We start from the raw sequence: 72,089 nt of genomic DNA, 5'->3' as shown, positions 1-72,089 counted from the left end.
AAGAATAGGATATTCCTTCCACATCAACTCAAAAGCCTATGATGCAGCTGAAGGCTCGGAATTACCCATTTCCCTACCACAGCTAGCATCCCATGTGTAACCCTAGCAAAGGGTAAGGAAAAATTTAAGCAATTCAAGGATTCCCATGACCGTCTCTCACCACACCAAGAATAGGATATTCCTTCCACATCACCTCAAAAGCCTATGATGCAGTTGAAGGACCGGAACCACCCATTTCCCTACCATAGCTAGCATCCCTCTCAAGCTTTGCTAAATGGGCCAAAAATAGGTACCTCATGCTTACCACATGAAAAGGGACACCAATAAAAAAAACCCTAGTAAAAACTATTTAAAAAAAACAAAAAAAAAGAGTCAAAGAAAGAAACTGAGATGAAATAAAGAAGAAAGCATAAATAGAAGAAAGCAAAGGGATGGAGACTTGTGAAGGAGAGTCTCCAGCAATACTATTTATGTAAAAATATACTCTAATAACTAGCCTTCTAGGTATATCTCAGGATGGTGGATGAAAACCTAGTCCATGGACAACCATTGCCCTCATTGCTATTGATCATAACACCACTAATAAAGGCATTCATTAGGCACGGCCCAACACTCCACCTACATATTCAAATAAAGGGGTTAACTGTGAGTACATAATCTCTAAAAAAAGTTGCCAGTACAAGATGCACACACACGTTCACATTGGCGCATGCACATTTTCACATTTCATCAGCATGTGCATGTTCTCTTTTACACATGCACATTCACATCGTGCACGCATGTTTCTAGGTTTCATCTGCATATATGCACATTCACATCTACACACACACATTTCCACGTTTCATCAATGCATGCTTATTCAGAGCTATGACATGTATGCTGCTTATGTATGCACATTCCCAGGGATGGTCTACAAACATATGTACCCGCCTGCGTACATATGTTCCCATGCAAAAGCTATATGAAAAAGGGTCCACCCTCTCATTTCTGACTATTCACTCTCCAGCTAGGCAACTCTTGCAAATTTTATTGAAAATGCTCCTAGCCTCTCAGCTCTATATTTGCCCTAACTGTCATCATGGTAGCTACTACAATAGTAGCCAGGGCATCAGAAACCTCCTCAAATACAGTGTTGCTCACACCCACCAAGAAGAGGAAGGCCACAAAGATCTCCAAACTCTTGGAGTATCAGGTGCCACACCAATTTCTCCCCTCCACTAGGCATGGAGCTGCTTTGGGAAGTTGGAGGCCACATGATCCACAACAGGATCCAGTCAGAGAAGAAGGTGGAGCACAAGCTCACCTATCACACACATGAGTGCTATTAGTTTGCCAAACGACCAGAAGTCATGGAGCACATGGATAGACTCAAACTCAGTAAGCTAGCAACTTTTTTGACTTGGGGGCTAGACCTTAGCACATGCTTCCAATTTATTTAATTGTTATGACACACCTTAGCACTGGCATAGTGCGAGATTCTAAGGGAGCGGACTTGACATTGGCCCTGACTTAGGATGTTGTCCATGAAGCCATGCACCTACCAAGAGCCACAAAACCCTATCTGAGTGGAGCATAAGGGATGGTCTGGGACATCATTCATCAGAGGCCCACATCAGAGGCCCAATCAACAAGGATGGTGTGAGGTGGGAAGACATTTCTCAGCCTAACCTCATTACAACCAAGGTCCTCACTCACCATGCTAACCAACCTCAAGTGGACAGATATGTTTAATAGGTGCAGCCTATCCCTCCTCACCCGTCTCAAGCAGGGTTCATTGGTGAACTAGGCCGACCACTTCCATCATCACAAGCTCCACAACATGCAAGTTCGAAGTAGCGATGGTCCTCACTAGGGACATTTACTATGCTACTAGGTGGGAAGAGCTCCCCAAACCATATAGTCACCAAGGTTCGGCCACCCCGAGTAAGTAACTTTTGCAACACCACACCCCACAGGCTTCCTCCCCTGAAGATGGATCATGAGACAACAACCACTAATGCCTTTTTCAACTTTCTAGAGACAAACCTGATAGACACACCAACACGGCAAGTGGTAATTGGGGCAAGTGGCAGCAAGGCCCGTGAAGAGCACGTCCAGTTTGGTGGCCCATCCTACAGATCATTCCCTATGGTTGAGGAAGTACCGAGAAGTGCAAGATATGCATTTTCCATTTTTTAGGGCAATAGATTCTCCACTTCACAAGAGGCTGCATAGAACATTACTAAAATACATAGGTGGATCCAAGAAGGCCATCGCACCTCAGCTGAAAGCTTCTCTCACACCATCCTCAACTCACACGGCCACATTCTAGACTTTCCCACAGTCTTTACTACCTCTATGATCCACAGTCTTGCTGGGCACATGATAGAATTCATGGCTAGGCAAAAGGAACAAGTGGATGTGGCCCCAGCAAGCACTCCTGCCAACATTGCCCAGCTAGAAACCCAAAAGAATGCCAATGATTGCACTCAATGTGACAGGATTCAAGTGTAGGGCTTTTGAATCCTACTCTAGGATCTAATGCCTACAAAAAAGAGCTGGAGGTAACGCAAACAATAGAAGTTGATGGAGCCAGAGCAGCAAGGGTACAAATGAGAAACTCACCCAGGCTACTGCTACACTATATAGGGCTGAAAGAGTGGCATAAAACATGCAACAACTCGTGGACAAAGTCAAAGAATTTTCGGAGGGCCATCGAAGCCAAGGATTAGACCATTGCTTAGTTAGAACAATAGTTTACAGAAAGGGCAGCCAAGACACAACAATAGCAAGTCGCCCCTGAAATGGAGAAGAAGGTGGACATCTTAATGACTCGGCCACCACCTTGCCATACCCCCCAATCAAAGATTTTTGGAGGGCCATCAAAGTGAAGGATTAGACCATTACTTAGTTAGAACAACATATTAAAAAAAGGATAGCTAGGCCACAACAAGAGAAGGCCGCCCCTAAAATGGAGAAGAAGGTGGACATCTTGATGGTGGATGCAGCCAACAACCTCGCCAAATCACCCTCTGGCCTCCTCGAGTTGAGTCACCAACACAACATCTACATTGGCAAAGAGATCACCACCTCCACCTATCGCACAATCCTCTTCAAGGTGCCCTATGCTTCCCACACCACCCTCACCATGGTCTTCTTCCAAAAGACAATCTCCATCATGGATCCCTCCACTATAAAAAAAACTTTCACATGGTGTCACATCCCTAACTTCTCCGACTACCTAGACGAGGGGGAATACATTGATATTTTTGTTCTTGATGAGCTATGCCCTTACTTAGCCTCTATGGATATCATTAGTAGAGCCATCCAATGGGGATGCACACACATGGCTAGCATGGAGTGGGTGAAGCCTACCACCATCTCATTGCATGGAAGCCAGCACTGTCTACAAACCCATCGACATCCTAGTTTTGTATCATAGGATTTAGAAGTAGCTACAACTCATGAGATTATGCCACCTATTTGAAACTTTTCATATGGCCCATCTCCAAGACATCTCGGGGATGACAAATACAAGGAGGCCCACCACTTTTATTGATCCATGAAACCAACGCTCAATGTAAAGGAAGAGAAAGAAGGCATGACTGACACTATCAACAAGGATAAGGATGATAAGATGCATCTAGTAGCAAGGACATGTCAGAGGAGGACCACCTCAGTAGGATCCGCTCTTGCTGGTGCCCCAAACGAGGCCCTTATCCATCTGACCCCTCATTAGCTACACAAGCTCCAAATGCTTCTACCAATGGCAAGGGACATCAACACGCCTCGACATCAGCTCCCCCAGACCAACCTTTTGTTGAGATATTGAGCTCATCTAGTGAGGCAGTGGACACTGATGACTCGCCTGGGGGATAGGCCCCACACTTACACCACTGGCATGGTTGGTGAGATCATGGGTGATATGCGGCCAGTGGGATGACAGGCTGTGTGTGACAGCCATTCTAGAGACTGGCATAGTTATAGCGCCAGCTCATTTAGTTAGGTTCATACTATAGAGAACCCTAGTATGTATTTGGTTGAGTACCTTTTCATATTGTGTGTACTCTATCTTTGTATATGGTGTGTTGAGTGTTGAGTGAAGAAGAAGAAGATTTTCAGCCTGTCACCTTGTGTGTTATCAGGGTTTTGTGAGTGTGTGTGTGCTTGCAAGAGCTCAAGCTCTCTTCTCCCCTACATTTTTTCATGGTATCAGAGCCTGGTTCATGCTAAGGGCTGAGCTGCAAGCAAGAGAAGCACAGGAAGTGGTACCAGGGTAAGAGCTTCATCTACTCTTCCCTATTTGTGTTGGCGACGAGACTACACCCTTGTCGGGAGCTCTACGGGAGGCACCGGCAAACGATCTCTGATTGAGGAGCTTTCTTAGCGGGAGTAAAGCTATAGGGCATCTATAAAGTCTTGTCGGACAAAATTTTTCGGGCCGAAAACGCGTTTCGAGCATGTTAGGACCTCCGTTCTTCAAAAAGCAAGCGATTTCGAGCACTGCAAGTAAGTCATCGATTCTATGCAAAACTCTGTTTAAGAACTGCAGGAAGACAGATTGGTTGTGCAGACATTGTGTGTGCTGCAAGGAGATCAAACAGTTGCCATTGGGTGCATGTATGCACATTGAGGTCACTGGTTGTGACATTTGAGTGTAGTATAGTACCGCTACAGAAAATACAGCAGTTTGTGCATGACAAACCAAAGTGCTGTTTCTGGTAAAATTGTGTGTCTGGCAAGATGTCAAATGATGGCATAAACCAGATTGTTGCTGAGAAGCTTGATAAGAACAACTTCCATGCTTGGAGGTTCAGGATGACAAATTTCCTGGGAAAGGGTTACTGGGACTACATAGAAGGTGAGCATGAAGAGGCACCGGAGATACCGAAAATCAATCCGACTACTGCTGCAGATGTGAAAGAGTTCAAGGATTGGAACCAAGGAGCCAGAAAAGTTATGTATTGGCTCTCTATCAGTATACAGGACACAATGATTGGGCACATACAGGATGCCGAGTCCCCCAAGGAGGCATGGGACACCTTGGTAAAACTCTATGAAACCAATACCAAGGCACGAAAGATACAGTTGAAGAATGAACTTCATACTGTGGAGAAAAAGAGTATGTCTGTGTGAATGACTATGCATTGAAGATCAAGGGTATCGTGGAATCCCTTGCATCTATTGGCGTTTCAGTAGATGATGATAAGGTGGAAGTCTGTCTACGTGGTCTCGGGCCACAATACAAGGCGTTCAAGATGTCTATTCACAGGAAAACATTCCCAATTTCACAGATTTGATGTCTATGTTGATTATAGAAGAGAAGAGATTGGGTGAAGACCAACAGTTTTCACAAAACAAAAACAGTTCAGAGCAATTGGCCTTCTACACAAGTTTAGGAAGAGGACAAGGTAAAGGAGGCCGTGGACGTGGCCAAGGAGGTGACCGAATAGGTAATGAGAATTATGGCCAGCAGCAACAACAACAACAGTCCCAGAATTCACAACAACAACAACAACACGCAGGTGGAAGAGGCCAATTCAGAGGCAGGGGGAGTCAAAGAGGTCGTGGAAATTGGCAAAGGCAGTATAACGATACACGTGGATGCTTTTATTGTGGTAAGCCTAGACATGTGCAGGCAGATTGTCATAAGAAGCATGCTGACATGCAAAATGGGAAATTGCAGCAAAACAACTATGCATCCTCGAGCATAAACAATGAGGATAATGAAAGGTTGTTTGTTATGCAGCATGTCGTTAATGCCATGTCTGAAAATGTTGAAGCAGCACATAAAGATGATGTATGGTATGTTGATTCAGGTGCTTCGAACCACATGACAAGTCATGGGGAGTGGTTCAAGGAGATGAAAAACCTTGAAAGACCAGGTTTTGTGGAAATAGGGGATGACACTACTCATCCAATTGCCCATGTTGGAGATGTGCCATTGTCTATGCAGGATAGCAAAGTGAAGTACCTTGCAGATGTACTTCATGTTCCGAACATAACAAAGAATCTGGTTTCAATTGGCCAGATGATTGAGCAGGGTTTGCAGGTTCCGTTTGACCCTGATGGTTGTTATGTTGAAGACTTAAAGACAAGTGCAGGTTGGTTGCAAAAGGCAACAGAGTGGGCAGAATGTTTACATTGAATGTAAACATGCCTGAAGTGAGTGTTGCGATGTTTGCAAATGGTTCAGGAATTGTTGCAGACACAGACATTTGGCATAAAAGAATTGGACATGTGAATGTGCAGAGAATGAACTCTATGCAAACTAAAGGAATTGTGACAGGGCTGCCAAAGTTTAAAGTTGAAGGTATGCAGAAAATATGTGAAGCATGCCAATTTGGAAAGCAAACAAAGCATGTATTTCCACGTGACAGAAATGTGAGCAGAAATGCACTAGATGTTGTGCATTGATGTACGAAGACCATGTCTATGGGAGGCTGCAGGTATTATGTGACATTTATTGATGACCACACAAGGAAAGTGTGGGTATACTTCATGAAGGAGAAGAGTGAGGTGTTCACTCATTTTCACAATTTCAGAGTTATGGGTTGAAAAGCAAATAGGGAAACATGTAAAGTGCCTAAGGTCAGATGGATGAGTTCTCTGAAATTTTGAAGAAGAATCGTATTCAGAGACAGTTTACATGCAGATACACTCCGCAGCAAAATGGAGTTGCTGACCGAAAAAACAGGCACATTGCTGAGATTGCGCGAGCATTGATGGGAGAGAAGAATATGCCGCATAGCTATTGGGTTGAGGCTATTTACATGCAGATACACTCCGCAACAAAATGGAGTTGCGGAGCGGAAAAACAGGCACATTGCTGAGATTGCGCGAGCATTGATGGGAGAGAAGAATATGCCGCATAGCTATTGGGTTGAGGCTGTTTATACAACAGTTTACATCATGAACATGACTCCAACTGCAGCCATACATGATGTAACTCCAGAGGAGAGGTTTACTGGCAGAAAACCTGATTTGTCTCATCTGAAAGTCGTTGGATGCATTGCATATGTGCATGTGCCAGATGAGCTGGATCCAAAAGCTGAAAAATGTGTTTATTGGATACTCCCTTGAGCAAAAGGGATACAGGTGTTATAACCCTGCTACACGTGAGTTGAGGGTAAGCAAGGATGTTGTTTTTGATGAGATGAGCAACTGGTATGCTGCTGAAAAAAGAAGCTGTTGGGGCTGATGTGAGTGGAAATGTGGTTGCACAGAATACAAGTCAGAAATCACAGTCTTTGAGTGGACCAGGAGAGTCCTCATCTAGTGGTTCAGCTGATAGACCATGGAGTGGCAGGCTGCATCATAATACCATTCTCATGTTGATGGAGAGTCTAGTGGCTCAGAGATGAGCCTTGATGATGAGGATCTTGGGATACCAGCTATGAGAACACCTGGTGTAAAGACGGCTATGAAAGCCATGAATGCAAAGCTGTGAAGATTTGGGAGAGTGAAGAATCCTGTGCAAAGGTTTACCTATGATGGTTATGTGGCACATCACTATGCATACATGGCAAAAGTTGTACAGGTTGTAGAGCCCACATGCATTGATGAGGCTGTTGGAAATGTGTATTGGGAGAAAGCTATGGATGAGGAGATGGATGCACTATATGGAAATGAGACTTAGGATTTAGTGCAATTGCCTAAAGGCAAGAAAGCCATTGGATGCTGCTATGCTTCCAGTTACCTCAGAGTGAGCCCTATTTATTTCCTGATCAAAGAAAGATGGGCATGGGACCTATTCAAGCAAGAGCTGGGGAAGCTGCAGTTTAATTTCCCATGGTGGATACCTCCACCTTGACCACCCCACCTTCTCCATGCAGAATGGATGCTTTGCATGATGCATAAGTTCATATAAGACTATTATGACCATATATGGTCATAACTATTTGCTTTCTTCATCTAATCGTAGTCCTTTTGGTGGAATTTCCGGAATAGCATGCGTTTGATGAAGGTCTCTAGGGCATGGCCTTTTACAGCAACAAGGGTCCAACTCTTCGCCAGTACTCGCGAGTATCTGGCGAGTATAGTGGATGCAAGGCTAGCAAATGCTCACATTTGAAGATATGTTCAAAACAGCCTTCAGAACATCCTACAAGGCCTTCGAAGGGTAGCAAATATAGCAAATACTCACATTTGAAGATATGTTCGAAACAATCTTCAGGACATCCAACAAGGCCTTGTAGGATGTTAAAACCACATTGGGTAGTAACGTGTAATGCGCTTCATTTAAAATTATTATGAAAAATCTCTGAGCTTGTTAAAACCACATTGGGTAGTAACGTTACTCCGAATGCGCAGCAACACCTTTGAGCCATATTTTTTGTATCGTGCAATACACTTCATGTAAAAGGATTATGGGAAAACTCTGAGCTAACAACTTGTGTAATGCTAGTAATGTATACTTAGACTAGGGAACAAGGTAAAAAATAAGACACTAGTAAAATAGTATAAGTATAGATGGGTTGGCGAATGTTTTTATATATAAACCTAAAACTTAAGAGACTTGGGCGAATCTTTGGATTTTTTAATCTTATATGGTAGTATGTAGTGTACTTTGGCGAATTTATCTCCATAAACAACTATAGACTAAAAAAATGGGCGATTTTCCCTTAATTTTTTTTTGGTGAAATAGCTCAATAATATCAAAGACCCCTCTAAAATAGCCCCTAATGTTTTCCTTGCTTTGGAATTTACCTAGACTAGCTTATTGGGCCTCTAGACATTACTTAGGTAAACTAGGCATTGTACATATGAGTCTTGTATATAAGACAATTTGAGTAATAAGAAAACACATAATCCCATTCTCACAATTGAGTTTGAGTTTCTTGCTCTTGTGATTAAAGTTGTTTGTACGATTTCTCTTCTTCTTTGTTGCATGCATGCTTAGGGATTGTGTGGGTGAGTGATGATGTTGATGCATGTTCTCTTCTCCCTTTCCCCTTCTCTTCCCTTCTTCCTCATGCTCTCACTCACCGTGGCATCGAAGTAGAGGTTGAGCTTTCCATAGATCTCTCTCTTTGCTCCACACCCAAGCGCAAAGCCCCTTTGTAGTGACAACAAAGGAGGCAAGGTTGATGACCCTAGCTCTCCACAAGAGAGGGTTGCTCTACCAAGAGTGGCTAGGGGTGTAAAAACCGATAAGACCCTTGCATTCTTCTCTCTATCTTGCAAGACTCAAGTGTTCTCAAAATGGTGAGAGTAAGTTGAAGATGAGAGAAGAAGAAGCTCTTTTAACATCGTAGGAACAATCCCGAGAGACCAAATATGATCTATCCGACGGGAGTGAGATTCAAACACAAGACGTGTTGAATAACAACTCGCAAAAGAGAGAGAGAGAGAGAGAGAGAGAGAGAGAGAGAGAGAGTTATATTAATGTCTTTGAAAGACCCAAAAGGGTTTATTAGACCAAAATGATGTATACATAGTGTCCATGAAATCTCATCATCATGGATGAAAAATGAAAAAGCAACAGTAAACTAAAATTGAAAACTGAAAGCTAAGATCTTAGACTTTGATGTTATACAAGATGAAAAATCTAGATGATGGAATATGGGAGAGATAAATAAATACAGTCAATCAACCATGTGCGCCATGCAAGGGCCCATCAAGATGTCCTCCATGGGCGATACAAGAAGACTAGAGATGTCGATAGTCTACTGTGAGGGATGAGGGCATTCAAGGATCTCTTGAATCTGGGGTTGATGAGTTGGGGGTGGCCGGGGTCCCAATAGGACGAGGGTTTCTAGTTCTCTAGATTGTGCATGCCCAATTTGATGTGACTCCCATGGGCCTGCCACGAGGGGGCATTGTGGTATAGCTCCCATATCCATATGGTAGGCTCTAGTGCCTCCTATCCACCCCTCTTGGCTAGAAAAAACTAGTGATGGTAAGCTAAGAGGAGGAGTGTCAAGGGCGAGGATCTCTGAGTAGTGATTCTCTGTGTTCGGCTGATCTCTATAGCAGGCTCGAAAAGGCTATCTTTCAGTAGAGTAAATTTATGATGAGATTTCTCTTTCTAAAGCCTAGAGAATAACCCTTGTCCCATTGGTGTTTTGTCCAACCCCATCTTAGCATTAAATGGTCGGGGAAAGAAGAAGATGCATCCACCTAAAATTTGAGGGTGTGGGGTAACCATTTTGCTCTCATCCCAAAGCAATCTATCTATTTGCGGAGAAACTATCTTGATATTGTAGACCAAAATAAGTATGCCCATGTTCTGAGACCAGTCTCCTAGTTTTGAACCATCTGCCAAACCTTTATGAGATTCCCATTGTTTCTTCCTAGCCCCCATCAAGATAACATTTCCTCCCTCCCTATCCCTATGGTCCTTTATCATATTAAAATCCCCCATTTGAATCCATGTGTGATAGCTCTATCCATGAGTGATAGCTCTATCCAGTCAAGCCCAAAGCTCTATCCATGAGTGATAGCTCTATCTAGTCAAGCCCAAAGCTCCATTAAAATCCCCCATTTGAACCCATGTATGATAGCTCTATCTAGCCAAGCCCAAAGCTCCATTTTTTGTTTAGCAGTATGCTAGCCATAAATGTTTACTATCCCTTGTAATCTTGATCCTCCCAATTAACCTCAACAATCAAACAATAAAAGAACACCCATTTCTTGAACTTTCCTCTTCTTTTAGCATTCTTACCAAAAACAGTATGTTTCTATACAACAACCTAGATCAGAGCATCTATCCATTAGATCTATCTTTAATTCCTTTCACATTCCATGAGATACCATTCATTGTGTAGATGGGTTGCCTCCATCAAGAGTAGTTTCAGGAACCATTATCTTCCCATGATGAATCGTTCTTTTTCTCCCTAGGTGAACTTGGTACTCAAATTCTTGGAGAGACGAAGGATCACTCGCTTCCCATGATGAATCTTTCTTTTTCTCCGTAGGTGAACTTGGTACTCAAATCCTTAGAGAGACGAAGGATCGCTTGCTTTAGAGCTGAAGATCTCAAAAGAGTTTTTGGAGCAAATTATGGGAGAAAGAGGAGATTCACTCTTTATGCCTTGTCCAAAGGTTTTACCATGACTCCCCTTTTGTTGTTACCTCTTTTCTATACATCATGTAATACGGTATAGTTTAAAGCAATAATTTGTTTTACTAGATCCTTTTGTTGACATAATTTGAAATCCTACGCTTACCAATTTTGCACTCTAAGTTACAAAGTTGTATGTATTTCTTTTAATATATAAAAAAATACTTTTATAAAAAAGAGCCCTACCATAGGAATATTTGGGTCGGTTCTCATAGATAGAGAGAAAGGTTTGCCTTGAGCAAAAGAAAGAAAAAACTATCATTTTGACTTTCGAAAAACAAAAATAAATACTTATAATAATCGAGCTAAGAAGTATTTATTAATTTTCCGGCATATATTCTCGGAAAAAAAGGAAAAAACAAGCTAGAAGTATTTATAAACCCCGTTGTTATTTTGTGCCCCAACGTTCTCTGCTGCTGTTATTGTTCAAATCTATGAGTGAGGACATCAGATTGTGAAGAAATCAGGTATAAGCTTAGCTGATATTGAAGAAGAGAGCTTTATCTTTCTGAAATGACATGAACAAAGGGAGCGACAGTTGCGAGAGATCAGAAAGACAGGTATGTGTGATCATTTAAATATTGGCAATTGTGGTGTTCTTCTTCTTTATCAAGCAATTGGGTCCTTATTCTGAGACCTTGAGAGGGTTTTTTATGCAAAATATACAAGTGGGTTCTGATTTTGACCCAAGTGTAGAAGGCCTCGCAAGCGTTTCCTGCTTACATTTAGCCCATGTTAACATGCTATCTTTAATCCCATTTTCACATTCTACTAGCATGGGCATGCTTTCATCAGATTACACACTTACACACCAGACCCGCCGTCGAAGGCTCGCCTTGCGAACATGTCCTTGTTAAACAAAGGAACGGCCTGACTTTTCCCTGATATAAACATTGAACCAACATACCTGGAACCCAGCTTGCACACACATTAGATTCATGTAGCTTAAAAACTTCATTCTCTACCCATCCTCTCTTAATTGAAATTGACAAGAATAAGAATGATGGGATGAAAACTCCACAAAGTAGCTATGCAAGAATATGGCAAGGATGAAGTCTCCTCGAAGTAGCTTTGCAAGAAGACAGCAAGAGTCTCTTTTTAAGCAAGAGTAATCCTAGAGATCTTCCTACCTGTAAATTATGGTTACTCTAGTAATGCATAGAAAAGGAAACGTGTAACTTAAGCTCAAGAATGAGTGGAGCGGACAAAAGCTTAGAGAAAAACTCCTCCAAAAAAGTCTGTTAGAATGTAGAGATCCTGACTTACGTACAGAAGAGAAGATAATTGTAGGACATTTTACATCAAACCCCACTTGCTTGCATGTAAGTAAGCTACAGCCATCTGAGGGCTTGACCAGCCTGCACTGCCATAATGCCAGCACCTTAACTCCACGAAGTGCACTGGTTAACTATGATCTAGTAAAAAAAGGACCTCCTTACATCACGATTCAACCCTTTCCATTGCATTTTGTTTGGCAGACAATCGGTGGTTGCTTAGGTGCTATGTCTTGGTTTGCAAGCATTGCAGCCTATGGTGGGAGATGCAAATTGTGAAACTGGGTAAGGGAGGCAGTGGTTAGATGTTTGAGGTTTGCAGAACATGGGAGCTTTCCAGCATATATAGTTACACTAGCTTCTAAGTGCATTTATCGGTCATGCTATGGCAGTATGCACATGGCCAGATTACAGCAGGGATATATTACCCTTGCTGATAGCCAACATCTGCAGTTCGATAAGGGCTGGTTTCACGGATTAGCTCAGCCCAAAGAGGATCAAAAGTGCATTATTGGAGAGCAGGGAATTATATGGTTGATGGCAATAGTATGCAATAGCAGGGAACTATACCGTTGGTGGCAATAGTATGCAAGGCAACAGAAAGGCAGCAATAGAAGCAACAAATGCCTTGTTTTTTGGTAGGCAGGTGTAGGATCGAGGCAGTATTAAAGCTGTGTGAAAAGATGCAAGATATTTATGTCGGATCACTATTTAGTGGTAGCACGAGAACTTCGCCAAAGAGCCGCCAAGGCAACTTCCCGTTGTGGGTGTACTAGCCTGTCTGAATCCTCACTCCGTTGTCACAGTGGAGTATGCATGCAAATGGGGTGTGGAGGGAGAGCTCAATCCGCCTTGATGGAGGCAAGAGAAGATCCTTACACTCCGTCTTCTCAAACAAGAGGCAGTAGGGAGAAGAAACTCATGCAAGAGTGAACCCTAGATCACTCCTATCCAAGTAAGCTTCCATGAAGCATAACAATGATCAACAAAGCACATGTAAGAGAAGGGGAGGAGAGGGTGAAGAGAGCTCACACGTCGAAATTGGCTTATATACAAGTGGCTAGTGTTCACACTTGGCTGGCCATGACTTAAGAATAGTCCATGGCAATCTATTCCTAGCCTAGTCAAGTATATACATGAAGTCCTTGGCTTCCCCTTTTTAGCATTAAGCACAAGGTAAGGCCACTTTATACATTCTAGCACCCTCTTACAAAAGATAAGCTTCACCTGCTCTGCAAAAGATGGTGCAGCGCCTTATAAGAGTTAGGATAGGCTAGGTGTCAAATCCCCATAGATCTCCTCATAGAATGCTCTTGGTACGAGACTCGAAACCTGCAAACAAACCAAACAAACAAGAAAGGGGTGCAGGCCTGACTCACCACCCAACCATGACAGCCGTGGGCAAGCCCACAGACTTGGCTGTCCCCACCGAGCCACGAGCTGAGCTAACTAGGTTGACGTACTGACAAATCTCTACCTTGCGACGTCCCATACCGCCACGAAGCTACCCTCGCGGGCCTCGAGACTGCTGCCAGCCGAGGGCCTCGGCTGCGTAAAGCAGGTGCACGTCTGCACTAGATCGAGGCTCCAGACCATAGAGCTCTCACAAATCATGCGAGACTCTATATGACTAATGACTAACCTTGGCCACCCTTTTATAGGCTCTTGGCCGGTCATGGAGCGTCCACACTTGGGCGCCTGCCCATCCATACTTGGATGCCCGCCCGTTAGTCTATCCCTAACCCAGCTCGCCAATCAGCGTGCCTAGCTCCAAGCTTCCCCAAACCTCGAAGCTAGTCTTGCGTGTGTGTAGCACATGGTAGATACACACTGTGCACATGACATACTCCCCTTCCTCTAAGAGCTCACTCCTGAGCTCACTAAAAAGCCAGGGTAATCTCTCTGAAGAGTAGTCAATTTCTCCCATGTAGCGTCCTCCTCAACACGATCCTTCCACTTGATCTTGTATTTTGTGATAAGCGTATTACGCAATCTTCTTTCACAAAATCCAAGAATCTTTTCAGGTTCGTGTGGAACAAATGTCATGTCCTCGACATCTATGATTTCTTGAGGAGTAACTAACTGGTATGTTTCACCCAGTACTTCCTTAAGTCTATTGACATGAAATACAGGATGAACTTTAACATGAGAAGGCAAATCCAATTCATATGCAATTGAACCAATCCGTCGTGTAATACGAAATGGTCCATAGTATCTAGGGGATAATTTCAGAGATCGACCTGTCCGTAAAGTCTCGAAATCTTTCGGAACTCGCAAATATACCATCGTTCCTTTAGAGTACTCTTTGGGTGAACGATGTCTATTAGAATAAAATCTGTCTTGGTCTTGAGCACTTCTAATAGATTCCTTCGCAACTTGTAACATTTCTTGCGTATCTTGCAAAAAATTACGTGCTGCATTATGCTGAAGTCGTGAGAATCCCACTGTAACAGGTGATCGAGGTTGAAAACCATACATAAGCATGAAAGGACTAAAACTTGTACTCGTATGCTTAGTACTGTTATATGCAAATTCTAACATAGGAAGATAATCCTCCCATCATGAACTCTGTCTTTTGGATACATATGCTCGAAGCATATCCTCCAAAATCTGATTCACTCTTTCAGTCTGGCCATCAGATTGAGGATGATCTGAGGAACTCAAATTCAAAGTTGTTTTCAACTTCGCAAAAACAATTTTCCGAAAAACACTCGTAAACTTAGAGTCCCTATCACTGACTATGTCCTGCGATAATCCGTACAGTCTAAACAATTGCTCGATAAACTGCCTTGCTAATTGCGTAGCTGTAATAGTCTTCTGGGTCGGTAAAAATCTAGCCATTTTTGTCAAGCGATCTACCACAACCCAAATACAATCGTGGCCTTGATGTGTTCTTTACAATCTGGTAAAAAAACCATGGAAATACTTTCTCATTTATTACCTGGGATTTGCAAAGGATGCAACAACCCAGCTTGTCTAAAGCGTTCAGCTTTATTAGCTTGACAAACTTGACACTTGAGAACATAATCTTCTACATACCCTTTCATCTTTGGCCAATAAAAAGTGTTTTTCACTAACGATAGTGTCATGTGTACCCCAGGATGTCCAGCAGAAGGGGCGTCGTGACACTCCTTAAGAATCTTGGACCTAATGTCCGGGATTTGTGGTACACAAATTTTGTCATTACGGAATAGTAAACCATTCCGAATCATCCATTGGCCTCCTGCAGCCTGAATGGTAGGCTGTTCAGTCATTGAGTCTTGGTCAATCAATGAGCTCTCGTCCTGGATCTTTAAAAAACTCACATTTACTTAACTTAGCATATAGTCGATTCTGTCTTAAAATAGATAAGACAATCGTGAGGTGTTGAACATGATCCTCAAGAGTACGACTATATATCAAAATATCATCCTGGAATACCACCACAAATTTCCCCAAATGTTCACGAAAAAGATCGTTCATCATTTGCTGGAAAGTGGCTGGAGCATTGGTTAACCCAAAAGGTAATACAAGAAACTCGTGATGGCCATACCTAGTCCGAAAGGCGGTTCTTTCAACATGCCTTTCATGAATACGTATCTAGTGATAGCCAGTACGTAAATCTATCTTCGTGAAATATTTCGCTCCTGCTAACCGGTCAATCAGGTCATCCGATCTAGGGAGAGGATAACGGTTCTTAATTGTCAGCTTGTTCAATCTCTTGTAATCAATACACATTCTCGAGGTGTTGTCCTTCTTTCTTCTAAGCAACACAGGTGCACCCCAAGGTGATTTACTTGGACGGATTTGGTCCATTCTCAAATAATCTTCGAGTTGTTTAGCCAGCTCATCTTCCTCAGCTTAGCTCATTCTGTAAGGTGGAATACTAACAGGATGAGCACCAGGGATCAAGTAAATACGATGATCTACTGTCCTTTCAGGTGGTAAACCCGATGGCAGTTCCTTAGGAAATACATCTTGAAACGAATCAAGTATCTTCTGTAATTCTTTGCTTTCAAATACACTTAATTCATTGACATCCATGGAAGGTATGAGAAATGAAGAAAGTGGAATCAATACACAATGGGAAGCAGTATACAAAGAAGAATCCATTATATTTCCAAAATCAACTGTATTTACAAGAGGTCCCTGAGAGGGATGTATACAATCACCTAAAATACTATACTGGGTGTTCCTATGCTGAAAAGAAAAAATATGACTAGACCAATCTATCTGGACTTGAAGAGTCTTAAACCACTTAATCCCTAATAACAAGTCTACATGTTCTAGGTGCATAACATAGCATTCCAGAGTATCTTTGTAGTCCTGAATCCGGATTGGTAGCATCTCCACCTTTCGATCCCATACTTGCCTTCCCGCAGGTATGCGTACCTCATAGGTAGTATGATCGTTGGGTGTCGTATCAAGACTCAATTTCTGCACAAGTTTATAGTTAACAAAATTGTGTGAGCTGCTAGGGTCTAGAAGAATATGGATTCTATGGCCATTCACTTCTCCATAAACTCGGAGAAGATCATGCAAGCCAAAAACTTTAGAGTTGAACAAACAATCAGAACATGAACTAACAGTAACTGACGTACCTGTCAAAGACAACTGGTTAGCTGCCTTTGGCTTGGGTCCTGCGTTGGTCTTTGCACCCTTTTGCTTCGGGCACTCGTTATACATATGTTCTTTTTCTTCACAGATGGAACAACGTTCCTTCTTCTTTAGCTTCAAAGCTTTAAGGAGTCGTTTCTTCTTCGCTGGTGTTGAACTTGAATTCTTCGAAGGTTGGTCCGAAGACTTTCCTTCAGTCGTGTTAGCCATTGGTGCGGAGAACTTCTTGTTCCCCTGCTCGGTAACGGGTTTAGACTTGGAAGAGACCATTGTATCATCATAGATATGAGCTGAATGAATGGCCTCGTCCAAAGTTTTGCATTTGTTATTTTTAACCTGTAAACGGTATGAGTCTGGTGAACCGGCTACGAAGAACCCCAAAAGAGTTGTGGGATCCATCTTTGTAGCTTTCATCTGCAAGTCTCTAAATTTCTGGAGGTAAACCTCATAAGTGAGGTGCTGCGAGGTCATGGTCAAAGCTGTAAACCGGGCAACAAGATCATAATCATCCTTTCTTGAGGAATTCCTTCTTGAAGACGTCTTCGAATTGTGCCCAAGTCGTTGGCTTAGGATTGAGTTCCTTCCACCAAAGCAAAGCTTTGCCCGAGAGGAAACCTGCTGCTAACTGGATCTTTTTTCCATCATCATATGGATGAAACTGAAAATGGACCTGCCACTTATGTAGCCAAGTGTCCACGATCTCCTTGGTACACTGCTTTTGCTCGCCCCCGAACTGTTCCGGAGTAACGTTGGGGCCTAAAGCAGAGGCCAAGGTATCCATACCCGAAAGAGTAGATAGGGTAGTGGTCAAGAGAGAGATGGAGTTCTCCAAGGCTTGCATCTGGGCGGCGATTTGTGCCTGACGTTTCGAAGAAGAAGCTTCGAGAGCTACTTTGAACTCTTGGAAATCTGATTTTGACACATAATCGTCAAAAAGATCGGCATCGGTATCTTCCGTAGCCGGCAAGCCTTCGCGTTCGACAAGCGGCTCCAACTCGGATTCTTGGGTCGACATCTTGAAGAGGGCAAGTGGAGAGAAAATTCCATCTTGCACAAGAATAGTGCGAGAGAACTTGAGAGCTTGAGAGCCTATTTGATACTAGTATCATGATTCATCTATGATCATTGATGATGGGTGATCTTGGGCCTTCTTGGCATTTTGGTCGTGACTCTTTGGGCTTGGACTATGGAGTTTAAACTTTGAATGATGAATCCATTTTGGTATTTGGAGTCTCAACTTTTGAAGCTTTGTGACATGTAGTATGGAATTTGGATTTTGGATAATGTTTTGTGAAATATTATGCACTCTGCACAAGGCACTTTATGTTTCAAGTTTCAAGTTTCAAAGTTTCAATGTCGTTTATCTTTTGAGTTTCTCGTAAATTGTGTGTTATATTTTAGAACTTTCTAGTGGGTTTTGAAAAAATGTTAACACACGCACACACACACACACACACACACAATTTATAAAATAAATATTTTTTGAAACCTGTGGTTTTTTTAGTGATGGATGAAACCTTTTGAAAAAAACCCTTCAAAACCTCGAAACATTTCTTGTAACTATGGTTTGAACATGGCATCCAGAGGGACGTTTAGGAGGAATTAGCCATTCCGCCTATGACTTGTGCACCTAATGAAAATTTTACACGGGGTGTGTCTTGGTGAGATGGGATGTGAGGGCCTATTTCATGTAGGATCTCCCGATGCTTCTATGTCTTTAGACTGGGATGTCCTATGCCTTTGGATAGCTAAACTGAATAACCATGCAGGGGTTGGTGCCAATCTATGGGAAACAACAAGATAATGGATCTTCTTGGGTGTCTTGAGCATCCCAATGAGCCAGCTTTTGCTTTGAGAGCATTGGATTCATCACAAACTCCCTCTCGTGATGGCCGAACAGATGTAAAAGCTTGTGCTCTGTGTACAAAGAGGCAGCATCAATTGTACGTGAGAGAGAGGAGAAGCTTCAGCCCCGAGGTCATGCATGCCTTGGTACCGCGTGGATATCTCATCATCCTCATAAGTGAACCAAACTCACATATATATATTAGTAACCATACTATTATTGGCCCACTGCTTTTATTATTAAGCCCTTATCCATATGGAGCCTCTAGTTAGCTTTTTATTGACTCTAGGCCATCCAAATGTGACTCGCGGCGGTGGGCGGTGCCCGGGGGACTAGGGCCTTCGACACACTTGTTGATACCATCAATGCATATTAAAACATTTAAACATAGCCACAGCCTTAACACATATCCATCATCACTTTGCATAAAACATAAAAGTGATAAAACATCCACAAATGCTGAAAATGGAGCTTGCACGTGTGACACCGCATAGAGGCCGGAATGAGCCGACTCCCCCCCTTGGGGTATTTTATTACCCAAGGAGAATAATATCATGTACAAGCTTTGAGGGCCTTACTCTCCCCACGGGAGATGCCAGATTATTCCTATACAAATGCCGTAACGCAGCCCAACACAAGGCTACCAAGCCGGAACATAGGCTGTAGAAATGCCGAGCCAACAATATAATCCATATACCTCCGTGTGGGTACTGATTCTTCCCCAAAAACCACGGGTCTTCATGCAATAGAGTTGGTACAGCAGGTACAACTCTCCATTCAGCCGGTACAGCCGGTACAATGGTTGGTACAGTAAGTACAGTGGCTGGTACAGCCGGTACAATGGTTGATACAGCAGGTACAGCAAGTACAAATGTTGGTACAATGACTAGTACAGCAGGTACAGTGGTTGGTACAGTCGGTACAATGGCTGGTACAGCCGGTACGATGGTTGGTATAGCAGGTACAGCAAGTACAAATGCTGGTGCAACAAGTACAATGGCTAGAAATCATAATAAATGATTAAATACCCTTGCCTTCAGTATTTCTTCACGATGGAAGCCTCCAAAACAGTCCCCAACAGCCGGTATTCTTCATGGGCAGCCTTCAAGTGAGAGAGAAAGAGAGTAGCCATCATTAGGGCAACCTGTAACGGTGGTAGAGGCTAGTGTGGAGCAAGAGAGCCTCTATTAATGAAGAGAGAGGGCTCCAATTTATAGATTTGGGCCTCCCATGAGCTAAAATGGCAAGAGAAGGCTACAATGACAAGTGGAGAGCCACACAATAGCTGAAGTGACAAGTGTGAGGCCACTTGTCTCACTTTGATCCACTTTCTAACAAGTGTCAGGCCACTTGTCTCACTTTGGTCCACTTTCTTGCCACATGTCCCAATCTAAGAGATGGGTCCTTCCATAAACTTTATCTCTAAAAATATCCCAACTGGTAGACATTCTGTTATAGGCACTTTGCCAACTCTTGGTATCTGCTCAATTCCAAATGTACTGATGCGAATAGAATTTCCATCGGAGTCGGGCCAAAAATAGCAACTCTCCTAAATTTTAGGAGTGTGGTCCTTTGTATTCTAGGCCATTCCCAAAGCTTGTACTTTCCAAATATTTAAACATCCTGGAGTCCACCAGACCCCTTTCAAACTGGGAAATGTCCAGGCTGGTGACATCCTCCCCAGCTTCTTAAAAGTTGTCCGCAACTTTAAGCTTCAAGCCATATATGCAAGATATAATCATGTCCCATCGATTGGGCGAGACGAGACAGTCTCAAAAATCCAATATAACTGAAGAATCCATGCCCCAAAGAAATGGGCGAGACTAAATAAGTCTCCATAGTACCAATATCAAAATCATGTCCCAAGATAAATGGGCGAGACAAAAACAGTCCCATAAGTCCAGATATCATAATCATGTCCCAAGTAAATGGGCGAGACAAATCAGTCCCACAAGTCCAGATATCATAATCCATGTCCCAAGTAAATGGGCGAGACAAAACAGTCCCATAAGTCCAGATATCATAATCCATGTCCCAAGTAAATGGGCGAGACAAAATAAGTCTCCTGCCAACAAGACATCGGTCCACATGACCCTTGACATAGACATAAGTCCCGTCATGTCCACTTTACCACTTGCACTCCGTGTTGGTACTCTGACCACACACCTTGGATGAGAGGTGGGCTCAAGTAACAAGATAAAACAATCACTCGCAGGCATAGATAACCTGGTGTTCCATAAGCATTTCTGCTACACATAGTTTATAGGCATTTCGGCCACCAACTCACACTACCCTCTCAAGTGCCCATGTTCCCTTCCATCTGCTCTCTATTGTTCCACCCACACATGGTAGAAACAATCTTCAAGAGAGCACGTAGGACAAGAGAACACTACACAGGGTATGTTGTGCTTGTCACTACCCTTTGAAGTGCCCATGTTCCCTTCCATCTCCTCTCTATTGTTCCACCCACACATGGTAGAAACAATCTTCAAGAGAGCACGTAGGACAAGAGAATACTACACAAGGTATGTGAACCATGAGTTCCATAAGTCCAATGCATCCCAAATAAAGGGAGCCATAAAGAATAATCCATCCCAGTAAAAGGGAGTCATAAACATAATCCATAAACCTGAGGATGAATTCAAATCCCTAGAAAAGAAGTCCAGGAATCCATAGACGTGTATACCATACCTCTTACCACATACTCCGTGCTAACCACACACCTTGGAGTAGAGGTGGATTTTATCCATAAAAGCATCATATCCATGAGATATCCAAAGATTTATTCTCTATAAACTCGGACAGATTCGTCCATAGAAATTGCTTGTGAAGCCCAATATCTATATAAATCTCGTCCAAGAAAGAAATTATCCATCCCAATAAAGGGAGCCATAAACAATGTTTCCCTGAAACCATCTCAAGGCAAACAACACCACCTTTCTCCTTGCATGGCTATACAAGGGTTAGTGAACATCAAAAACACTTCATAGCAAAAGCACTAACTTTGCAAACTCAAAGTATACTTAGCTTTTCTTTGCCAGGTTGGTCATGAAGCCAAAAGAAATATCTCATCACCATATCCTTAAGATATCCTGAGATATATCTCCATATAGCTTGCATGTAAGCTTGATAATATAATCCACAATATCCATATGGAAAGAGTGCTAAACGTGTGCACATAAAGCCAACTCCATACTTCCAAGATAAATTTTGTGAATTCATAAATCTTTAGACCAAGCTGTCTATTGCTCATGCTTTGCTTCATAGGCTCTGAAGTGGCTAGCCATGCTTAATAGCAATGATGGTAAGTGTGGTCCCCACTTGAGATCTTTTCTCTTCCTTATTGATAGAAAGAAGCCTCTGCTTCCAAGAAAGCCTATGCTCTGATACCAATGTGACTCGCGGCGGTGGGCGGTGCCCGGGGGACTAGGGCCTTTGACACACTTGTTGATACCATCAATGCATATTAAAACATTTAAACATAGCCACAGCCTTAACACATATCCATCATCACTTTGCATAAAACATAAAAGTGATAAAACATCCACAAATGCTGAAAATGGAGCTTGCACGTGTGACACCGCATAGAGGCCGGAATGGGCCGACTCCCCCCCTTGGAGTATTTTATTACCCAAGGAGAATAATATCATGTACAAGCTTTGAGGGCCTTACTCTCCCCACGGGAGATGCCGGATTATCCCTATACAAATGCCATAACACAGCCCAACACAAGGCTACCAAGCCGGAACATAGGTTGTAGAAATGCCGAGCCAACAATATAATCCATATACCTCCGTGTGGGTACTGATTTTTCCCCAAAAACCACGGGTCTTCATGCAATAGAGCTGGTACAGCAAGTACAACTCTCCATTCAGCCGGTACAACAGGTACAATGGCTGGTACAGCAAGTACAATGGCTGGTACAGCCGGTACAGTGGTTGGTATAGCAAGTACAACAAGTACAAATGCTGGTACAATAGGTACAATGACTAGTACAGTAGGTACAGTGGCTGGTATAGCCGGTATAGTGGTTGGTACAGCCCGGTACGATGGCTGGTATAGCAGGTACAGCAAGTACAAATGCTGGTGCAACAAGTACAATGGCTAGAAATCATAATAAATGATTAAATACCCTTGCCTTCAGTATTTCTTCGCGATGGAAGCCTCCAAAACAGTCCCCAACAGCCGGTATTCTTCATGGGCAGCCTTCAAGTGAGAGAGAAAGAGAGTAGCCATCATTAGGGCAACCTGTAACGGTGGTAGAGGCTAGTGTGGAGCAAGAGAGCCTCTATTAATGAAGAGAGAGGGCTCCAATTTATAGATTTGGGCCTCCCATGAGCTAAAATGGCAAGAGAAGGCTACAATGTTAAGTGGAGAGTCACACAATAGCTGAAGTGACAAGTGTGAGGCCACTTGTCTCACTTTGATCCACTTTCTAACAAGTGTCAGGCCACTTGTCTCACTTTGGTCCACTTTCTTGCCACATGTCCCAATCTAAGAGATGGGTCCTTCCATAAACTTTATCTCTAAAAATATCCCAATTGGTAGACATTCTGTCATAGGCACTTTGCCAACTCTTGGTATCTGCTCAATTCCAGATGTAATGACGCGAATAGAATTTCCATCGGAGTCGGGCCAAAAATAGCAACTCTCCTAAATTTTAGGAGTGTGGTCCTTTGTATTCTAGGATAATCCCCCCATTCCCAAAGCTTGTACTTTCCAAATATTTAAACATCCTGGAGTCCACCAGACCCCTTTCAAACTGGGAAATGTCCAGGCTGGTGACACCAAACCTCACCCTTGCTAGCCCTTAGCCCTTGGGCGGGTTGTACCAACCCCTATGCCTGTCTAAGCCCTAACCCAAACCTTGGGTTAGCACATCCGCTTAACCCCGGGTTATCCTAGTCCCCGATTAACATTGGTCCAAGGCCCAATTAGGGATGTTACATTATCTCCTCCTCCTACTAGATTCACGTCCGAAATTATATATCCCAGCATAGCCCTTACCTAAGCCAATGTGGAACCCCTTAGTGGATCATTGCTACTGGAGTGACAAAATCCCTATAAGGTAACTTGCATACCAATCGAATTCCATCCTAACATAAAGGTGTAAGGAGTCCTACCAAGGACAACCCTAGCTCCAATTCTCACGCCAAACTACGTGTGACAATGCTTGCCATCAGTCACCAGCTTACTCTATGCTAAAAAGTTGAGTATACGCTTGTATGGTCATGAGTTAAATGAATCAACCCATGTATCCGTAGCAAATCACCACCAACTTTTCCGCCTCATGCATAGAGGTACCTTCCTGTGCACCCTACCACCGAACATACAACCTGCCAATAGCTCTCTCTCAAAGCCATGCTGGTTACACCATGTGGTACATGCATCCATGTGCGGGGAAAGTCCTCTAGCTCAGCCCAATATGCAGGAAAGCAACCAATATTGCTTAGCAACACGTACCCAAAAGTACCATAATCCAATCATCCCACGATATGGACAAGAAAGCTTGCAACAGAAAAGAACTCCCGAACTTTCATGAAGCAAGACCAAATGTCCGCCTTCCTACATTTGAGCTCAAGAAAGCTTGCAACTGAAAAGAACTCCCGAACTTTCATGAAGCAAGACCAAATGTCCTCCTTCCTACTCAAGAAAGCTTGCAACAGAAAAGAGAACTCCCGAACTTTCATGAAGCAAGACCAAATGTCCTCCTTCCGTAGAAGAGGATTTGTAGCTGATGTAGCTTGTTCATAGAGTACGAACATTCTCCCAAGTTACATTCAAATCCTAGCCTAAAAGGCCTGACTCCTCCAGTCATCTTGCATATCCAGAGAAATCCATAATGAAGGCGATGAGCACTTATGGATTCTACTTGCTCTCCAAATGCAAACTATAAGTAGCGACGTAGCGTATCTCATGAAACCAACCGTCACAGACAAATTGGTTCAAGATACTCTTCATCCCATCAAATTGGGTGTGAACTAAAGGCAAACTTTGCACAAAAGCTTACTCATGTCACTGGTTACTAGAATCTCCATAATGCATGAGACTCTTCAGGACAATACAAGTGCCGGAATCGGAGAGATCCTATCAAACAGTTCTCTCAAATGTCCAATCAGGATGCAAGTCCTGGAATCAAAGAGATCCTATCAAAGCTTACTCATCATAATGCATGAGACTCTCCAGGACAATACAAGTGCCGGAATCGGAGAGATCCTATCAAACAGTTCTCTCAAATGTCCAATCAGGATGCAAGTCCTGGAATCAAAGAGATCCTATCAAACAGTTCTCTCAATTGTCCAATTAGGATGCAATTGATTGAACCTGTGGGACTACATAAGACCTTTCTCATTCACAAAGAATTTTGTGAGATAGGTCCAAATCCTCAAAAAAGCAAGAAATTTGACTAACTAAAGTTTAACCTTTAGTCTAACCCTAGTCCAAGTAATCAACTCATACCCATACTACTATGTGGTGTCCATTTCATCATCCTCATATGCACCAGAAGACAAAAACACAACCTCCTCAACAAGAGACTCACTTCCACTCACTAGAAAATATAAATCTCACCTATTACGTGTTCATGGTCTGCAACCCATAGGACTCTGTATTTCCTTCTGGTTTCTAGAATCAAGGAATCGGGTACCTCTGTAGAATTGCATCCACCTATGGAGCACCAGCTGCCTTTGTGGAACCACGCTAGTAAATCATTGATGTCCCAAAACTAGGGCACAACCAAATTAAAAGATGTAGGGCTACAGTATGGCCAATCTCCCCTTACCTAAACCAGACACACTTTTCCACGTGTGTGTGGAAGACAAGAAAATCCATGTACATCCGGTGATAAGTATGTGCAATGAACAAAAACAGGGTCATTTACTATTTACATGAGTGTAATAGTCAATGTGAGCAGAGTAGACTTGAAACACAAATGTTTTTAAAAATGGTCGAATTTGAGCAGGTTGGAAACTTTGTCCCCTGACCATGCTACCTAGTGTGGAGGCATGCAAATGGAAATATCTAAGGATGTATCTAAGAGCAAGTAGGCAGGGGGACCCAAGGGCATGTTGTTGGGGCTTGGCTGACTTATGGCAATGCAAGCTAACCTCAGGCTTAGGGGTGGTTCTAGAAGGAAGCCTATGGCTGGGAGGGGAGTCACTAGCCACAATCTATCGCGGTCATCAATGTGGATTGATCTAACCCTAATAGGGTTTTGAGGTATGTGGTCCTAACATTCTGGGTTTCCATCTGCCATCTAATGCATTGAAAAGGGATTGCATTCATCCTTTGTAATAGCAGTTGGGCACTGAATTTATATTATAACCCATCTATTTTTTCTGTAAATTTGTGTATGCAGGTTAATCATGTCTTTTTTGTGAGTGGTGTTGTGTGTACTGCAATTTGGATTCTTCTTACAATACCAGCCTGTTTGCTCCAGGAGGGTAGTTATGCGATCTGCACACGGCAGTCCACCAGTCACTTTGATGCAGGCAACTTTCATTCTGATGCGAGCTGATGTGCTGGAGTGTTGCATATGTTGATGGTCTTTGTTCATTTAAGGCATGTGGAGGAACAGTTGGCTATATGATGTAGTGAAAGCTGCTAATTTTGACAAGTTGACAACTTCTAAGAGATGGCTTCTAAGGCCAGTGACAAAACTTTACAAGCTATGCGAGCAGTTTTGGGATCTGGGCCATCAGATATGGATTTGATCCGCTGTCTTCATCTAGCAAGGAATGACATCTCTCTTGCTATAAATATCTTGCTCGACACGCCTGGTTTTAGAAGCTTGGAGAACAGCAAGAAGAGTCGGGAGTTAACTGCTAGGTCGGGTGTTTGTGATATGGAAACGCAGCCACAGGATTTTGAAGAAAACACACTGGTTTCAGGGTCTGATATGCAGAGGTTGGACCAAATTGATTGCCTATCTTGTACAAACTCACAGCATATTTCTAGGATAAATACTGGACTGGATAAAAGTTCCACAGCCTTAGGTCAAGCATCTGGTCTTGATGATTCAGTTCAAGGTGGAGGTTTGGTACCTTGTGTTTGTGGAAGCTCCAATAAAAGCTCTGCTACAGCAGTTTGGACAGTGCAGAAAGATTTTGAGAGTCAAGCAGATATTGTCACCTCGAAACATCTTGGAGCCCAAAGCGTGGCACCTTACTTGGCAGATGATGATTGGTGGTACCTTGGTGAGGCGGATGTTGTCGGTTTCTCAACGTGCAAAGGCTCCAAGTTGAAGGAAGGAGAAGTGGTCCTTTTCACATTTCCAAGACCTCTGAACAAGAATACGAGGCCCACCATTCGACCAGCGTGGGGACAAAAAAGGGGTTCTGCTTCAAACTCAGAGATAGTGAGGTTCTCAACCAGGCATTCCGGAGAGGTATAGATGGTTCAGATTGATGATGCAGATCTTAATTAATTTCTTCTTTTATCTGCCCACATCTCCATGTGTATCTTGCTGCAGATCGGTCGCCTGCCTGGAGACTGGGCAAGGTGCTTAGTACCTTTGGTATCAGCAAATACAGTTAAGGTTGAAGGCATTTGCAGGAGGACACTCGAGGTTCTTTCCCTTGTGGACAACATAACTCTGAATTTAACGTAAGTCACGAATCAGTGGAAAGTTTTTGAGTGCACTATTGGCTGCTATGGTCACTGAATCGCTTACTTTTTCTAGGGTTTATGCTCATTGCTCGCTCTTTAAGAAGCCACAAGGCCATTTGTCTTCTCTACTTACTTCATCTGCTGAAGGAACTGTTCACCCACTTCCAACCTTGTTTCACTTGCTTGGAAAAAAGCCTTTCAAGAAGGTGGGCAGGAAAATAAATTTGGGCAGGATCTGTAGCTCAAATGAAAGAGCTATTATTTTCTCACTTTCTTGCTGCTCAACTGTTGTGCTAGGCAGAGTTCACCCCAGAAGATTTATACAGCAGAAAGCGTTCTCTGGACTCAGAGGTGAGGGCTTGCCCTGGCTCAATTTGGAGGCTGCAGTTTATTGCTATCTTCTTCCAGAGGTAACACAGTTTTGGTTGCAGGGATCTCGTATCTCTTTATTTTCTGCAGAGAAACGCTTGAAACTGGTGTGTGACACTCCCCAACAAAGCGAAGAACAAGGAGAAGAGTTTTTAAGTGATGGTGATGTCGATCACTTGGTTGGAACATCAGATTCTTGTCAATTACTGGTTAGTAATGGTTTTTTAAGTGGTGATATCAAAGAGATTTTTTTCTTTAATTAGAAATATGTAGCTTGGGCTTGAAAACTATTCCAAGGGTTAGATATAGGAAGGGGGTTAGGTAAGGCTCCGCCAAGAACTTAATAAGAAAGGAAGCAACCCATGAACTTTCCAATGGATGCTCATATGGATCGGGGAAGTAGGTTATGGACTGAGCTAGAATGTCCATCATGTGGTAGCACCTTTTCCATTGGTCTAGAGGAGAAGGGAGAAGGGGGGGGGGGGGGGGGGGGGGGGGGGGAGGGGGGGTTTTGGGGAGAGGGGGGCATGAATCCATGATGCCACCCCAAAAATAGTGGCTTTCAGCAGCATGTCTCGAGTCGCTTCACCATGCAAGCCCTTTGCCTTAGCTCTCGGCTCCACAGCATTGGAGTCATTCACAAGTGAGGCGAAGCAGCAACTGCAGCTTTTCTCAAAGCAAATGTCTGTGGAGAAGAAGGTGAACAGATGTCCTGCCATTGATTGAAAGTGCTCCTTGTTTCCCTCTATAAGACCATTATGGCTCCAGTGAGAGTTCATAAGGATCTCTGCACATATGTTGCAGCAATTGAATCAGTAACTCTGTAGTCTCTTTTGAAATTGTGCTAGTAGTGCCTTGAGGATGGTGAGCTTCTGAATACTAAGAATGATCCTATCACGAAGGGTCGTTCTATGCTCCCTTATCTCTAAGAGTCACATCATTTTTTGTTATCTTGCTTATTGATGCTCCTTATGTAATCATGATAGTTTTATATAACGTCTGTGTATGTATCTGCGTGTGTGTAACTCTGAGATTCTTTTGATCTTGGAAATCTTTCCTCTCAACAGCTGGAAGTGTTTTTCCACTGTTTCTGATATATGAGTAGTAGCTGTCCCAACTTGGGGCAGCTATAAATGTACCATACTCTCCTTAATGAAGCAGTGGTTTCACAAAAAAGAAGTGTGTGTGTGCGTTTTTTCGTGCAGTGGGGTGGGGTGGGGTGGGGGGAACTGTGATTGTCTTCTTTCTTGACAATGTTGAGAAATAGGTGTAATGCTAAGATATATTTGCCAGAGGTTTTCTGAAATATGAATATGTTTGCAAATGACCTAGGAAATGGAGCCCCCAGCTACACTTGAATGCAGCCTGAGGTCCTATCAAAAGCAGGCATTACATTGGATGTTCAAGTTGGAATCTGGCTTAGCAACTGAGGAAGCATCAAGAACTCTTCATCCATGCTGGGATGCATATCATCTTCCCGACAGGTGAAATTTGTCGAACATTCTTTTCGTAATGAGAAAGCTTGGGCATTAGTAGCAAGCCATAAAATTTCAACTATATATTTCTGGTAATGTTTCGGCCTGTGCCATACTTTTGACAGGAGGATTGATACTATTTACTTGAATGCATTTTCTGGAGATGCAACTGTCAAGTTTCCCAGTGCCTTGCAAATGGCAAGAGGAGGGGTGAGGCACACTGCGAATAAATTGATGTGTGTTAAAATATATATAATTTAGCTTCACATAGCTTGGGTGCAAATTTTCTCAGAGGTTTGCAAGGAGAGAATCAAAATAATTGCAGTAATTTAATTTTAATTGATTTGTCTTTGCATTTTCTGAAGATTTTAGCTGATGCGATGGGCCTTGGGAAGACCGTGATGACGATATCTCTTTTGTTGGCAAATCCTGGCAAAGGGGGTTCATGTGACACAAGCACCACAAATGGTGAGGCAAGTAAAAACCTTCAATCCGAAGCAGGGCAGGCTGAGTCCCTTTACTCAGGTACTCAGAAGAAGCTGAATTTGAAAAGGAACATACATAGGAAATTACGCAAGGGAGGTGGCACACTAATAGTGTGCCCTATGACGTTGCTAGGCCAATGGAAGGTATGGACCTGCACCCAGACCTTTATGCATATAAAGATGATATAAAGCGTGGTCTTTTGAAATGCTTATTTGTTGGGTCTACATTTCTTGCTTGTGAAAAAAACTTGTGTGTGTGTGAAAAGTTCAAGATACTCACATGTGCCTTTTTATAATGCAGAGTGAGTTAGAGATGCATACAAAACCAGGGACATTAGCCGTGTATACCCATTATGGTCCGAATCGTACAAGGGACAGCAGGACTTTAATGGATTATGATGTTGTGCTGACAACATACGGGGTTTTGGGTTCTGAGTTTCAAGGCAGTGAGGTGAGTTTGTTTAGCTCCTTCTCCTAGTGGAGATGTGAAGGTACTCTTAATACATGTATATATCATTTGTAAACATGGGTTCTTCACCCACACTGTTTGGATCTGCATAGGGGGATGGTCCTCTTCACTCAACACATTGGTATAGAGTGGTGCTTGATGAAGCACACACTATAAAAGCAAGTAAAGGGCAGTCTGCTCAGGCTGCTTTCAATCTTACCGCTGATCACCGGTGGTGCTTGACGGGGACACCTATCCAGGTTCACCACCTTACTTCCATCATGGCTGCTCGTAGGTCTCTCAACCATGCAGCTTAAGAACCTAGCTGTTCTTAAGAATTGCTAGGTCCCTCAACTTCTCAAGGTTTTAATGTCATGTGCTAACATCATTCATTTGTCTATGATAATCTTTTAACAGAACAAACTTGAAGATGTATTTAGTCTGCTACATTTCCTTCATGTTGAACCTTGGAATAACTGGGGATGGTAAGAAGCTTTTGAACTCGTCTTGGAGAGGTCACAATAGCTTTATAAAGTGCTTGCTTGAAGGCTCAAGTCTTTATTCATGTATTCTATGTGTGCCATGCGTTTGCAAGCCTCATATGTAATGAAAGCTATCATTGTGAGTGGAGACTGGAAGGGTTCCTTTGACACTGGATTGTCATGGCTGCCTATTACAGCATGGTATTTTTGGGGCTGTGGGCAGGTGGAATAAACTGGTCCAAAAACCTTTTCAAGATGGGGATGAGCGTGGGTTGAGAATACTTCAAGCAATTTTGCAACCTTTGATGCTGCGCAGAACTAAAGATAGCACTGACAAGAAAGGGAGGTAAACTCAGATACTTCAAACTGGTGAATGATTCAATTTGGTATCAGGCTGGTTATACTATCTATGACACATCCAAAAAATTATTGTGATTTGAAAGGCGTATCCTTGAGTTGCCACCGAGTGAGGCTACTGTTGTTGAATGCGAGCTCTCAGAGGCTGAGCGTGATTTCTATGATGCATTATACAAGAAGTCCAAGGTATGTCTCACCACAGGTTGCGTGTGATCTTTGTTTGGAAGTGTAGATGATTTTAATGAGACATCCATGGATGCAGGTGAAGTTTGACAAGTTTGTGGAGCAAGGCAAAGTGCTGCATAACTATGCCTCAATTCTTGAGCTGCTGTTGAGGTTACGTCAATGCTGTGATCATCCATTTCTTGTACTAAGGTAGATACTCCATATCTATGGCATATGGGTTTGTACTTGCAGTTTCTTAATCAAGCCTTGACAAACATTTTCTTGTGCAAACCAGCCGTGGTGATACTGGGGAGTATGCTGACTTGGAGAAATTGGCAAAACGCTTAATCAACGGCCGTAGGGTTGGAGAGGCCTCAACAGCAGGTTTTATGCCTACCAAAGCCTACATTCAAGAAGTACTTGAAGACTTTCAGAAAAGTGAAAAGGCAGAATGCCCCATTTGCCTTGAAGCAGTTGAAGATGCAGTCCTCACACCATGTGCACACTGTATGTGCCGTGAATGTTTGCTTGCAAGCTGGAATGGTGGTTCTGGTGGTTCTTGTCCCATATGCCGGTATGTTGAGAGAGAGAGAAAGAGAAAGAAAGAAAGAGAAAGAAAGGTTTTATTAAACTACGAAAGACTGAAGGGGCCTATGAGACTAAAATTAGTACATGTGATTCATGGATAATTGAATGTCAAAAACTCGAAGAAAAGAAAAAGGAGAAAGAAAGTCATATTAATGTCCATGGAATGCCTTGAAGGCATATGGGACCAAAAACCGGTACCTCACAGTCATTACAATGCACGTCGGGGTGCACTTAGGCACAAGCAAAAGATTAATGAAAACCCTAGGATGATAAACAACTATCTGTGATACAAAAAATGCCGATGGCACATTAGAATGCTAGTCAATTGGGTTTAGGCGTACGGAAGTCCTCGATTATTGCCCTTCTGTCACGGTAGACTGCCTACTTTCCAGCTTGGCGGGCTGCTCGGACTTTGGCGAGTTCTGCACTTTTGTTTTTAAGCTGTAGGGGAGTGAGTTCATCAGCTAACCAGAGCCTGGTGCCTTGTAATGATTTGGACTGTTGGAGAACTTGGATCTTGTCCTGTTTGTTGTGATATTTCGCAATGGCATGCTTCCCTTTCTTGACAATTGTCCATGGGTTGCCTATATCAATGAGGGGGAGGGCCTTACTGAGTCGCCTCCTCATAATCTCCATGTCTGAGATGCATTTATCTTCATCAATTTCATTTTGCTCTCTAACTTCTTGCTCGTCCTAACCCTCCGGGAGTCCACCTACTCGGAGATGCTTAGCAACGCTTTCTCGGAGTTCTTCTTCCTTGATGGTTGATATGATTTCTGCGGTAAGATGTTGCTCCATACCTTCTGTAGCTTCAATGAACTCTGCTTTGGCTGCATGAATCTGCTCCTGAACTGCCTGAACTGGGTTGCGGGCTTGCCCTCAAGGGAGGCCAGATGGGTTTCAATTTCGGTGAGCTGATCCTTCAGCTTGCCATTCTCCTCTCGGAACTGATCGATTTCTGTTAGGATCCAGCCGACCATGCCTTGTGATGGCAACTAGGCTTGACCTAGTTGTGGGCCCATGCAGGGGGCTGTCGGCCTGTTTCTACTGGATGACTGCAGCTCCTTGCCCGTATATATTGGGGCTCATGCCCCTCACACATTTTGTATCGGCTATTGTGTGTATATACCAGAGTTTACACTACTCCTCCTCTCTTGCACTTTTGCAGTTTTCTGCTCTCTGATTTGTGTCTCATTTCCACTGCACATTCCGACATGGTATTGTCAGAATATGCAGCGGAGATGATGACAAAATCTGAGAACACAAGAGCAAGTGCAGAAAAATACAGCAATGGAGAGAGAGAGAGAGAGAAATGAAAATGAAATGAAATGTTATATTAACGTCTTCAAAAGGCCATAATGACCTATGAGACCAAAAGTTACATCATGGTGGATCTGATACAATGTCTGGATAAAAAAACCCAGAAAATGAAAAAATAAAGATGATACTACTGGCACCTAAAAAATGAAACTGGAACTGGAAGGTACACTATGGAGGTACCTCCATCTCATAATATGTGCCGCATCGGACACTGGCGGATCTCCTCAATATCCTGTGTGGTCAGCACCCTATATATACACAAGGCAAATCCCGAAAACAAGATACAAAGGAGTGGGGGCCATGGGGCCATTTTATATGGCCCCAAATATGCAGTCGGCCTGCAGTAGGGACAGCCGACTGAATGGGAGAGTTAATTAGGATCAGAGTTTCATGTGGGAGACATACACACAGAGAAGAAGGGAGAGAGAGAGAGAGAGAGTTGTGGGGATAAGTCAACTCATCAAGATGAGTGTGTGACTCCCCTATCACACATGTATATTGCACTAGTACACATAGTGCACTTAGTACATTAAAAGTACTAAGTGTACTATGTACTATAACTTATGGGCTTGTACACACTATAAGGGTGGGCATTATGCCTTTACCCCAACAACCTCCCACTTAAAGGCAAAGTGCCCTTAAGTAAAGGAAAAGAAAAATCAGCATGTACATGATAATATACAAGGCCATATCAAGGCTGAAACTGGCCTCATCCAATGCCCATCAAGTGTTTGCAATGAGCAAACCGCTCCGGAGGCAAACTCTTTGTCAACAGATCAGCCGGGTTGTCATCCGTATGAATCTTAACAAGCTGAATTTGCTTGTTCTCTATCACCTCTCTGATGAAGTGATACTTCACATCCACATGCTTCGTCTTTGCATGAAAGACAGGGTTCTTTGCCAACTGGATGGCACTCTGACTGTCACAATGCAACAATGGAATATCCCCTGTATAACCCAAATCAACCACTAACCGAGATAGCCATAATGCCTCCTTGCAAGCCTCTGTGGCTGCAATATACTCGGCCTCTGTAGTAGATAAGGCAGTGCACTTCTGCATCTTGGATATCCATGACACAGTACCTCCTGTGAATGTAAACACATAACCGGTAGTAGACTTCCGGTTATCTGGATGACCGGCATAATCCGAATCCGTATAACCATGCACTAATGCATCCTGTTTGCCAAAGCAAATGCACATATCCTGTGTGCCCTTCAGGTATCTCATGACACCTTTCACTGCTTCCCAATGCTTCTTGCCAGGGTTGGCCATATATCTACTAACCACTCCCACTGCAAATGCAATGTCCGGCCTAGTAGCAACCATGGCATACATGAGACTGCCACAAGCTGAAGCATACGGAATCTTGGCCATATCAGCCCTGCCACTATCTGACTGTGGGCTGTCCATAGCACTGAGTTTCACATATGGAGGCAAAGGAGTACTAGTCTTCTTCCCCCCGTCCATATTGAACCTCTGCAAAACTTTGCCAATGTATTCCTTCTGAGACAAGTACAACACATGCTGATTTCTGTCCCGAAGTATCCGCATACCCAAAATGTGATTTGCATCACCCAAATCCTTCATATCAAAGGTCTGATGCAGCCTCTGCTTCAAGGCATCCATCTCCTTACGAGATTTCTCGGCAATCAACATATCATCAACATACAAGATGAGGATCAATAGACTGCCATCCAAAGCTTTCTTGGTGTATAAGCAGTGATCTATGTCACTTCTCCTGAATTTCTGGGATTTCATGAATGTATCAAATTTATGATACCATTCCCTTGGTGCCTGTTTGAGCCCATAAAGACTCTTTTTCAGCTTGCATACAAGCTTCTCCTTTCCACTTACTGCATAACCCTCTGGCTGTTGCATATATATCTCCTCATGGAGATCACCGTGAAGAAAAGCAGTCTTCACATCCATCTGAATCAAATCCAGATCATCATGAGCAACCAAAGCCAACACAGCTCTAAGTGTGGTCATTTTGACCACTGGAGAGAAGATCTCATCAAAGTCCACACCATATTCCTGCTTGAAGCCCTTAGCCACTAGCCTGGCTTTGTATCTTGGCTTTGCATCAGGTGCAACTTTGAGCCTGTAAACCCACTTGCATGGCAAAACCTTCTTGCCTGCAGGTAAATGCACCAACTTCCATGTTCCATTTTTGTGCAGAGAATCCATCTCTGACTTCATGGCACGCTCCCAAAGAGCCTTGTCTGCCCTCTGTAAAGCCTCCTTGTAACATGAGGGCTCCCCACAGTCAGTGAGCATCAAGTAGTCAACCCCTGGAACAAACCTGTCAGGGGCTCTGGAGGGTCTTGTGGACCTCCGTACCCAATGACCATCATTTGCAGGTTGCTGTCCAGCCTGCATATCACCTATTGGTGGCTCCTGTTCCATACCATATGGTTGAAAGATCATGCCCGGTATCTCCTCTAACTGTGGTATATCCATAGGGATATCTTCTGCCATCTCTGGCTGTCCATTTGGACCATTTTCAGCACCATTTAAGGGCTGGTTTTGAACCAAATCAATGACCCATTTTGCTTCCGAGTCAGAGAGGCACTATACTGCTCACAAGGATCAACAACTGTTACGGTGGGATGCCAAGTCCTGGAAACCTACTGAAGACCACTCAAGGCCTTCGGAACCAACCCCCTTTGAATCCGGAACCACAAAGCCTGGAGAATGTGCAACATCCACCTCCTTTTGCAAGTAATCAATTGTCACCTGCCTGGCTTTCCAAGAAGTCCCCGTGGAAAGAACTTCCTCATCTACATGAGTTTCTTTGTCCCGAATACTACGAGACATCAGAGCATAAGTTACCTGTAAAGTTTCCTCTGACTGCCTGGTTGTTGCTGAGGATTCTTCACCCTTCTCGATGTTCCGCTTGGGACACTGCCTCCAATAGTGGCCTTTTTCGCCACAATCATTACAGGTCCTCTCTACCTTCAGTTTCTCGCGATCTGAGTCGGACTTCTTTTCAGAAGACTTCTCCGATGAAGCCTTCCCTTTGCCCTTGTTATTACGGCCTTTTGACCGTTGGCGAGTTAAGGCCTCCGAACCTCCGCCCGGGTTCGTGAATCTTTCCTCCTGGTCCAAGACCATGGGCACAAGCTTCTCCCATGTGATGGTGTTGAGCGTGCCACTGGTAATCAAAGATGAGTAGAATGCTGAGTACTGAGAGGGCAAATGCGACAGCAACGTTATGGCCATATTCGATGATATGTCCTTCCCAGCCTGAAGAACTTCTTGCTGAAGAGCTTGCAGCTTGTTAATGTGCTCCCACATTGTCGATGACTTTGCAGGGTTCATAACCCGCATCTGTACTTCCAAGGAAATCCTCTTCATGGGCGATACCCTGTTATAAAGAGAAGCCAAATGCTGCCATATACCTCTGGCCAGCGTCATATTCTTTATATGATTGATTACCTGCGGTGTGCAGTTGAGGAAGATGAATGAACGGACCCTGGCATTGACACGATCCCATAAGTGTGCCTGTGCCTCCCGGTCCTTACGAATTGACGATAACTCCCCTTCCTCTACCTCCGGCCGTGGAACCCCAACAACGATGAAATCAGCAAGGTCGTATGACTCCAGAACAAATTCCATCATAACCTTCCATATGCCTTAGTTATTCCCGTCCAACTGACGGTCCACTGGGAACGTGGGGAGTGGATCTGCCATTGCGGGGATGTAATTGAACAGGGATGGTGGGTGGGAAAAAAGAAGAACTTACACCTGCAAGTGGCTGTCCAGCAAATCAGCCCTCTTGCTTCTCCTCTTCCCGAACAGTCCAGAACAGTCCACCAATTAGCAACACAATAGTCCCCCTCTTGCTCACACAATTCCCAAGATCTATCAAGAGCCTAGAGCTCTGATACCATGTCAGAATATGCAGCGGAGATGATGACAAAATCTGAGAACACAAGAGCAAGTGCAGAAAAATACAGCAATGGAGAGAGAGAGAGAGAGAGACGTGTAACTCTGCTCTATATACACAAGGAAAATCCCGAAAACAAGATACAAAGGAGTGGGGGCCATGGGGCCATTTTATATGGCCCCAAATATGCAGTCGCCTTGCAGTAGGGACAGCCGACAGGACAAAAATGTCCACGACCAGTAAATATCACCAGTCGGCCAGCTTCTTAGGGTCGGCCCTCACACGTGTGGAGTCGGCCAGCAGCAGAGAGAAGTCAAGACTGCCAGTGGACCAGTTGGCCAACATCTGGTACAGCCGACAGGTCCAATACTACCTCCCACACCTAGAAAAATAGGAAAAATGGGGAAAAATATGGAGAGTGGGGAAAAATGAGAAAACACCTAATACGGGCGGGCACACCCACAACAGAGGCCCTAGTGTATATTTATAGACAGGAGATGACTTCTAACAGGTATCAGAGCCCCAGGTGGCTTGAAGCTTTGGAGATGGTGAGAGCTTGCGGGCGGGGTTGTTGTATTTTGGTGCTGATTGGAGAGTATTTGGGTTGCACGGGACGTGGAGAAGCGGGTAGAAGGCGGGTGTCATTGCTAGACAGCCACCTTGCAAGAAAACGCAGCCTCTTCTTCAATTTTTTTTTTCCACCCACCATCCCTTCACAAGACCACGTGAACCCCTGAGATTTTTCTCGAGATGACAGAGAAACCTGTGAAGATCCCCACCCTCTCGACGTTCCCGGTGGACCGACAGTTGGACGGGAACAACTATGGCATTTGGAAGGTGATGATGTAGTCTGTTTTGGAATCTTATGATTTGGCTGACTTTGTCACGGTTGGTGTTTCGAGGCCAGATCCGACGGAGGAGGACTCTTCACTATCAGTCAAAGAGCGGGAGGCCAAGGCACAGTTGTGGGATTGTGTCAATGCCCGTGTGCGCCCTTTCATCTTTCTTAACTGCACACCCCCAATGATCAATCATATCAAACACATGACGCTGGCTCGAGGGATTTGGCAGCACTTAGCCTCTCTGTACAATCGGGTATCACCCATGAAGAGAGTTTCCTTGGAAGTGCAGATGCGAGTGAAGAATCTTGCAAAGTCTTCGACGATGCGGGGGCACATCAACAAACTCCGGGCTCTCCAGCACGAGGTTCTTTAGGCTGGGAAGGAGATACAATCAGAGACATAGCCATCACCATCTATCCTCTTAGTCATCAACTTTCTATTCCTCTTTGATCACCAGTGGGCGGCTCAGCACCATTACTTGGGAGGAGCTTGTGCCAATGATAGTGGACTAGGAGGAGCGGTTTTTGAACCCTCCACAGGGTGGAGGTTTTGAGGCTTTGATTGGCAAGCGGTCGGAAGGCCGCAACAACAACAACAACAAGGGCAAAGGGAAGTCTTCACAGTTGAAGTCTTCTGAGAAGAAGCCCAACTCAGATTGTGATGCTTTGAAGGCCGAGTGGACCTGTAACCATTGTGGCCAGAAGGGTCATTATTGGAGGAAATGTCCTCAGCGGAGCACCGAGAAAGGTGCAGATTCCTCAGCTACAACCGCAAAGACTAGCGTTTGTGCACTTGGAGACTATGGACACCGGAGCTTCATCTTCTTCGAGTAGGGAGGCGGTTGGTCTCACTGCTGGGGATACTCGGGAGTGGATTTTGGATAGTGGTGCTTCTAGGCACATGACTCCTTCCCGAGAGTTGTTATAGGACCTTCGGAGGCAAACTTTATTGGTGACAAGTCCACTATCCTGATTCATAGTGAGGGCAGGTTGGAGATTGTCCTTGATGGCAGAGGGGGAAAACATTCCTCCCCAGTTCTTTATGTTCCATCTCTTGGTTTTCATCTTTTGTCAATGCATGAGGTTTGCAAGACTGGCATGCGGGTGGAGTTTGATAAGCATTCAGTTGCTATCCGGGACAAAGCAACAGGCCAGGTTGTCGGGGAAGGCGGAGTGGAGAATGGTATTTACAAACTCTCAGCACTTTCTTCTCTTACAGGTACTCAGCTCGGTGATTTGTGGCATTTTTGTTTTGGCCACTTGAATGTGGACGCGTTGCGGCGGGCTTTCCGAGACCAGATGGTGGATGGCTTGCTAGATGTTGGCAGGCAGGCAGGGACATTGCAGTTCTTGCATTCGTGGGAAGCAACATAGGGAGTCTTTTTTGAAGCAGGCTACTAGGCGGGCTTCGAAACCACTAGAGTTGGTTCACACTGACTTATGTGGGCTTATGCAGACCCGATCTTTGGGAGGAGCCTTGTATTTCATACTGATTGTGGATGATTGTAGTAGGTTCACATGGGTGTATTTTCTACCACATAAGGACCAAGCCTTTGCTCGTTTTTCAAGCACTGGTATGCTTTGGTGGAAAAGGAGTCTGGATTGGAGGTGAAGATTGTTCGGGCTGACAAAGGAGGGGAGTTCTCTTCCAATGCTTTTGTGCGGAGAATGGCATCAAGCGGGAGTTGGCCAATACAGGGTCGCCTTCAGAGAATGGAGTGGTTGAGCGAAAGAACCAGACTGTGGTGGAGATGGCGAGGATGATGTTGGAGCATCGCGAGCTTCTTCGTCCACTTTGGGGAGAGGCTGTGGCTACTGTTGTCCATATCCTCAACCGATCTTCGACGACTGCAGTGCCTAAGATGACTCTGTTTGAGGCTTATTTTGGCAAGAAACCAAATGTCTCCCATTTCCATGTTTTTGGGAGTGATGCCTATGTTCACATTCCAAAGAAGTAGAGGGGGAAGCTTGACTCCAAGTCCTAGAAGCTTGTTTTTGTGGGATATAACTCTCTTTCCAAAGGCTACAGGTTATATGACTCGGAGTGGAATGAGGAGGTTGTCAGCAGAGATGTTGTCTTTGATGAGCATGTTCTAGCTTCCATTGTTGAGGAGCCACTGTTTCTTGGAGAGCCAGATGAGTATGAGGATGAGTCTTGGGCTATTGTTCTAGCTAGCCTACCTCAGTCAGTAGGAGAGGTTGATCCTGAGGTTGGAGATTTGCCCCAGCAGAAGCAAGAGGCTCCGCGTTTTGTTCGGGTACCGAAGTGGTTGTTGGATACCATTCGCTAGTCTGGTGTGACGGAGTATTCCTCCGAGTGGACCACGGAGGATGGACCTCGATGATCGCATAGAGTTCGTGACAAAAGTCAGGTGGAGGAGCATTTACAGGTAAATTATGCCTTGATGTCTTGTATCATTCGGGACAGGGAGCCTACTTTAGTTAAGGAAGCTCTTTTCCAGGAGACTTGGAGGAAAGCCATACAAGTGGAACTAGAGGCCATAGAGAAGAATGGGACTTGGGAGTTGGTTCTGAGGCTGTCGAAACGGTCAATCATTGGTGTCAAGTGGGTCTACAAAACCAAGTATAAGTCCGATGGGTCTGTGGACAAGCACAAGGCGAGACTTGTGGCCAAGGGCTATGCTTAGTGGCCAGGCATCGACTATGAGGACACTTTTGCATCGATAGCTAGGATAGCCACGATTCGGACAGTTCTTGCCCTTGCCTCTCACGAGCAGTGGCCGGTGTATTAGATGGATGTTAAATCTGTATTCCTAAATGGTAACTTGCAAGAGGACATCGCGTTTGTCACGTGCACACCCAGAAGGTGTACAAGTGATATGGCATATCAGAGCATTCATAAGCATTTAGCAGATAGCATTCATGAGCATCAAGTATTATTCAGGGCATTTACAGCATGTGTAGCATGAGTTTGGGACTGTTTCAGCTCCCACAGCAGCACAAAGCATTTAATAGCATTCATTACATCAGGTTGGGGCCTGTTATGAGCAGCCGACAGCGGTACATAAGCATTTAAAGTAGTCGTGAAGGTCCCTGGCCGATGGTAGTATAACTGCCCGACCAGCATCAGCACCCCGTATATATAGAATCACATCATTTCAGCATAGATCATCTGAGCATTTTCCTCTCTTCTCAACGTTTCCTTCCTAGGGAGCAAGTGGAGACAGCAGATGAGTAGTATATTCAGCATATAGACAGTAGACAGCATCATAGACTTAGTCATCTTCTTACCTCCTACATAGAGGAAAGCCGGCATCCAAGGGTGAACCTCAGCAGTGGAGAAAGGAGCAGCCATTCACCATCAGCATTCAGCATATCTCTCTCTCATTCTGAGAAGGATATTCAGCATAGATCTATTCATAGATCTTAGTTGTAACCATTGCATTTAATATAGCTGCATTGCATTGCATTGACACTATTGTTTATCTCTTTAGTGTCATTACGTGAAGTTTATGGAACATGCGGAAGCTTCGGGGGAGATCGGTAACTTCAATGCTCAGAAATCAGCACACTTGTTGCAACGAAATTAACGCATAAAACTGAATATAGATGTGCAGAAAAATAGAGAGAGAGAGAGAGGAAGAGGACATAGTATTGGGTCCCGAATACCCTTTGTAGGGCCCCCACCACGAATGGTGTATTTGCTTTATTAGAATGATGCAAATCTGAAAATAAATATCGAAAACTTGACCTTTCTTGGCTGAGATAACTCTGCCCTTGACCTGCAATCCTTCACCCCTTTTGCGTTAGCTTGATCTGGGCTGTCCTGGCCCTTGCTTTAGCTTCAGCAGTTGGCAAATGATGAGATGAATGGACTGAACTGAGGCATAGGTATTTATACCCCTCTAGGACAGCAGTCGGCTGGCTAACAAGCAGTCGGCTGTCATAAAATACTCCATGACTGTATAAATACAGCAAAAAAGGCTATTAAATGCTGCGCATGCTTTCATACTGGGCTGGGCACTAGGCGCATGGTGAATAGGCTGCTGGGCACTGTGCGCATGATATAAGGGATGCTGGGCAGCCTGTATGGGCTGCCCTACACATGCCCTAAAGTCCCCTAGGGCTGGATAACCAGTTGGTTACCCTTGCAAGAGCCCTGGGACTGTCCTAAAGCCCTCCTATGGCCCACCCATGGCTGGTGGGTACAGCGAGGGCCTTCCTGGCTCTTATGGGAATTGTCTTGTACTTTCCCCATGCCCACATGACTTTCTGGGGTAGCCCTATGGACTGGCCCCTTTTCCTAAATGCAAACCCTAACTGTCTACACAGTGTTCTGGCATCCGGTATCATACTAGATACACAGAGTCACTGACATCATTCCAGAGGGAGACTCACAGCGCGGACTGGCATTGTTTCATGTGCAGGACAATGTGCACCTGACCTTGGACTCATGTGCGGGACAATGCACACTTGATCTCGGACGACCAGGATGGAACCCTGGTTGACTCGTCCCGGACTGTGGGCTCACATGGGACCATTTTACCATCCCAGGTCTTGCACCTTCTGTACAGATATGTCTAGGTGGCATCCAAGTGCGGGATGCACGTGACATCCCCTTCTGCTTAACTTGACGGAAGCTGCATAGCCTCCAAATAATCCGTCAATAACGCCGGATAGTCCTCGAAAAACTCTTTGTCAAGCCATACCGCTTCGTGGGTCCCTCGGTCTTGAACTGTCTTTGCCTTCGGCCTGAGCCATGCTTGAAACAGTGCAAAAGGATCTGTTATGGAACCATAACTTCTGCTTCATCAATAATATCTGGTTCCATCTCGTCTTTAACTTCTGAAGGGATCGGACCTGCATGTGGCTTTAACCAACTGACGTGAAACACATCGTGCATAGTCCAACTCGGAGGTAGCTTCAACTGCATGGAAACCTCATTAATCTTTTTTTGGATATGGGAGAAGGTCCGAAGCTTCTGAAAGACAACTTTGGGCATCGCTTGCCGACCTGCTTCAACCTTTGCTTCATAATCCGAAGATAAACCCAATCCCCTTCCGAAAACTTCATATCCCTTCGGTCTTTATTGGCTTGTCGAGTGGAGGCCTCTTGCGCTTTAGCCAACCTGTCTTTTACTGACTCTAAAATCTCCTAGTAAGACTTCGTCGCTCTGTTCGCTTTAGGTACTGAAGACGAGGTCCTAGTCAAAAACGACTGGAAAGGTCTTCCAAATGCTGCCTCATATGGAGTCCTGCCAATAGCTGAAGAAAAAGAATCATTCAAAACAGCTTGAACTAAAGGCAAATATGATTCCCACTTACCTTGCTGATCATGGACATATTACTTCAGCACATCAAAGGCCAACTGGTTGTATATCTCTGTCTGGCCGTCCGTCTGTGGGTGAAATGCACTGGAGAAATTCAATTTAGTACCAATGTTATCAAACAATGCCCTCCAAAAATGACTGGTAAACTTGGCATCGCGGTCTGACACTATGGTCCTAGGAATCCTGCCAATCGGGTACCAATGCCGAATGAACAACTGGGCAACATCCTCGGCGGTCACATTGGCCATGCATGGAATAAGCATAACAAATTTGCTGAATCTATCAACAATAGTTAAGCATTGAGTATTACGCTTACTCGGATTGGAAGGTAGATTCGTGACAAAGTTCATTGAAATATCTTGGAAAGGCCCCTCAAGAATTGGCAAGGGTTGTAATAACCCTATCTTCTTTCCACGAGGAGCTTTCATCTTTTGACAAATATCACAGCGTTGTACATATGTAAACACATCTCGCCTCATCTTTGGCCAATAATATTGCCGTTCCAATTTCTCCAGAGTCGAATTCATGCCCCTATGACCACCAGTAATGATGTCATAGGCATCATGGAGAAGAGTTGTCCTGAACGACTTCATGACACATAGTCGGCCTTTATAGAAAAGCCAACCATCGCGTATCAGAAAGTGGCATGGTCTTGTGGCATCCAATGCGTGTTCCCACTATGTACCGAATTCCTCGGAATCCGCGTACGTGTGCTTCATGTCATTTAGTCCTGTACCACCAAGGTCAAGTCTAGTGGTCTGAATCGAAGTCACTTGTCTCTTCCTGCTCAAAGCATTGGCCACTGGATTGGCCTTTCTTGGAAGGTACTCAATCATACCACCGAATTGTTGGAATATCTGGCTCCAGCGGTGTTGTCAGTCACTTCACTGTGCACTTGGCAAAGTCACGGCCATAAAGAAAATGTTTCCAATGTTACAAGGCTTGTATAACTATAAGGAGTTCACGATCGTAGACTGAGTAATTTTTCTCTGCGGGCACTACGAGACATGTAAGCTACTGGATGACCATTCTGATTTAACACACCACCAATTGCGATGTTACTCGCATCGGTGATCACCTGAAATAGCTCGTTCCACGAGGCAAGTGCTAAACAAGGCGCTTCTGATAAAGCCACCGTGAGGTTCTTGAATGCCTCCAACGCTCGTGGAGTCATTCGAATCCGTTGCCTTCTTGTCTTAACCCTCTTTAGCAGATCGGTGAGATCTGTCGAGAGGTTAGAGAACTTGTCTATGTGGGTGGAGTATGCCTGGCATATACCCACAAAGGATCTGATGTCATATGCTGTCTGAGGTACTTCCAAATTGACAATTTCGGCCACTTTAGCCGGATCAAGTCGAGTGCCTTCTGCACTGATTATGTATCCCAAGTAATGCACTTGGAACAAATAAAATTCCGTCTTCTTTTCATTGACGTAGAGCTCGTTGCTTTCCAACAACTTAAGGACTTTCTCCACCCGTAGCTGAAAATACCAGTATGTCATCCAGAAATATGAACTCACACTTTCCACGGAAAACACGCATCATCATGTGGTTGAATGTAGCTGGGGCGTTCGTCAAGCCAAATGGCATGACCACAAATTCATAGTGGGCCCGTTCCGTACGGAAGGCTGTCTTACACTTTCCAATCAAATCCCGGAAAACACGCATCATCATGCGGTTGAATGCAGCTGGGGCGTTCGTCAAGCCAAATGGCATGACCACAAATTCATAGTGGGCCCGTTCCGTACGGAAGGCTGTCTTGGGGATGTCCCCCTCCACAATCCTCACCTGGTGGTACCCACTCTTTAAATATTAAGTGATCAACGCTAATTAACGCCAATTAGATTTACAAACTAAAAATGCACAAGAGAAGGGAAGTGATTCACCTAATTCTCTATATATTAATTGAATGAAAGAATGTTTACAATGATTAGATTTGGACACTTGAATGCTGTGCATTAAGTTCTAGCGCATGTTAATCAATTGTTTCATGTGTTGCAAACTGCTGTCCCGGATTGCCTAACGCTGATCTAGAACTGAGGAATACTGGTCCAATTGTTGAATGCTAAATTACAAACCAATTGCAAGCCCGAGAATTTATCCAAAAATTCATTAGACTTCATATTAGGCTTAAAAGGTGTCCATCATTTAGGTCCTTGGCCTATGCACTTTGGGGTGCATGTGGGGGCTGATTAACAGCCCCAAAACCTACCGTAACAGAGAAGCATGTCTATGTGGCACCCAATTAGGTGTGCATGTGACATGTGGATAAGCCATTGTACTTGTCCTATGTAAGAGTGCATTTGCAAGTTCGTCGCCGTATTTTATTTTCGTGGTTTCCATCTCTTTCTTTTTGTCGTACAACAGGCCAAGAAGGCCACTGCAAGGGAGCAATTACCCCTATAAATAGGTCCAGCCTCCTCCCATTCAAGTCATCTAATCCCAGATCCAGATTAGTGCAAGCAGGGCTTCAATCAGAGCAACTAGTATGCATATCTTCTAATCAGAGCAACTTAGTATGCTTATCTTCTAAAGATCCAATGGGTCTACGAGACCAAAGAGTTTCAGGAAATCGTAAACATGGTGCCAAAAGGAAAATGGTCCGTGTACTATGTGGGCCCTGTGAGGCAAGTGAAACCAGTGAGACTTATCATGTGTCATCCTCCTTTGATATAGTTTACATTGAGTCCCACCACCAGGGGCAGTGCCGCTTTATGGCGTATCCAGTTCGTGGAAAGTTATGCAGCATTTTAGAGTAGGTCCCAGTGGAACAAAATGCTTTGAATCAAATGCTTGATGTTGTATTCCAAATTTCTGTCTTTGCATTTGGTCAAGGTTTATATCCAAAGTTACATCTCTGTGTGGCTTTGATATGTTCAGGCAAGTCATGAGCAGGCAGCATATCATTACTGCACCAACAGAGAGCAGATTTCAGATTGATGTGGAGAAGAATTGGACAGAATCTTCAAAAATATCAGCTCTTATGCAGGAGTTAGAAGCCCTACAGTTGACCAAGGCCAAAAGTGTCGTGTTCAGTCAGTGGACTGCTTTCTTGGATCTATTGGAGATACCTCTGAATAGGTCCTTCAAGTTGCTGCTCTATGCTTTTTCTTTGTTGCATTCTGAAGTATACATACACACATACACAGACACACACACCACGCAAACACAGACGTACATACAGAGATATTTATACATACATATACATATAGATATACACGTCCGTATACATATACATATACATAGATATACACGTCCATACACATATACATTTGCTTAGGTACATTCCCCCTTCTGGCAGTGTAGTGTGAGAGCCCCCAATAGCGACTTGTGCATGCCAAGATGCGTTTCTTATTTCAATGATCTATGTTTGTGCCTTTCACATATGTAGTTGCCTACAGGTGCACAATTTCCTACCACCTGTCACCAGATAGAACCTTGAATCTAACGTTATCCTACTCTACTTGTCATCACCATTTGCGTGCCTTACAAAATTGGAGCATTTGTTGGATTAATTAGAACTGCTACTTTTTTGTAGGAAAAATATCAAGTTTGTGCGCCTGGATGGAACACTTTCACAGCAACAGCGTGAGAATGTGATTAAGGACTTTAGATCTGATTCAAGCATAGAGGTACAGCTTTTCATGAGATTCAAATTTGTTTCAAAGTTTATGGCGTCACACAGATGTGATGTGCTTGCATGCACACATATCTGTGTCGCTTTTGCTTTTCATGTGTACACTCTGCTCACCTCTGTGTGCATGTATGTGTACAGATTTATAAACTCACATTCCTTATGCATTGTGCTTTCCTATGCTTGCATGCATAAACAAACCTTTGATTCCAACAAAGCCTGTAAAATGCTTAAAGATTTTAGTGTTGCATCTTCTTGCAGGTTATGCTCCTGTCTTTGAAGGCTGGAGGTGTAGGCATCAACTTGACGGCTGCTTCAAATGCATTTCTTTTGGTAATGACTGCTAACCATAGACATTGTGTGTGGACATGAATTGTAATGTATACAAACACTGGCCTTCAGCAACAGAAATCATCTTTTGAAAGTATACCTTTCCTTTTCATGCAGGATCCTTGGTGGAATCCTGCCGTCGAAGAGCAGGCAATCATGCGTATACACCGAATTGGTCAAACTAAAAAGGTCCAGATTAAGCGTTTCATAACCAAGGTATTACATGAGCATTTGAGTAAGCAGTCCTAGGCAGGTTGAGGCTTAAAGTATTTTGCTTTCATAAGGCACGTCAACATAAATCATATGCCACGACTCAGGTCAGCATGATTTTATAAGCAGGGGACGGTGGAGCAGAGAATGCAGCAGGTCCAAGCCCGAAAGCAGCGTATGATAGCAGGGGCACTTACTGATCAGGAGGTTCGATCTGCAAGGATAGAGGAGCTGAAGATGTTATTCAGATGAAATTCAGATCAATGCCTGCTTTTGTTAATGGCCTCAAGTCGTAAAGCAAGCATCAAGGCTTACAGATGAGCACTGCCCATGTGCATTCTTGTATGGTTGTGCAAATGCACTTCTCATACACTCTTCCAAGAACTGTAGCTAGGCCGCTTTGTTTCAAAGCAATTGTTGTCATGAGAAATGTATTGGTATTTGTAGAGGGGACAACATTGTTTTGCAGCTGTTACTGCAGTTGTGATACTTTTCTACATTCAATCAAATTCAGAAGAGTTGTGTATTCAGTGACTGACTTTGTGACTTTTACTTACCTTTCTCCAGGCAACAAAGGTGGTATCACCATTGTACTCTAGCCTCTTGATACCATGTGTGATGGGAGTTTTTAGAGCTTTTTTTTTACAATGTTGCTGTCTTGAAGCTAGCCAGAAGAGAAAGGCATGGCTAAAGGAGATATTTTTTATCATGGCTACGCTCTGAAATACCTAGAGGTACTTGTTGTGCATAGATTACCGTTTATGTTGAAGCAACGGTATGGAATATGTTGTAGCCACAAGGCACACAACATGTGGGATTTTCATTGAGCTTGTATAAGCTCTTTAATCTTTAGGCTACCAAGGTGAGACGGATGACATCCTATACACTGTGAAGACTCATGAAGCACATGAAAGCATAGTAACATGGAACGCCGTTCCACAGCCTTGGGAACGAGGGAACGCGTTCCATAACCTGTGTCGTTCCCGTTCCCGTTCCACAAATGTGCATCCTTGGCTAAAGGCATTCAGGGTCTCATTTTTGAGTAAATGAGAATTTTGTATTTTTCTATGATCATATCATATCATATGAGAGTGGTGTATGACCTTGCATCTAAAAGGCTTGGCAATATATGCCCTTGCTTGCAAATGGTAGCCATATGGTGATGGTGTGTCGTTCCCATTTTCTTTCCCGGTTCTCGTTCCCGTTCCAAAACAGACCCCCATTCCATCTGTCCGTTCCTGTTCCATGTGACTATGCATGAAAGACATGCAACTGTGTCCTGAATTTTATAAATTTTCAAGAGAGCATGTCAACTCTCACCCACACATGATTGATGCTATATTTGTACAATTAATAGTCTCCGGTCATTATTACACAATATATGACACATGCAATACAACATGACATGTGAGATGCCATCTATGATAAATTACATGTGATACATCTCCTTCCTTTAGTTATTAAGTCGTCCTATTAATTTTTTATTTTGTAAAGCGTTTGCTATATTTTTCCTCTTATTTTATTAGTTTTTTATTTTGCAATCAAGCTCTTAACTTTTCAGTATTTCCTGTATTTTTCTTTGCTGTATTTTTCCTTTATTAGTTTTTTATTTTGCAATGAAGCTCTTAACTTTTCAGTATGTACTATATTTATCTTAAGCTTTCTGTCACTTTCCAAGCCAAAAATGTTTTAGGCATTAATTGAAACCAAATTCTCAACTCAATAGTGCACAAATGGTTTAGTAAATGTGATGTGGTTTCACAAAAGTTGGATTGACAAATGCACACAAGGAGGTTAGAACCACCATATACGGTCACTTTGATTTACGTTGTGTGTGCATCTTGGGTCATTGGACATACATGTGGGTGGCTTTAGGTCTTGTTAATCTTAAGTTAAACCAAGGTCTAATGTAGATATCAAAGTTAAAAGCCATTATTCATATTTTTCATATTTCAAGTTATTCCAAAATGTCAAAGCACTACACTTACTGGGTTTCTTTAAAGGCATGAAAACCTCGAACCCAACTTTATTCTAAGTTATGAATGAAGTCACAGCAATTCTTTGAAGATAACTAGATGGTATAGGTCTTGTATAGTCATTTTATGAGGTCACTTGTGAGTACATGTTTTATGGTACAACATAAGAGTTACCTGAGAACATCTCCTTTCATATTACTACGCTTCCAAAATCCTTTTCTATTCACATGAGAATGTGCACAAATATTGGTGGATTTTGTAATAATGGGAACAGGCTAATAATTGTCATGTCAATGCGGTGACTGCAAGATGTAGAACACGCCTTCCCTTCGTGACCCTTTAATTGGATTTACTTTGCTAAGACAACCCTCAAAGGAGACGAAGAAGAGCTATGGTTGGGAGGTCTAATAGCCTCTATTGTAACATTGTGGACACCATGGTTGTTGAGGGCTTTGTGATTAAATTTAAGAGCCAAATACCTTTTACAAAGGTTCAACCTTATAAGAAAAAGTGTATGTCCAGTGGAGACATTGCATATGAGGAGACGAGACTTCCACTCACAAACATGTAAGGAGAGAATCTTTGGAGCTGCCAATGGTGAGAGGCCTAGAATTAGACTGTATTACGCTGCTTAAATACTGTATTACCGAAGCCTGGCTAAAAAAATTCAATGTCGTATTCAATCGCCAAGACCTAAAAAAGAAACCCTAATCGATTTCACCTAAAATACACAAGTCGTATTTAGGTAAAACGTTAACTACCATGCATCAAATCAGAAGCCTGCGCACTAATCCATATATCTAGCCATTCTAGGCCCAAATTACACAAATATAACAATCTTAGAAGCTCTGAAGCAGGAAGACTCGTTTGCGGGCTTCGAGAGCAGATTAGAACAGGGAACCCATCAGTGTAACTATGACAATGGTAGCAGCCATCAACCACTCCAAGAGCGTCTGGACTTTGAAGAATTCATCTCATCACTTGGGTCCCAGCCGCGAGAGCCAGAAGAAAATGACACTGAAAATGACCAGTGTCAGGGACGGCAGCAATAATATATTTCTCAATAACCCTAACCCTAATCCTAATCCTAATCGTCCCAAGGCCTATAGGCTATTTAACAATGAATTTTTCCCCCCAAACAAGTAATATACCAACTTTAGCCATTGTGGAAAGTGATATAAAGTAATAAGGTTGAATCTACACACTCCCATAGTGATGAAAAGTAATTGAGTACCCTCCCTCGCATTAAATTTCTTTTACTAAATGCGTAGCCCCTTAAATGTCCAATGTTCACTCTCGACCTTGAGTTGGCATGATGGAGAAGCTCCAAGCCATTGAAGATAGCACTAGACATGCTCTTCATTTATTCCACAAGACAATGTCCATCATGGTGGCTCACACTAGGAACTTACAACCCCATGGTTGTTGACAATGAGTATTGATTCCCACTACAAGTTTAGTAGCAAGCCTTATGCTACTAAACTTGTAGTGTCACTGTCACCTCTCCATCCACCCTTTATGGACTAACCTCATTCACACTCTTCTTCATGGTTTCATCTGGATCACATTCCTCAGGGTAGCCCTAGGGCTATGCAATAGAGGCATGCCACTTTTCTACACACATAAAGTCTTGTCTCTTTCCCAAGACTAGAGGTAAGGGCTGCATTATCTTGGATTTCATTTGGCATTTCAATCCCTCCACAGTTGATTATGGACTTCTCTATGAGGCTGGTACAGAGATACAATTGCATGGGTACACAGAATGCTGATTGGGCTAGTAGTATTGCATATATGAGATCTACCAGTGGTTTTATGTTCTCATTTGGGAGTGCTACTGTGAGTTGGAGCAGTAAGAAGCAGCCAACAATTGCCTTATCGAGTATAGAGGCATAGTATAGGGGTACTGCTATGGCAGTTTGTGAGGTAGCTTGGTTTCAAAAGCTACTTGGTGACATGGGAGAGCCTGTGGGGATAGGGCATTTGTCATATATTGTGACAACACGAGCAGCATGGCCAGTAACCCAGTATATCATGCTAGAACGAAGCACATTGAGGTGCATTATCACTTTGTGGGGGAGAAGGTTCTAGCAGCAGATGTAGATCTGGTATATGTCAGCACAGAGGATCAGGTGGCTGATATCTTCACGAAGGCATTGGACACAAAGAAGCTCCACAGGTTTAGGAGCGTACTTGGAGTGCAGTGTGTGGAGTTGAGCTCGATGGGGAGTGTTGAGATATTGAGCTCAACTAGTGCTACGACGGACATTGATGACCCGCATGGGTGATAGCTTCCGCATCTACACCAGTGGCATGGTTGGTGAGATTATGGGTGATATGCATCCAATGGGATGACAGGCTTTGTAACATCCATTTTGGATTACTAGAGATTGGCATAGTTATAGTGCCAGCTCATTTAGTCGGGTTCACACTTGTATGTTGTAGTAGTTGAGTACTAACCCATATAGTGTGTACTCTTATCTCTATGTTATGTTGGGTGAGTAGAGAAGAAGAAGATAGAAGAACATTCAGCTATCCATCTCTCTTGTGTCTTGCTCTCTCTTGTGTGTGTGCTTGCTTGCTAGGGTTTGAAGCTCTCCACATTCTCTTTATTAAATATGTTGAGGTACATCATGAGCCCACGACTTAACTTAATCCTCACCTGAACATGGCCTATATCATCTCCCTTAATTCTAGGTCCACTTCTCTTTATTTGAGGCTCATTTAATGTTGATTGAAGACGTTTGTGTTCACCCCTTGCCCACTTGAAGTAGGCATCCTCTTCCTAGGAATCTACGATGACAATGCTTACAATGATTCTTAACATTTACAAATGTGATTTATTATAACCTTAGCAATATTTTATCTCTAAGGTGCGAATTCCCCCTTAATTCTAAGTACTCTTCATCACTTCTTTTTTAACACTCCCCCTTAAGTGAAGAATCCCTATCATCATACATGTATTGGTCTACATTCTTAGTCATTCGCTAGAGTGGTCCATCTCATCTTTCCTTCTAAGCTACAATGTTTTTGATTTGAGACTTTACACTATAGGTGGGAATAGGGTTACAAGTAGAGATCAGAGACATTACATTATTTACCCAGAGAGTTTTTGAGGCTTGACTTCCTTCTTGGGAAGTTATCTCCTTTCTCCTTCTCTTTAGTCATCATGTTTGCTTCAGCTTGGACTCAATGTAAGAAGTCCTTTGATATATATGTCCCATCTTACTGCAATGGTGACATGACACTTCATCTTGTTCTTGCTTCTCACTCATGGTCTTGGTCCTTTGTGGAAGTACGGTTGTTCTCCCATTGTAGGTCCAATTATGGATTTAATCCTTTGGTCTTCCTCTATAAGTGTAGGTTTTACACCTTTAAGCTTTTAATAAATTGGAGATGGCATCTTCTACTTCTACAAGGGAGCCAACTTGCTAGTTGTTGCATGATGCTCTTCGTTTTATTCATGTGTGGGAAAAGAATAATTTACAAAGGTTGGATATCCTTCAACCCTTCAAACATATACACATCCCCGTATGCTCAAGCTTCTTGAGTCCATGGTGGTGAACCTCGAGCAAGTCACCTCACTCCATGATAATCTAATCTCTCTGTCTTCTCTCCTCTAGTGCCTTCTCTTTCTTACGTGTAGCTTCCTTTGCTATCTTCCCTCGATTAGAAAAAAATTGGACTAAAAAAGGGCCCTCAAATGTCTTCTCTCCTCTAGTGCCTTCTCTTTCTTACGCATAGCTTCCTTTGCTATCTTCCCTCTATTAGGAAAAATTTGGACTCAAAAAGGGCCCTCATAAAAGAAGAGCTATGTCATCGAGGGACTTTGGTGAACTTTACATACCTTACCTTAAAACCCCCACATGTGATATACCGTTGGAGAGCCCTTAAAAACTAGATTCTAAATCTACCACCTTTGAAAAAACTTGAAGTTGATGTGCTCAAGCTATACTTTCCCTACTAAAAGGTAGATTCCAAGATTGTGACAAATCATTGGAATCTACCTTTCAATGGGGAATATCACAATGGTTGGAATCTACCTTTTAGTGGGGAATGCATAGCTTGAGCATCTCAACTCCAAAAGGTAGATTTAGAATCTACCTTTCATGGGATCTCCAATGATATCACATGTGGGTGTTTTGACATAAACTACACATAGCTCTCCTTAGAGGGTTCTTTTTTTAGTCCAAATTTTCCTGATCTTTATAGAGATTCTATGTGCTCCCTAGTCACACCTCTAGGCTCAACCTTTCTTCTTGTTTCCTTGGTTCTAGGTATATACAACTTATAAAATGAGGAGCAAAAGCCTTTTGTTAAATAAGTTTGTTTTCTTTGTAGAGACCATGAAGCCCTTATATATCTTGTCAACAAGTCAGGTGCTATGGGAAGGATCACCCAAAGGCTTTTGATCCTACTAGAGTTTGACTTCATAAAATGATTGTGCAGCAAAAGGGGTCACAACATGTGCATGCGGACCATATGTTGTGCATCTCGAATGGAGAACCACCAAAAGGAGTAGATGATGATCTTACCTGATGCTCCACTATTCAACGTGTTTTACTTGAATGGATGGAAGGTATGGTACATTAATGGGTTGCCCTAGTAAAGATCCCTAAATAAAGATAGAGCAAGATGCCTTATATTAAGAAGGCAACCCCCTATCAACTCAAAATTGTACAAGCTAGGGTTACCCTAGGAAAGACCACTAAATAGGGACAAAGTGAGGTGTCTTATTATTATGAAGGTATCGTCTTGTCAATTGGAAATTATACAAGGTAGCCAAGATGGGATCATGCTCACAAGGATTGAGATCCTAACTTCAGAGTGGCTAGAGGACATTTCACCACATAGATAATACCATCATGAAGAAAGTCTTCCTACTAGAAGGGTGTGATGGCATTCTATGCTGTTTGGTAATGTGGCTACACAATGAATTATCAACAATTTACTATCACACGTGACAAAGTTAGGATGCCTCTGTACCCCATAGTGTCTTTGCAACCTTTCGAGAAATGGGGCATCAATTTTGTTGGACTAGTTAGTCTTCTAATGACACTACTCTACATACTTTCAATAACTACTTCCAGTGACTCCCTACAAATGACACTACTCCATCTACTTCCAGTGACTCTACAATGCCTGGACAGTAATTCTAATGTGATACACTTCATGTAAAGATTTTGGGATATCACCAAGCTTACGACTTGTGTAATGTCTATATACATAGCCTAGAAAATTAACTCATTCTAGCTTTTATGCCTGGGACACTAGAGTGGGCAGGTGATGAACATTGTAAATATGAGGTGTGTATATAAGTCATTTTGGACTAATGGAAATGTACATAATCCCATTATCACAATTGAGTCTAGTCATGTGCTTTTGTGTTGGCGAATGATAATGGGCATAATTCCATTATCACAATTGAGTCTAGTCTTGTGCTTTTGTGGTGAGAATGAATCTCTTCATGATCATAGACAGCTTGAGATTTGTGCCTAGAGAAGATTAGGGTGTGTTGAAATGGGATAGAATCAACATCTTAGCATGCTAGAAATGCAATAAAGAGCTTGACACTAATGATAATGCTAATGACAAAAATGAAGCATAATGACAAGGAAAGAGGTAAATAGCTAAAAAAGCTCATGTGTTAATCCATTAGGTAGAGTTCTTTTTTAAAGGCTTGAGTACATCTCCATTAATGATGACCCATAAGATTTATTAAGTTCTCCCTAATCTAGTTTCTAATTTGTCCTACATTGAGCCTACATTTTAGCACCATCTCCCTTGAAGTGAGCACTGAACACCCACTTGGCATCTTTCCCACTTCTTTTAGGCACCTACTTCTAGCCTCCACATGAGCTGGCCATTCCATATATTCTTCCATCTTTGTGCTCCCTTTGACCCTTTGATCCATAGTCTATGACTTATGCAACTCATACAAATGTTTGAGGATCACATATGACTCCCCCTTGCTCCAAACATTACTCAACATCACTTGATATTTCAACAAGACACACAAAGCACGTGACTAATCCAAGTGCAAGAGATATTTGTGATTGTGGCCCATGTGACTACCAACCTTACCCATGGCATCACCCATCTCTACACTTTTCCATTCTTCTTCACCCATTTTACATGATCGATCAAACACACCCACATAGAATGCACTATGCTCCCCTTCAATTACCAAATTTTCAATACCACATAAGGTATCACCTTGTTAGTTATTATTGGGCACATTGTTTTTCTGTTATAAGGTATGTGCTATATATTTAGGCATCAAGATTCAAACTCACACACCCTTCTAGGTAGCATGGTACAATAGCCACTTGAGCAAGTTCAACCAAATTACCGATAATGTTTTTAAAAGTACCACTAGGTAGATGTAAATGTAGTGTGGTAGCTTTAATTAGAGAATTGGTGGTTCTTAGCTAACTACAAAAGGCCTTGTCAATAATAATTTGTTGAACAAAATTGCATCCTTAAGTAAACACTAATGTAATTATCATGCATGTCACATTTTACAATAATATTAAATCTTGGATTATGATTGAAATGATTGTGCATATTCTAGCTTTTCTTCTTTAAAATTAGATGAATAGTTACAATAGAGACTCAATAACACATAACCTTATTGTAAAATTAAAATTAGATCAATAGTTTACAATAGAGACCCAATAACACATTACCTTGTAAAACTAAAATGGAAACGTCCTAGTTCTTCCTTAACTTAGAACTTTCTTTTTTGAATATGTAGAGGGAGTTGACAAAGTTGTGATTTATTTAGTCATTTTCAAGACAATGAAAATTTTCTAGAAAATGGAAAACTATGTCAGAGACCATTTATATGCATTTCTTTGAAAACATGCACCAAACTTGAATCTTTTTGGCATGTTATTTTCAACATAGAATTCTAGAGATCTCCTAAAAACTAGCAAAATTAACCTTTATAGTTCTTCAGTGACTTGCACCATCAATGTATACAACTTACCACTCCATAAAATTAATTATAATTAAACTTGATCTTTGGTTCATGAAGAGCCATATGAGTTTGATATACATAATATACAAACACATGAAAAGACATACGAGTCTGATTTTCATAATATATAAACACATAATAGAGAAAAATATAAGTTGGTATATGAAGAGCCATATGGGTTGGCTTTTCATAACATACAAACACGTAAAAGAGTCAATGAAAAACATGTTTGCAGTATGAGTGTTATGAGACTAATAGAAAACACTAAGGTAAGACTAGGAAAGATTATTTATATGTAAAAGGTTACATATAAATAAGGTTTAGGTGATTTCAAATAGGAAATACCTAAGGTTACATATAAATAAGGTTCAAGTGATTTCAAATAGGAAATACCTAAGCAATGGTTAATAGGCATTAAAGTTAAAGTAAAAAGAGAAGTAGATGGTATAAAATGGAAGCCCAAGGGACATAGAAGTAGGCGCAATTTTTACAAATCTTATAGCCTCATCTAAGTTTTTTTGGCTCTTTGGAGCAAACTTCCTTTTTGTACTCCCTTTTTCGGCCTCTAATGAAGCTTCTTACTTTTTGAAAATTGTCTATTACCTTAAGCGTTAAGACAATTTCTCTTTAGCAAGATATACATTGAGTGACATTTAAATTCTTTTGCTCCATAGAATAATTATCCCACTTCTCCCAATTTTGGTCTTCTTGATTTTCAGGAAGATATTTCTTTAAAAATAATTCCTTGAATGAATCCCAAGAATCGGGTACTTGTCTAGCTTTCGCTAGACTCGTCCACTTATAAGCTTTGCCTTGTAAGGATATGATAGCTTCAATAGGGTGGTTATGATCAAGCACATTTCTTAAAAGATGCAAATCTTGCCATTTTTGTAGAGAAATATGGATCGCATCTTTATCTCCTTCTCTTCTCCACTAAAAGTCGGTGCCTTTAAATCTTTGAATACCATGTCCTTGTCTCTAGTTTTGGGACCCTCTTCAATTATGGTTTCATTCAACCATTTTTCTAAAGTTTTTTTCCTTCCCTCACCAATATTTTTAGATATTTCTTTTACTTCCAATCCTTCCCCTCCCACCACGGAGCTAAGAAGACCCATCATTTTCTCAAGTTTATTTCTATATTAGAGATTTTTCTTTCATTTCCTTCATTTCTATATCCTTATAATCATAAGGTCTAAATCTTGCATATCTATTTCATTTGGTTTTGTAATATCCTCTTCCATGTCGAAAGAGGACATTAGGTTTTTTCCCTTCTCACCAATTTCATCTTTCCTACCTTGAGAAGCCATTTACTCTAACACTAAGCAAACTGGAAAATTTATTACAAAGAAAAAAAATGTAACACAATGACCTTACTTGGTTGGGTAATTATGAATTATCCCTAATGATGTGAAGAACAATTTCGTTGATTCCTCCTTGTTGATATTTGCTTCAAAGATCCTTTAAGGTTGTCTTGTACTCCACTTGCTCCATGTAGAACTCCAAAGCATGCCCAATTTATTAGGCAAGAGGTATTTTGTATGGAGAAGATTTGAGAAATATAGATATTAGCTTATGGAAATGAATAGAAAAGAGATTAAGGAGTAGAGATTAGCTTATGGAAGTGAATAGAAAAGAGATTAAGGAGTAGAGATTAGAGTTAGCAATGTAGCTCAATGGAAACATAGAAGAGAAAGAACTTGGCTATGATACCAATGTAATGCTCCTTGCATTATGAGTTTAGGGACTATTTGGGAGATGGTTGGGTGGAGAATCAAAGTACTAGTCTTTAAAGTCCTCAAGCTTATAATGCAAGGAGAATTACAATAATAAGCTTTGCATTACTTATGTGACATAGAAAGAGATACATGCATAGAGGTGTCTTGAGACCATAAATCACTTCTCATGGATAAAGACCCAGATCTGATATATATCGAGCAAATATTTAGGACCATAGCACACTTCTCATGCATATAGTCCCATATTTGATACAGCGAATAATTATTTGACATTATTTATAACTTATGTTAGAACATGTTTTAATCAATCTAAACACCAATCACTAAGACTCTAATAGCATTTATATAACTCACCTCCCTCACAAGGTATTAATAAATCCAATTAGCCCACATTTGTGTAGAAGTTTAAAGTAAATTGACATTGATCTAGATTAGTATGCCCTTACCTTAAGTGTAGCTTGGGGCTGGGACTATGCATATAAAATGACTTGACATGGATTTTCATAGCATGAGTAGGAAATCAAAGATTTACATGGAGATACATCTTGCTATGGGGTTGTTATAATTTTATTTAGAAGCTATAAGTACCCTCGGTGACTTGCAATCTAATTTAACTTTATATCATCATAGGTAGAACATCCATGGGCTTACAAAGGCATTATAATTCTTTAGTTAGAGGCAAGTTAATGTATTGACAAAAATACACAAAGAAAAAGTAAAAATGAATGTATAGATTCAAGACTAAAAGCTACATAGGCCTTTTTCATGTGTAGCATTACCTTTGGTACACTAGATTTTTATGGCCAATAAAGTTATTACTTGTTTTATAGAACCCAAAACTTTTAGTGTAGTACACCACACCTTTTATGAAAAAGGATGACAAATACAACATGTCAAAGTTGTGAGGTAACACATGACATGGTATCCTCAGTGCAAAGTCTCGTGATTCTCCTAGACAAAGTGTACACATTCTCATGTAGCTTTATATTAACCAAATGTTACATGAGGCCTCGTTTAAGCTAAGCTAGGGCTCAACATATCCCGCGTCTATAAGACTAACCATATGTTGGATTGAATGGGTTTTGTTTATTCTATGTATTTAAAGTGATGAAAGGCTACACATTTTCTTAGGTGCTAAATCATTTGACAAGATTGAGCACAAGTGCTAGGTTTTACTCGGGTGAGAACGGACAAGTGCATGCATGGACTTCCTCACTAATCAAAACTTGATGTGTAAGCCTATAAGAGATTAACGATCAATATATCCGAGCTCATCCATGCTGATCAGCTACCCCACACAAGTGCTTGATTCATTCATAGCTAGCATGGATAGGGTGGATGTGAAAAGCCCCTAACAAGGCCCTTTACACATGTATGTCATTGTAGAGCTATGCACATGTCACCTATCTTACAAATGGGGAAAAATGATGTAAATGGTCTTAGGCTTGTTACATATGGTAGCATCTAGCACCTTGATCTATGCTTCATTGCTAGATGTACTCCCTTGGATGTTGACCTTCATGAATCACACACTGCATGAGTGTCTCGATGCCAAGAGTTTAGCTTGGCATCGACCATCGACCACTTAATGGCCAAGGTTAGGGTTAATGTGTAACGAGGTGACACATCCGCCCATGAAAGCCGCACCGGTCTTGACTCCTAAGTAGCTAGTCTTGCACACCAAGGCAAGTGTGTAAAGACCCTAATAAGGCATGTTCTAACCTCTAAAGACCCTTGTTTTATGTTCACTCCAGGGCCTTCTACAACCAATCATCGACCATTTTGGTATAGGGCCAAATCATTTATCACTCCATGTGTAGGAACAGCGCATATGTGCAAATGATCCTACTGAGGTGTGTATGTATGACAATATATATTGACAATGTGGCCACGGTGTTGGTTGCGGCGTTGAAAGAAACTTGTGGTAGGAATTGGAAGGGATCAGCCAACCTAATGGGCGTGGAAGCATTGGAAGGAAGCCAATTCTGGCGGTTGGGTGAAGAAAACTACTTTTACGTGAAAACGAGTTAAAAAAGATGGCGTGATAGACAGACCTGCCACAGTTTTGTCTCGGCATCCCGTTTGTCGCCGTATGATGGTTATTGGACAACAGGATTCAGGATTTGGTGACCCCTCTGAGTCTCCACTACTGTGGCTCACACATTGCAAGGCACTGTAAAAGATCTCTTGAGCCCAATTGGCCTAGCTTTTCCGCATTATCTTAATGCTGATGATGTATGCAGTGCGCCCAGTCTGGTTCATGTGCTCGGAGAGCTCTTTCCACTGCGACATTCCTGTCCGTTAATGTATGATTTCTGCTCTCTTTCGCTCTCTCTCTCTCTCTCTCTCTCTCTCAAGCGTGCTGGTGCAGAAGCTTTGTTTTATTGGCTGTATGTTGTCTCTCTCTGTCTCAATGTTGCGGCATAGCTTATCAGCATGAGGAATCCGCTGTTGGAGCTATGCTTTCAGGTAGCGTGGATATGGAATACGGTGCATGTTGTGGTTGCTGCAGAGTCATGGTGAGTTTGGAAGGCCAGACTACAAGTTGCATAGAAGGAATATACAGTGGCATGTGGGATAAGGATGCACGGTTACTGCAATGATGGGATGGAAGGGCAACACAAGGTAAAGTTGGAGATAATGTTCTAGGGTTTGATTGGATCGCGAGCTTATTTCAAGGTCTCCATCGTAGCCTTTTGCGCCTTCCAGTAAGCTGCACGCTTTTACTTCCATAGTTATCATCAACAATAGTGCTGCTGCATGTTGTGAAGGGCAACCATCTCTCCGAGATGTCGCACAAACGCCGTGAAGACGGCCACGTTAGCCAAGTCTATGGCGCCCCAGGAAGCTCCCCTCGACTGCACCAGAATGCCGTTGTGGCTGCTCGAGAGGTCACTCTGCACTTGGACGCCAGGTCTTCTGGCAGTAGCAGCATGTTGAAGGGCTCCTCTGCTGGAGGGCGCAGAAAAGGCCATGGGGGCTCCTCTACAAGGTCGGCCGGCGGTGGTGGCGGTGCCGGCGTGGCTTCCACCTCGTCGGAAAGTATGCTGTCTCAGGGCGACTATGATAGATATGAGGTGTTCTATGAAAAGCGCAGAAGTGCAATGGGTGTCATCACCGGCATCTTTACTTGCTGGTCTAAGTCGAAAGAGGGGCAGTCCGGCAGCTATCAGGGCCGCCCGCCGGCGGCTCCGCTGCCTCGGCTAAACAGTCTCACGGCGGCGGCGCTTCTGGAGCAGGCTAAGGCCCAGCAGGAGGCTCTGCTCGAAACGCAGGATACTAGCGACATGTGGGAGTGGCACATGGAACAGCAGCAGGCAATAGCCAGCCAAGAGCACGAGATGCTGGAGCGCACCAGTAGCGCCGCCGCCGGCGACCAGATGCCAGCGCCGCTATCTCTTGTTGGCGGAGGCGGCGCTGACGGCTCCCGTCTTCTCATCAGGAGAAAGAAACCTTTAGATGACGAAGCCGACGACGACCCCGAAGAGGCGGCGCAAGAATGGGAGTCTCCGGCGTGGGGCTGGCGGCGGCAGGAAGAGGTGGCGGCGGAGAAAGTTGTGCAGATGTTCGAGGCCGCCATGCTGCGGTGCCGGTGGGAAATCAACACTTTCTGCAGAGTTTACATGCAGCAAATTGTCCGGGCCGGTTACTCCCTTATCAATACTCTAATGGAAATGGAAGCTAATACAGTGTTTCTCCGCCGGGTGCACGCCAGCTACGCCCTCGAAGCCAGAATCAACGCCGCCCTCTTCCGATGCTTCGAGAACGACAGTTTCGATGACAGCGGCCTGACACACATTTTCGACCCGAGCGCCCGCGCGGCGTCAAGATTGCAAGAGTATGTCCGAATGAAGGGTCTGGATCCGGCGGAGGCTTTAAGGATGCACTCTCCCAGCTACGAGCCGGCGTTCCACAACTTCGCGGCGGCCAAGAGCGAGGAGGTGCTGGCGTTGCTGCCCGCGGCCGCTCTAGCATTCCGGTCGGCCGCCCAGCGCGACCGCTTCATGGACGCCTTCCTCCGGGCGGCCAAATGGGCATGGCTTCTGCACCGCCTCGCGACATCAGCCACCCCTTCCGCCACTATCCTACGTGTCGCGCGGGGACATCCGGTGGATCCGCTGTACGTGGAAGCCGTGGCAGTACCGCCAATTGGCAGCTGCTCACGCTGTCCTGTCACGGCTCTGCCAACCGTGGAGTTTATGATCATGCCGGGCTTCGTCGCCCAGCGCAAAGTCTTCCGCTCCCGCGTCTACCAGCACTTCATGTGCAAACAGCAGTAACAAGCAGGCTCCAGATCACACAGCTGACGTGGCAGATGTTGCCATCACTGATCATCATCATCATCCTGCCAAAAGCTTCAAGCGCAACATCGGATGCTGCCCTTTGTAAGTTGTATCTATGTGATGTCATCAAGTTATTTTTTTAAAATTATTTGTTACTTTTTTTTTCGTGTGGAAGGTTTTGAATAACTCCAAACCGAGCGAGCGCTGCTCAAAACTAAATGTCTTTGATGACTGAAACGGTGAATTTTTTTAATTAAAAGTCTTTGAAGTTGGAGACCACTTTTATGTACTATTCTCCTATAGGAATCACTCAAATCTTATTGTGGGCATAAATTAATACCCTACGGTACCGTACATTTGGCTATGTGCCAAAACTGGGACTACTACCCCAAACTTACATGTAGATGCTCTTCTTGCCAACCTAGAAAACTAGATTTACTTGCACCCATGAAAGTTCAGTTTGCATGGGACACAGCTCCTCTAGCACTCCGTTAGGCCCACTCCCCTCCTCCATCCTATACAATCCTATATATAGAGAGAGAGAGAGAAGCTTAGGGGTTCTACAGGCTATATACACAAATAATGATCTTTCGCATTCGTTTTACAGACTCTGGAGGAGGACACCACATTCGTAGAATTGCACATATGAGAGAGAGAGAGAGAGAGAGAGAGAGAGTCAGAGAGAGGAACTTCTTCTAGGGCTTCTCCTCATTCCAAAGAGGGACCATAGATAGATAGAGAGAGAGAGAGAGAGGACTATAGATACCAACCCTCTACTAACCCCACCATGCATGTGCTCAAAAGAGAAACGTGTGCACTTTTTGGTATGTGTTTTATCGATATAGAGATCGATCTCTCTAGTGGTACACTAAAGAGTACACTAACAAGTGTCTACATGATGCAGATCCCATTTAAACAAGGTAGATTAGGTGAGCCTCATAATAAGGATACACATTTAGTAAGATAATGCCTTCAAAGGGCAATGCAAACATTTCAATCTCCTTTTCAAGAGTAGGATTACATTTGAGCTGTAAGTTTCTATGCTTGTAGCAAAAAATCCAACCTTGAATATTACGTTGCCATCTATGAATTGCACCCCATGCAATCGGGATAGGAGCAATAGGGGCTACCCTAATGGAGGTGCTCTACATTGGAAGCAAGCCTTATCTTTGTGCTTTTTATTTTTAGTGTGTACTTGATCTAAGTGTGTGTGAATGACTATTAAGCCATATTGTGTGTGTACTTGATCAACATAGTGTGTAAGTGTATGTATGTGTGTGAACCCACTCTAACGAGTGAGGAAATATTGTGTGCATGTGTGACCATCCTCTAGTAAAGGAGTAAAAACCCACTTATGTGTTTATGCGTGTGAGCCACCTCTTAGAGGGTAATAAATAATATCTAAATATTTATTTATGATGTGACATAAATAGTGATGTCAAGAGGAGAACCTTTGTACTTATAAAAGGTACATGTATCGTGCATTGAAAATTACCAACTTGCCACACTCATTTGGTGGCTCACACGTTGAATCATTACATATGTGCTCTACAACAACACATTTATCATCTCCTCCCCTTGATACCAACTTGGCCTACCCATTTGGTGGGTCAAAGGTTGAATCATTACACATAATAGTTTTTTCATCTTATGCTCGAAAAAAATTAAGGTTTCCTAAAAATTACATGGCTATCGTGTTGAAGTCGACATTGATAGAGAGAGAATGAGAGAGAGAGCTAGAGAGAGAGTGAGAAGTACACGACTCAAGAATGATGTGATGGTTGCATTTGATGGGGAGAGATGATAAATGTGTTGCTATACAGATGTGTGTTTCCTTGTGTGTGTCAAAGTTCTTTGTGGCTTTTGTTTTTGTTTTGTATGTTAGACCAAGCAAGTTGTGTTTTGTGTTCTAGATCAAGTGTTTATCACAGTTATAACCACCTTTGATCACCTTATGATGTAGTCCATGGCGATTGTGTATGATGGTTGGTCCCTCTTCTTGGTTGTTAGCTCTACCCAAGGTGCACCACCACAAGCATATGAAATAGGACTATGGTTCCTGATTTATCCTTACAATAGCAAGAGAAGATAGCCCTTGAGGGGGGCTATTGGAAGTAAGGCCTTATCTCTGTGGTTGTTATGATCGGTGTGTACTTGATCTAAGTGTGTGAATGGCTGCTAAGCCCTGTTGTGTGTGTACTTAGTCAAGATAGGGTGTAAGTGTATGTCTGTTTGAGAGATCCTCTGAGAGATAATCTTTTCAACTCTAACACCTCTTTGAAATCATACCATAATGTCTCTTGCACCCCAAAACACCCATTTGTTGTCTACATCCCTGTGATCTACCAAACCTCTTTAAATCTCTGTAGCACCCCTCACTTGTTAGATATTTATGGTAGCCCTACAGTGAGGCCACGTACTGAATGCCATGGCCACTTTTGTCCCATCAAGTTTTTTCCCATGGCCATTTAGGTGTGAACGAACACGTTAGGAGGATTAGCTAGTATATAAGAAACCTCACTTAGTTATAATTTCTCGGTTGTTATGGCACCTTCACCTTTCTCCCCTTTGAGCTAGCCATTCTCTCTCACACTTTACGCCCTTTTTTGTTCTTTTTATTAAGCATTGTGTGCGTGTACGTTTTAACTTGCTATAGTGAGCTCTGTCCAAATGAATCACTATCGTCGGCTCCGTCCAAATGACTTGCAGTTGGCTCCATCAATGACTTCAACAAGTATTGCTAGACATATGTCTTGTCCATGCTGAATCTCCGTCAATTCAATGCCACCAATCCATGCCATCAATTTATGAGTTCCATCAATTACACCATCAAGTCAAGTAAGTCACTACATCAACACGAGTTGACATGTGGCGGATAACTTGACACATGGTAAATAATCTTTGTAATCACTGATTTGGGCCAAGGTTGATCTCACTGATTTGGGCCAAGGTTGATCGGTGATCCAACCTTTGTAATCACTGATTCAGGTTTCGTTCGATCAACGATCCAACTTTTACAATCATTCGATCAACGATCAACGATCCAACTTTTACAATCATTCGATTCCTATATAAATCATGAGATTAGACATAATTCAATTGTGCGATCAATCCGACGATCCAACTTCTTCAATTACTTGATTCGATCATCTGATTCAATCTTTCAATTCGACGATTTAACTTTTTCGATCGAGCAATTTAACTTCTTCAATCAAGCGATTCCACTTTTTCAATCAACCGATTCTATTGCAGTTTGATCGCTCGATTCTACTTCAACAATTGTTCTAAAGACTTTAATCATCTAATTCAACTGCAGATTTCAATCATCTAATTCAACTGTAGATTTTAATCATCCAATTCAAATGTAGACTTCAATCATCTAATGCAACTACAAATTTTTACTAGACTAAGAGATTGGTTATGAGCATCTATGCTACTGGTGACTTCATTTAAAGCTATTTTAGCATCTTTCTTTCTTAGATTGAACATCAACAATCATGCATATCAACCAACTCATCCAATGTTATGTTTGGTATTCTTTTAAAAGGAGACAATTTAGATGGGTCAAATTACTCCCTCTGGAGACAAGTTAGATGGGCCAAATTACTCCCTTTGGAGACAAGTTAGATGGGTCAAATTACTCCCTTTGGAGTTTCATGGTTATAATTGTCCTTATTGCCAAGGGTTTATGGGGTCATGTTAGTGAGGAGCCCCACCCTAGCATAAATCCTCTTGCTAAGGCCAATAGACCCACACACATGTCCCTCAAATTAGTGCTGATCAAAGAAGATGGGATTCTAATGGTACACAAGCTTTGGCATTAATTGCTTTATTTGCCAAAAGGTCAATTGTTCCATATATTTGTTCTTGCAAAACATCTAAACTTTCTTGGGACACATTAGAGACTATGTATCCAGCTAAAAATGATGCACGAGTTGCTTTGTTTAAAAGGCAACTTGATAATGGGGTGAAAGAAAGGTAAGGTGGTACACTTTTAATGATTTTTTTTTGTGTGCTTAACAACAGGTGGTCAAAAAACACTCTTACAAGCACTTGTAAAATGAGACTGGAAAAAAATTATTCACATTAAACGCAAATAGTCCATCATTTTCTTAAGGCCATCATTTCATTGATAACTTTGGGAAATACAAAATGGGCCATCATTTTCTTAAGGCCGTCATTTCGTTGACAACTTTGGGGAATGAAAATGGGTCATCATTTTCTTAAGGCCATCATTTTGTTGACAACTTTAGAGTAATGCATGGTGGTATACGTGATTGCACATTCATTATAATTTGATTCTCTCTACTCTTGGTCTCACTACAACTCTAGCCTCCCTCTTGTAGCTTCATGCTAGATTTTGTTTTTGAGTTTCTGGTACTCTCTCTCTCTCTCTCTCTCTCTCTCTCTCTCGCACACACACACACACACACACACACACACACACATTTTTGTTTTTGAGTTTCTGGTACTCTCTCTCTCTCTCTCTCTCTCTCTCTCTCACACACACACACACACACACACACACACACACACATGTGTGTGTGTGTGTGTGAGAGAGAGAGAGAGAGAGAGATGATGTGTGTGTGTGTGTGTGTGTGTGTGTGAGAGAGAGAGAGAGAGAGAGAGAGAGAGAGAGAGAGCAGGTGTGCATTTCCTTTGTCATGCCACAAGCTCCATGCAAGCCTAAACACTAGCAACATGCAGCGTTTGTGGATGGATAGGAAAGAAATGAAGGCCATAATCCTTGCATGAGGTAGAAAGGAAGGGAAGAAAGGTTACATGAAGTAGAAAGAAAGGGGAGAAACCTTGCATTAGGCAGATAACATGTTGTTTTTGTTTTTTTAAAAACTAATTACTTCCTTACAATGTGTGATACGAATACCTAGCTGCTTCTGAGGAAGAAGGAAGATTGTGTGAACTCTAAGTGTTGCCACCTGTTGTGTTCATCTTTGTTCAGGTTTTCAAGTATAAGTATAATTTTTACTTTGCTATTTTTCAATAAATAGAAAATGTGTTATGTGGATTCAAGAGAGTTGGAATGTCTTTGACTACTTTTCACAGCTTATAGGCATGTGAAAGTAGTAGCATTACTTGTTTGACTGCTTTTCACAGTTTGAATGCTTTCCACAGCTTGAATGCATTTCAAAGTAGTAGCACTATATGTTGCATGTCCTACACACTGTATGTAGCAAACGACTTACTATTGTATACTGATTACAAAGTATTAAACTTATCATAATTCGATTTTCCTCTCTCCATAAGCCTTGATTTGTTTTAATCATAGATTACAATGTTATTTGTTTTGAAGACATGTTACAAAGTGGGTTGTTCAATGAAGACCTCGGCACACAAGTAGGCTCCTAAGTCTCCTAATAATTCAAGTGGACACCATCATGCAGCTAAGTCATATTCCCCTCGATTATTTGGTGGGAAATGTGCTAAGTATTATTCCCCTCGATTCTAGTGGGAAAGGTGCTTATTCCAAGTGGATTACATTGTTGCAAAGTTGTTTTGAAATGTCTTGTTGCATGTATGGATTCTACTTAATGTTTGGCTTGTCTTATAGGGAGAGTGTGTCGGCGGCTGCGTGTACTAGACTTTGAATATCCTAAGCTCAGTCGCTTTTGCTTTACAAAAGAGGAGTTCAATGCTCAGTATAGACTTAGCTTCGATGGTGGCGATGCATGAGACTTGATTGAGGAAGAAGTTTTTGACAAACAATGGCTATCGACGTTCACTCGAGTCCACAAGAAAAACGCAAAGATGCATTTGATTATTATTTACCTAGATTTGGTTGAGGAGTGTGCCCTTTTGTACCACAAAGTGTACTATCAAGAGCCCCTCTCCAACAATGAAACCGGCATTGCATTTGCTCGAGGGTTTGCATATGAAAGATGTAAGAAGGCCCAAAGTCCCTTGAAGAAGATGAAGCACAAGGTGTCATGAGAGGGGGGATTTTTTTTGGCGAGCTTACTTTGTATGAGAGGGACTTGGGATTCAATGAGTTAATTAGAAGGATAGGAGTTCTACAATTGAAAATGCTAGAGTGCAAGGGGCAAAGTCGTTTTCAAGAAGAAGAAAAGGTTTGGTAGAGATGGCTAGGAGGACGGGGGCTCACGTGGCAACAAATAATTGGTGTGTCATATTGTTGATACTCGATGTATGATGTGGCAGCCACGTCATATTAGCCACATCACGACGCTCGACTAGGGTAACATTAATCGCCTGCAAGACGTTCAAAACCATCAGACGAGATGGGGATGTCACTGCCAAGGCTGCGGCGCCGCGTAGCTGTTCAATGGTGGTTGATGAGGACGTCAGTTCACAAGCGAGCATGGGCGAGCTGTTCTGATGATGAGGAGGGGACTGGCGGAGCTGTGGAGCTGCGGGGCCGATTAATGAGGCTAAAACCGGCGGAGGAGGAAGCCGAAGTCTGCTGCATTATTTGTTCGACGAGGAGGAAATCGGTGTCTACTGTGTTATTTGCTCTCTCTCTCTCTCTCTCTCTGCGACGACCACGCTCGTGTTATACGAATCCACTATCGGGCTTGTGTGCAGGTAGGTGATGAACGTTGCTTTTCCAATCTAAGGAAGAAATATGGAACTAGAGCTCGGCCAACAAATAACGTTCCATTAACATGATGCTACCAAAACAACCATAATCTACCCAATCTAATTATGAAATATGGAATAACTATAAAGTCTTGCACATCTTGCATGCCTCTCTCTCTTCCCACAAATACACACACAAAGAAAAACACAAATGCATATAATCACACTCTCTCTCTATCTTTTACACACATTGTAAAGGTGATTCTCTCTCTCTCTCTCTCTCTCTCTCTCTCTCTCTCTCTCTCCCCCGACATACACACGTACTCGCTTGCTTGCTCTTTCGTATACACACATCTCTCATGTACACACATAGATATAGACATATACACTAAAACACACTGAGGTACACAAACACATACTAACACACTCATGTACACACACAAGACTCCTCTCCCCTTGACTTTTAAGTCATTTTCAATGTTGTATGTTATATAATGGCTTCATCAACTTGATCTCGAAAAGCTCGTCAGCAAACCAGAGGTCATTAACATTTCTCAACCGACATTGTCAAAGAGCATTGAAAATATAGGGCCAAGTGAGATTGTGTCAAATGTGGTCCGAGAAACTATTGTAGCAATCTTCTCTACCCCCACAAAGCTCTCGAAAAAGGGTTATCAGTCAATCGATGGAAGAAGAGGATGAGAACTTACCCTCGCTACTTGAAAATTTTGGGAGGTTGGTGCAAACTGAGATGTTGCAAGACTGGTTGTCTTCTTACTTTGTCGATGATTTGAGACTTCCACTTGTACCACTGAATATGCTTTGTGTGAATCCAACCATTCAAACTACAGACTAGCATCTTTTGGAACTTGAAGAGAGGTTCTATAGGCACAGTTATGTGCCATCGATGGGAGACTTCATTGTTTCAGAGAGTTTTCCCAAGGACGCCCCTCCCCTCCTCGATCATATGTCACGGGTACCTTTGTACGTCTTGAAGAAATAATTTTAAACTCACAAAATGTCTCAAAATTGAAAACAAAGACTTGAATTAAATTGAAATCAAATAACATAGAATAACACAAGGCAAGAGAAATAAAATAACATCACCATCAAGACAAGATCGGGTGCAATCTCCCCTCCCTCCCTCCCATGTCGTGTAGCTCCACTTTCATGACATGAGTATTTAGAGAATTTTTATTCATGAAAATAGCCCAAGGAGCTAATAATAGATGTGCGTATAAATTGGGCTTACTTGTCCGACTTTTGGGGTATTGCTTTACATATTTTTAACCATATGAAGTCTCCTAAGGTTTATACATATAAAAACCTTTGCCCAAATGTAATTGCTAATGGGCCTTGTTACATAAAAAATATTTGTGCACATTTGCACATTTCATTATGCGAAATTCTACACAAATTAAACTAAACATATTTTCTCTATAATTATCAATTCATAAAAAAATATGATAAAATATATACTTATAACAGTCCTCCCGTTTGAGGAAGCAACTGTCCTCAGTTGTGTAAGAAAAATGTTGAGAGAATAAGAATATGTTTGTAGGAATTGATGTCGTAGCCTGCAAGGTAAACTCAGAGGTCCGAACATGGCTCCAAGGCATAAAGGCATGATGGCTCAGAGGTTCTTATGGACATGGAATACCAACAAGAAAACTCGTGCGACACCTAAATTGGTGATCGTCACACTGATTATCAAATAAAAAATAATATGCACAAAAAGTTTAATACATGATTCACAAAATAAAAATGATCATAATCTTCACACCACCGCTCAATCCAAGCCATACGACACCTCAATCGTCGGTACCCTCGCACTTCTCGTTGCTATACTCAGACACTGTCCATGTTAGTTAAACAATTAATTGAACACATTAATTAATCCCAACGTCGTCTTGAGATATAGATAACCCATAAGTATTCAAATAACAGCCACACATATGTTTGCCAGGCATAAGTAACCCGGGAATCACCCCACCATACAAACCAACTGAAACAAATAATGGAGACCCACAGGCATGCCATATACGTGCGTCCTCGATATAGATAACCCATAAGTATTCAAATAACAGCCACACACATGTTTGCCAGGCATAAGTAACCCGGGAATCACCCCACCATATGAACCAACTGAAACAAATAATGGAGGTCCACAAGCATGCCATATACGTGCGTCCTCGATATACAGTTACATAAACGCATGAGATGATGGATTCATGATTAGATCTACACATAATGTATATTCAATGAACCAATCAAAATGTATGTAAAACGAGTCTAGGTGTCCCATACCACATAGGTACGTTGCACATACACACATAGGATGGTAAAAGATAGAAGACATAAATGTGTTTGGAGTAAGTATATGAAACTAATCTGATGTTCCATACCACCAAATTAATTCTATACATCACTTCCTTCAGAATAGAAGTTTGAGGCGGAGTGGCGAGTTCCCTCTGAAACTTAAATTCCGACACACATTTTCTATATCTAGAAATTTTATTTAAGTTACTGGACTTGAACTAATCTTAATGTTGAATCTATGGTTTATTAATTAGGTTCTTAGGTTGTAAAAATATTATAAAAACTTATATGAAAAAGTCTTGTAAATAAAAGTGAGTATATACATATACATACCTCCATTGATTGGTGTCATAGAAATAATCTGTCAAAAACAATATTAACACTCGAAAGAGATGTGAGTCGTTATTACTTCTATGGATAGGGTATATAAAGTTATTAAACATAATCTCATGAGAAACTCAACATTATAAGAATAAAAGATAAATTAATTATGGATATAAGGATAGGAAATACTAACCTTGAGTTGAAATGCTACTAGAGAGGGTGTGAGATTATAAATGAAGAGTAGATAAAATTGATTTTTCAATATATCAAAACTTTAAGCGCAATGAATGTGAATGACTAGTAACAATTCTAACAATCTTGATTAAGTAAACAAGTCTAGATGATGAAAGATTAATTTACTTTTTTAGTTGAAATAAACTTGAATAATAAACATAAAACTTAGCAATTATAAGGTTGAGTTAAGCGTAAGAGAGTCATACCTGTTATATATTCGATTGAAGTGAAGCTCTACATTGAGAGAAAAATGAGAAACAATGCGAATGGATTGAAGTATAATTATTCTTCCAAACGTAACTAGGGTTATTTTTAATTATGACTTTATAAGAAATAAAACTTAGAGTAGTATAAATTGAAATTCTAAGCATAATTATTTAAGCATGATCATTATTATAAAGATGGAAAGGAGAAACTTAATTGGAAGATATTT

At 42.5% G+C, this 72,089-nt stretch overlaps 2 protein-coding genes across 5 annotated transcripts; both read left to right on the top strand.

Moving 5' to 3' along the window:
* The first annotated feature begins 11,403 nt into the window (after positions 1-11,403).
* LOC147641587 (DNA repair protein RAD5A-like) lies at positions 11,404-47,777 on the top strand. Of its 4 annotated transcripts, none has more exons than XM_086791220.1 (22): positions 11,404-11,604; positions 25,722-25,978; positions 26,199-27,146; positions 27,231-27,364; positions 27,441-27,573; positions 27,665-27,718; positions 27,799-27,945; positions 29,069-29,220; positions 29,337-29,421; positions 29,577-29,840; positions 29,998-30,147; positions 30,258-30,404; positions 30,562-30,629; positions 30,850-30,972; positions 31,070-31,169; positions 31,246-31,358; positions 31,444-31,722; positions 45,957-46,157; positions 46,615-46,708; positions 46,972-47,043; positions 47,158-47,256; positions 47,380-47,777. In XM_086791220.1, exons 3-22 carry the CDS (start codon positions 26,394-26,396, stop codon positions 47,500-47,502), a joined length of 3,291 nt encoding a protein of 1,096 aa, XP_086647346.1. In that variant the 5' UTR covers positions 11,404-11,604; positions 25,722-25,978; positions 26,199-26,393; the 3' UTR covers positions 47,503-47,777. The 4 variants fall into 4 exon arrangements, with proteins under 4 accessions (XP_086647346.1, XP_086647485.1, XP_086647415.1 ...); XM_086791359.1 differs by having other exon boundaries at positions 11,405-11,604; positions 26,118-27,146; XM_086791289.1 differs by lacking the exon at positions 25,722-25,978 and having other exon boundaries at positions 11,405-11,604.
* A 12,317-nt stretch (positions 47,778-60,094) lies between these two features.
* LOC147641586 (uncharacterized) lies at positions 60,095-62,386 on the top strand. The gene is made up of 2 exons (XM_086791122.1): positions 60,095-60,247; positions 60,411-62,386. The coding sequence occupies exon 2, from the start codon at positions 60,731-60,733 to the stop codon at positions 62,219-62,221; it is 1,491 nt and encodes a 496-aa protein (XP_086647248.1). The 5' UTR covers positions 60,095-60,247; positions 60,411-60,730; the 3' UTR covers positions 62,222-62,386.
* The last annotated feature ends 9,703 nt before the right edge of the window (positions 62,387-72,089 follow it).

Source organism: Cibotium barometz, chromosome 1 (genome assembly GCF_041138505.1).
Source record: "Cibotium barometz isolate CiBa-2024 chromosome 1, ASM4113850v1, whole genome shotgun sequence".
Taxonomy (NCBI): Eukaryota; Viridiplantae; Streptophyta; class Polypodiopsida; order Cyatheales; family Cibotiaceae; genus Cibotium; species Cibotium barometz.
This window is presented reverse-complemented; position numbering and strand designations above follow the sequence as displayed.

Excerpts from the sequence above, each read along its gene's own strand:
- LOC147641586 (XM_086791122.1), top strand. The coding sequence starts at position 60,731 with ATGTCGCACAAACGCCGTGAAGACGGCCACGTTAGCCAAGTCTATGGC.
- LOC147641587 (XM_086791220.1), top strand. The coding sequence starts at position 26,394 with ATGGCTTCTAAGGCCAGTGACAAAACTTTACAAGCTATGCGAGCAGTT. Across the intron at positions 27,365-27,440 it reads AACATAACTCTGAATTTAAC|GGTTTATGCTCATTGCTCGC; the intron begins GTAAGTCACGAA and ends TACTTTTTCTAG. Across the intron at positions 30,630-30,849 it reads CCTTGGAATAACTGGGGATG|GTGGAATAAACTGGTCCAAA; the intron begins GTAAGAAGCTTT and ends GGCTGTGGGCAG.